At 38.8% G+C, this 53,099-nt stretch overlaps 1 protein-coding gene across 4 annotated transcripts; it reads right to left on the bottom strand.

The window, feature by feature from the left end:
- Positions 1-10,983: 10,983 nt before the first annotated feature.
- STK38 (serine/threonine kinase 38) lies at positions 10,984-50,928 on the bottom strand. Of its 4 annotated transcripts, none has more exons than XM_036917460.2 (14): positions 50,677-50,926; positions 46,529-46,664; positions 36,911-36,962; positions 35,860-35,982; positions 33,579-33,662; positions 29,835-29,958; positions 27,319-27,473; positions 24,217-24,319; positions 23,036-23,097; positions 15,995-16,112; positions 14,824-14,947; positions 14,521-14,616; positions 13,452-13,546; positions 10,984-12,949 (listed from the first exon to the last, which is right to left on the bottom strand). In XM_036917460.2, the coding sequence occupies exons 2-14, from the start codon at positions 46,657-46,659 to the stop codon at positions 12,819-12,821; spliced, it is 1,398 nt and encodes a 465-aa protein (XP_036773355.1). In that variant the 5' UTR covers positions 46,660-46,664; positions 50,677-50,926; the 3' UTR covers positions 10,984-12,818. The 4 variants fall into 4 exon arrangements, with proteins under 4 accessions (XP_036773355.1, XP_036773354.1, XP_036773357.1 ...); XM_036917459.2 differs by having other exon boundaries at positions 46,529-46,661; XM_036917462.2 differs by lacking the exon at positions 14,824-14,947 and having other exon boundaries at positions 46,529-46,661; positions 50,677-50,928.
- Between the last annotated feature and the right edge of the window lie 2,171 nt (positions 50,929-53,099).

Below are 53,099 nucleotides of genomic sequence, written 5' to 3'. Positions count from 1 at the left end.
TTCCAGCAGGCACCGGCGCCACTTGCCTGTGAACCCTGCCATTGCTCCAGGTGCTGGGCAGCTTGAGAGAGTAGAGCTTCTGGGCACTAGAAAGTGCCGCCTACACAAAGTTATTGTTCCATAATAATCATTACAAATATGAATGGCAAAAGAACCTGGTATAACCCCAAATTCCACAAACAGCAGAAAGAGAGCTAAGTGAAACTGAAAGCATCAATTTTCCTGATAAAGGTTTCAAAATAAAAATCATAAACATGCTCATGGAGCTACAGAAAAACAGTCAAGACCTCAGGGAGCATGTCAAGAAAGAGACAGAAACTTTGAAAAAATACAGTATCTGAAATGAAACATAAAATGGAGGGATTAAAAAGCAGATTAGATGAGGTAGAGAGGAGACGGTAAATGAAATACAAATTAGAGAATGGGAATACAAAGAAGCTAAGAGAGAGAAAAAAGGATCTCTAGGAATGAAAGAATATTAAGAGAACTATGTGACCAATCCCAGTGGAACAATATTTGCATTATAGGGGTACCAGAAGAAGAGGGAGAAAGGGATAGAAACTGTCTTTGGGGAATCTCGAGAAGGAAATAGTCTCTCAGGCCATGGAGGTGCACAGATCCCCCAACACAAGGGACCCAAGGAAGACAACACCAAGACACATAGTAATTAAAATGGAAAAGATCAAGGATAAGGACAGACTGTTAAAAGCAGCCAGAGACAGAAATAAGATCACATACAAAGGAAACCCATCAGGCTATCATCAGATTTCTCAGCAGAAACCTTACAGGCCAGAAGGGAGTGGCATGATGTATTTAATGTCATGAAGCAGAAGGGCCTGGAACCAAGATTACTTTATCTGGCAAGATTATCATTTAAATTTGAAGGAGGGATTAAACAATTTCCAGATAAGCAAAAGCTGAGAGAATTTACCTCCTACAAACTGTCTCTACAGTGTATTTTGGAGGGACTGCTCTACATGGAAATGCTCCTAAGGCTAAATAGCTGTCACCAGAGAAAATAAAACCACAGTAAAGGAAGTAGACCAATTAATTACTAAGCAAATGTAAAATTAAAGTCAGTCAAGGAATACACAAAGAGTACAGAATATGACACCTAATATATAAAGAATGGAGGAGGAAGAAAAAGGGAGGGAAATAAAAGAATCTTTACATTGTGTCTGAAATAGCATACTGAGTTAAGTTAGACTTTTAGATAGTAAAAAAGGCTACCCTTGAACCTTTGGTAACCATGAATCTAAAGCCTGCAATGGCAGTAAGTACATATTTACCAATAATCACCCTAAATGTAAAAAGACAATGCACTGATCAAAAGACATAGAATTACTGAAAGGATAAAAAAAACAAGTCCTGTCTATATGCTGCCTACAAGAAACCGACTTCAAACCCAAAAACATACACAGACTAAAAGTAAAGGGATGGAAAAAAATATTTCGTGCAACTAATAGGGAGAAAAAAGCAGGAGTTACAGTACTTGTATCAGACAAAAAAGACTCAGAACAAAGTAACGAGACAAAGAAGGATTATTACACAATGCTAAAGGGGTCAGTCCAACAGGAGAATATAACCATTATAAATATCTATGCACCTAACATGGCACCCAAATATATGCAACAAATACTAACAGAATTAAAGGGGGAATTAGGATGTAATGCATTCATTTTAGAGGACCTCAACACACGACTCACTCCAAAGGATAGATCAACCACAGAAAATAAGGAGACAGGCACTGAACACCACATTAGAACAGATGGACCTAACAGAAATCTACAGAACACTCCACTCAAAAGCAGCAGGGTACACATTCTTCTCAAGTGCACATGGAACATTTTTCCAGAACAGATTACATACTAGGCCACAAAAAGAGCCTCAGTAAATTCAGGAAGATTGAAATTGTACCAACCAGCTCCTCAGATCACAAAGGTAGGAAACTAGAAATAAATTATGCAAAGAAAACAAAAAAACCCACAAAAACATGGAGGCTTAACAACATGCTCCTAAAAATAAAAGCAAGTGAGAAGGGAGGGCAGAGTCCATGTTAGGCAGGTGCTCTTGGAGCACTGCTATAGAAAGTCATGCTCATCTTTTGGTCACTGGAACTTAGCACTGCTCTGTCAGGTATCTATTGAGCAGCCTCAGCTTGTTTAAGCCTGGGAGCTTAAGGGTGGTACTGACAGCTTCCAGGGTGCTAAGGCAAGCCTACGCCACCCTGTCAGGCTGCCCTTTTATTAGCACAGAGGTTAGTAACATGCTCTGAAGATGTGGCCAGTTGAGTATATTTTGTGCCAAGCATTGCTTAGTCACAGAGACACACTAACTATGACATAGTTCCTCCTTTCAAGGTCCTTCTACATCCATGTGAATACAGATCTCTACACAGTCCAGGTCACCCAGGAAGTCTGAAAGGATGGAGTAGCCAGTTTTTACTGTGAGTGAAGTTCACAAGAGGATTCTAGAAGCGGCACATGTATCAAATTGTGAAGGACAAATACTAACTCTGAATCCTTAAATAAGAGGAAAGGAGGAATTACAGGCCAAGTCAACTCTGTGAGCAAAGATGAAAAAGGTGAATTCTTGGAGGAGAGAATGGGGTGATATGGTGATAAAAAGACAAGGCCAGAGTAAACAAAGTTTTGTACCTCTGACAAAGTTGTTCATCATTACATGAACTACTGGGAGCCCTCAAGGGCTTTATGCAGGAGAGTGACATGATCAGACTTGAAATTTGAAATAACTTCTTTGGCAGTAGGGATGATGACAGACTTGAGAGGGGAAGGACCAGAGACAGAGAGGCCTGCCAAGACCACTTCAATGGAACTGGCAAGAAAAGAAGGCACTGGTATGCCCCAGACTGTTTACTGATGTACTTGTAAGAAGTTTCTGGCTTGGACAGCTGGGTAGGCTGAGCTAGAATAAAAGCTATGGAGGCAGAAGAGCTCTGCTCATACAGCATCAGTTTGAGACTGTAGGAGGTCCTCCAGATGCCCATTTCTAGTATACACTTGGCTACGTGGGATCTAGAGTTCTGGGGATGGGTCTACATAAGTTGGTCGTTTTGAAGACTTCACCATAAAAATGGTAGCTGAAAGGAGACAAGATGGTGGTGTGAGTATGACAGCAGAAATCTCCCAAAAACATATATATTTTTGAAAATACAACAAATATAACTATTCCTAAAAGAGAGACCAGAAGATACAGGACAACAGCCAGGCTACACCTACACCTGAGAGAACCCAGTGCCTCACGAAGAGGGTAAGATACAAGCAGCGGCCCAGCGGGACCCTAGCACCGGGGAGGGAGATGGAGCCCAGGACTGCTAAACACCCAGCCTTAGCCATCCACACCAGGACCACAGACACACAGTGCGTGGTGTGCTGGATAGCAGGGAAACAGGACAGTAAAACCTGCGAGCAGGTCCCTGCAGCCGGCGCCCCCAGGACAAAAGAAAAGCGAGTGCTTTTTGAAAGTCTTAAAGAGACAGGGGCATCACAGCTGGACAGAAGCATCCTGGTGCACTCAGCCCAGCAGCTGGGAATCCCGGGGAACTCTGGGTACCCTAACCCCATAGGCGGCAGCACAGCTTGGAGGTCCCTCATGGCGATAAACAACCTCCCGCCCATTCCCCCTCTGGCGCGGCCCTGCCATAGCAGCACAGCAGCCTGAGGCTGGCTACGCCCACAACAACCATGGAGCTTATTCCACAGCGGCCAGGCAAGAATCAGACACCCCGTCTGTGCCCAACTGCCCAGCACAAGTCGCTAGGAGTCGCCGCTCTCCCAGGAAAGGAAGGCGAGGAGCAAGTGGAAAGGGTCTTGGTTCTCCCAGCTGACACACATGCCAACTGCACACAACTACCTCTATCACTATGAAAAGGCAGAGGAATTTGATACAGACCAGACTAACCCAGACATCACCTCCAGAGAGGGAATCTGAGGAGACAGATTTAACCAATATTCCTGAAAAAGAATACAATATAAAGTTCATAACCATGCTGATGGACTTGCAGAGAAATATGCAAGAGCTAAGGAGGGAGAATACAGAAATAAAACAATCTCTGGAAGGACTTAAAAGCTGAATGGACAAGATGCAAGACGCCATTAATGGAACAGAAATCAGAGAACAGGGATGCAGAGAAGCTGATGCAGAGAGATATAAAAGGATATCCAGGAATGAAAGAATATTAAGAGAATTGTGTGACCAAGTAAAACGGAACAATATCCACATTATGGGGGTATCAAAAGAAGAAGAGAGAGAAAAAGGGATAGAAAGTGTCTTTGAAGAAATAATTGCTGAAACTTCCCCAAACTGGGAGAGGAAATACCTCTCAGACAACAGAAGCACACAAAACTCCCAACACAAGGGACCCAAAGAGGATAACACCAAGACACATAATAATTAAAATGGCAAAGATCAATCAAAGACAAGGACAGAGTATTAAAGGCAGCCAGAGTGAAAAAAAATGTCAACTACAAAGGAAAACCATCAGGTTATCATCAGACTTCTCAACAGAAACCTTACAGGCCAGAAGAGAATGGCATGATATATTTAATGCAATGAAACAAAAGGGCCTTGAACTAAGGATACTGTATCCAGCATGATTATCATTTAAATATGAAGGAGGGATTAAACAATTTCCAGACAAGCAAAAGTTGAGGGAATTTGCCTCCCAAAAACCACCTCTACAGGGTATTTTAGAGGGACTGCTCTAGATGGAAGCACTCCTAAGGCTAAACAGATGTCACCTGAGAAAATAAAATCACAGCAAAGAAAGCAGACCAACCAAATACTAACTAAAGGCAAAAAATAAAATCAACTAACCACAAAAGCAGTCAAAGGAAACACAAAAGAGCACACACACACACACAAAACACCTACAATACAAAGAATGGAGGAGGAATAAGAAGGGAGAGAAATAAAGAATCATCAGGCTGTGTTTGTAATAGTAAATAAGCGAGTTAAGTTAGAAAGTAAGATAGTAAAGAAGCTAACCTTGAACGTTTGGTAACCACGAACCTAAAGCCTGCAATGGCAATAAGGACATATATTTCAATAATTACCCTAAATGTAAATGGACTGAATGCACCAATCAAAAGACACAGAGTAATAGAATGGATAAAAAAGCAAGACCCATCTATGTGCTGTTTACAAGAGACTCACCTCAAACCCAAAGACATGCACAGACTAAAAGTCTAGGGATGGAAAAAGATGTTTCATGCAAAAAACAGGGAGAAAAAAGCAGGTGCTGCAGTACTAGTATCAGACAAAATAGACTTCAAAACAAAGAAAATCACAAGAGATAAAGGACATTATATAATGGTAAAGGGGTCGATCCAACAAGAGGATATAACCATTATAAATATATATGCACCCAATACAGGAGCACCAACATATGTGAAACAAATACTAACAGAATTAAAGGAGGAAATAGAATGCAATGCATTTATTTTAGGAGACTTCAACACACCAAACACTCCAAAGGATAGATCCACCAGACAGAAAATAAGTAAGGACACAGAGGCACTGAACAACACACTAGAACAGATGGACCTAATAGACATCTACAGAACTCTACACCCAAAAGCAACAGGATACACATTCTTCTCAAGTGCACATGGAACATTCTCCAGAATAGACCACATACTAGGCCACAAAAAGAGCCTCAGTAAATTCAAAAAGATTGAAATTCTACCAACCAACTTCTCAGACCCCAAAGGTATAAAACCAGAAATAAATTGTACAAAGAAAGCAAAAAGGCTCACAAACACATGGAGGCTTAACAATATGCTCCTAAATAATCAATGGATCAACGACCAAATCAAAATAGAGCCAAGGAATATATGGAAACAAATGACAACACCACAAAGCCCCAACTTCTGTGAGATGCAGCGAAAGCAGTTTAAAGAGGAAAGTATATAGCAATCCACGCATACATAAAGAAGGAAGAACAATCCCAAATGAATAGTCTAAGGACACAATTATCGAAATTGGAAAAAGAAGAACAAATGAGGCCTAAAGTCAACAGAAGGAGGGACATAATAAAGATCAGAGAAGAAATAAAATTGAGAAGAATAAAACAATAGAAAAAATCAATGAAACCAAATAGATAAGCCCCTAGTCAGACTTATAAAAAGAAGAGAATCTACACACATCAACAGAATCAGAAATGAGAAAGGAAAAATCATGACGGACCCCACAGAAATACAAAGAATTGTTAGAGAATACTACAAAAAACTATATGCTAACAAGCTGGAAAACCTAGAAGAAACGAACAACTTCCTAGAAAAATACAACCTTCCAAGAATGACCAAGGAAGAAACAGAAAACCTAAACAGACCAATCACCAGCAAAGAAATTGAATCAGCAATAAAAAAAACTACCCAAGAGCAAAACTCCCAGGCCAGATGGATTTACTGCGGAGTTTTATCAGACATACAGCAGAGAAGACATAATACCCATTCTCCTTAAAGTTTTCCAAAAAAAAAAGAGGAGGGAATACTTCCAGACTCATTCTATGAAGCCAGCATCACCCTAATACCAAAACCAGGCAAAGACCCCACCAAAACAGAAAATTACAGACAAATATCCCTGATGAACATAGATGCTAAAATACTCAACAAAATATTAGCAAACCGAATTCAAAACAACATCAAGAGGATCATACACCATGACCAAGTGGGACTCATCCCAGGGATGCAAGGGTGGTACAGCATTCGAAAATCCATCAATATCATCCACCACATAAACAAAAAGAAGGACAAAAATCACATGATCATGTCCATAGATGCTGAAAAAGCATTCAACAAAATTCAACATCCATTCATGATAAAAACTCTGAGTAAAATGGGTATGGAGGGCAAGTACCTCAACATAATAAAAGCCATATATGAAAATCCCAGAGCCAACATCATACTGAACAGCGAGAGGCTGAAAGCTTTTCCTCTAAGATAGGAACAAGACAGGGATTCCCACTCTCCCCACTGTTATTCAACATGTACTGGAGGTCCTAGCCATGGCAATTAGACAAAACAAAGAAATACAAGGAATCCAGATTGGTAAAGAAGAAGTCCAACTGTCACTATTTGCAGATTACATGATATTGTACATAAAATACCCTAAAGACTACACTCCAAAACTACTAGAACTGATAACGGAAAACAGCAAAGTTACAGGATACAAAATTAATACACAGAAATCTGAGGCTTTCCTATACACTAACAGTGAACTAATAGAAAGAGAAACCAGGAAAACAATTCCATTCACAATTGCATCAAAAAGAATAAAATACCTAGGAATAAACCTAACCAAGGAAGGGAAAGACTTATACCCTGAAAACTGTAAGAAATTCTTAAGAGAAATTAAAGAGGACACTAACAAATGGCAACTCATCCCATGCTCCTGGCTAGGAAGAATTAATATTGTCAAAATGGCCATCCTGCCAAAAGCAATCTACAGATATAATGCAATCCCTACCAAATTACCCACAGCATTCTTCAATGAACTGGAACAAATAGTTCAAAAATTCATATGGAACCACCAAAGTCCCTGAATAGCCAAAGCAATCCTGAGAAGGAAGAATAAAGTTGGGGGAATCTCGCTCCCCAACTTGAAGCTCTACTACAAAGCCACAGTAATCAAGACAATTTGGTACTGGCACAAGAACAGAGCCACAGACCAGTGGAACAGAATAGAGACTCCAGACATTAACCCAAACATATATGGTCAATTAATATATGATAAAGGAGCCATGGACATACAATGGGGAAATGACAGCCTCTTCAACAGCTGGTGTTGGCAAAACTGGACAGCTACATATAAGAGAATGAAACTGGATGGATCATTGTCTAACCCCATACACAAAAGTAAATTCTAAATGGATCAAAGATCTGAATGTAAGCCATGAAACCATAAAACTCTTAGAAAAAAACATAGGCAAAAATCTCTTGGACATAAACATGAGCGACTTCTTCATGAACATATCTGCCCGGGCAAGAGAAACAAAAGCAAAAATGAACAAGTGGGACTATATCAAGCTGAGAAGCCTCTGTACACAAAGGACACCATCAATAGAACAAAAAGGCATCCTACAATATGGGAGAATATATTCATAAATGACAGATCCGATAAAGGGTTGACATCCAAAATATATAAAGAGCTCACACACCTCAACAAACAAAAAGTGAATAATCCAATTAAAAAATGGGCAGAGGACCTGAACAGACAGTTCTCCAAAGAAGTTCAAATGGCCAACAGACACATGAAAAGATGCTCCACATCGCTAGTTATCAGAGAAATGCAAATTAAAACCACAATGAGGCATCACCTCACACCAGTAAGGATCGCCACCATCCAAAAGACAACAAATGTTGGTGAGGTTGTGGAGAAAGGGGAACCCTCCTACACTGTTGGTGGGAATGTAAATTAGTTCAACCATTGTGGAAAGCAGTATGGAGGTTCTTCAAAAAACTCAAAATAGAAATACCATTTGACCCAGGAATTCCACTCCTAGGAATTTACCCTAAGAATGCAGCAGCCCAATTTGAAAAAGACAGATGCACCCCTATGTTTATCGCAGCACTATTTACAATAGCCAAGAAATGGAAGCAACCTAAGTGTCCATCAGTAGATGAATGGATAAAGATGTGGTACATATACACAATGGAATATTACTCAGCCATAAGAAGAAAACAAATCCTACCAATCGTAACAACATGGATGGAGCTAGAGGGTATTATGCTCAGTGAAATAAGCCAGGTGGAGAAAGACAAGTACCAAATGATTTCACTCATCTGTGGAGTATAAGAACAAAGGAAAAACTGAAGAACAAAACAGCAGCAGAATCACAGAACCCAAGAATGGACTAACAGTTACCAAAGGGAAAGGGACTGGGGAAAATGGGTGGGAAGGGAGGTGAGGGGAGAAGAAAGAGGGTATTACAATTAGCATGTATAATGTGTGTGGGGGGCACAGGGAGGGCTGTGCAACACAGAGAAGAAAAGTAGTGATTTTACAGCATTTCATTATGCTGATGGACAGTGACTGTAATGGGGTATGTGGGGGGGACTTGGTGAAGGGGGGAGTCTAGTAAACATAATGTTCCTCATGTAATTGTAGATTAATGATAAAAAAAAAGTACAACTTGATTAAACATACTATTAAAAAATATGATAGCTGAAAACACAGTATGGGGTATTATTACCAAGAGACCATGTGAATGACAAGAGGGCAAAAGCACTGATCGCTCTGGGGCCACCAGCATGTAGGTAGCAGCAGAGGAACCACAGAGAAGTCAGGCGTGAGCGGAGCTTTTTTTAAAAGTCAACAGTGTGAGTGCAGCATGTTAATCAAGGAATACGAGGACTGAAGAGAAGCTAATGGACATGGCAGTTACAACACCAGTGACCAGAGCGAAGACTGAAAAACTAATGGTAGCATGTTTTATACACAGGAAAATTGATACTGATGTTTGACACAAGGGACAGAAACCAGATGAGTGGGCTGAAGTCGGAGAGGAAATGAGGAAATAACAAAAGTGACTGCAGAGTGCTCTTCACGAAGAAGAGGCCTCTGCCATAGCACGGGACATGCGTAGCAGCCTCCGAAATCCTGGACAGCTCACTTTCCCTGCTGCCAAATCACTGCCACTTAGACATACTCTGGAAAGCTTCCCAACAACTCTGGCTTCACAGTCCTCGTACGATACTAATATAGTAACTTCACAGTTGAGGCTGCATTCCTCAAGGCCCTTGGTGGGAATTCTCTCCCCAAACTGATCTGCAGGTTCAGAACCACGGCCGGCTCCCTACTACACCCCCACAGTACCTAGTAATAACTCTGTACATTGTGGATGCTTAAATGTTACCTGGTCAAGATGTATGTTTGTTTGTTTTTACTGAAAATACGCCTGAGAAAACATCATGGAGACTGTTTTTAGTCACTGTTGGTTTTGCTAGATCATTCCTGGGAAATGTATGCTACCTAGTATATCATTCACTTCATCTTTTTGAGTTCAATACAAACCATGTTACACACAGAGGCCCAGGAGAAAAACAGGAGAAGGTGACCCAGGAAATAGTTTCCAAGGAAATAATTCAGACAAAAAGTATTAGCAATCAATGGCAGAGGATTACTATTATGCCATACAGATATTTTGAAATTAGCAATCTACTTTTCAGATCCTAAATACTAACCCCAAAGAACTCATCTGTACCTCACTTCTGAAAGTAGTTCTAAAAAGAAACAGGTACTGAAGAAAATTCTGATGCACTCCTGAATCAGTGAGAGAGAATGACCCCAGTATTCAGCTTTTGGCATGCAGGAGTTATTTCCTAACTTCCCCGAAAAGAGTAGGAGACAAGTTGCCTGTGAATAGGACCAACTCTGAGCCAATGGTCCCCAACATGTTCCTGGAAACCCAAGAGCTTTGGAAAGACAATATACATTTGGCCTGCAGTTCTACCCTGGAAAGCCTTTGTCCCTTCCTTGCCTCTTTCTGAGGCTCCTTTCCATAAGCCAGGGAAGGAGCTAAGAAGTGGGACCCAACAGGATTCCTCAAGTACACAGCATCTGGAGACAGAACTTTGCCCTGGTGGACATGGAGGGCTAAGAAATCCCATCCTGGGAGCTCGTGAGGCTCCTGGTCAACCCCAGGCTGTGGGCAGTTATACAAATAGCCACCAGCTGACAGCCCTTTTGTCAGCAGGTGTTCCCCTGGCCTGATCACAAAGGGAACATCCACTGCCCTGGACACCGAACCAGGTAGAAGAGCACATGCCTGCAGCGAACAGAAGACTTGTTCTCAGTGAACAAAAGTGCAGGTCCCAGCTTCTGAGACAGAAAAGCACTTGAGCTAAACGTGGTGATGCAGTGTTCCATTTCTGTAGACAAAGGAGTTAAAAGAAGACACGAACATTCTGTCTCTCTGAATTGGGAGATGCATTTGCTTGAAAACACATCACAGATTTACACTACTGTTTTTACATAGTTTATTCAGAATTTTGAAAGTTAAAATGTGGGCATTTCCCCTAAAACAAATCATCCCCTGCCACTCCGCAGCACACAGACTATCCCAGTCCTGCTACTTCTCTTTGTTCATGCTTACCACACACTCTTGCAACACGTGGGGGGGTCAAGACCCCAGCTATTTGGTAATGCAAATAAACTACAAAGTTACACAAAAGAATCTCATTTACTTCCTTTTCACTAACAGACCATGAATGAAAGATTAAGGGCAACACATTTACTTCATCCAAAGTTAATATACTTCCCTAATATTTTTTCTTCCTCTAAGATATTAAAACCCAAAGCAGTAACTTTGATATTCCATTTTTCTTTTCTGAATGGCTAAGCTAGGACATACTTTCCTTTCAAAGCTTATCATTAACCTCAAGATTGGCAGAAAGCAGTCTCCCAGCTGAGGCTTGGCTGTGACACTCTACAACAGGCAAAATTACCACATAGGTGCAAATGATGCTTTTAAGAGTTACCAAAACTTTTAAAAGAAATGATGCATTAATATGGAGACTCCACATTTTTCTGATGAAGCAAAATTCCTCTAAAGATGATGGCAGCTGTTCAAGAGAAGGCACTTTGTGCTAAAATTCAGAGCATCCCTCATGAGGGAATGCCACAGCAGAGAGGCCTGGTCAGCCCAAGCTGTAAGCCCCCCTTCAGGGTGGAGAGGGGCATCCCCAGGAAGGCATCTGCAGAGGACAAACTGGTAATCGGGATCCCAAGGCAAAATCGTTAAGGTTTGGAGGGGAAAATGTCAGAGACAAAACACAGTTGCACCAAGGATTGAGGAGTGAACTTTTGCAAGGACGTGTAGGTGGCTCTGCACTTTCTGTTGGGCTGGTTCCTTCACCGCTTCGAAGGAGGCTCTGGAGGCTGAGCAGGAGCAGCACCTTAACCAAGAGGGTTCTACACCTCCTGTCTGCCTGGACTCCTTGCCGTGTTCCCAGGAAAAATCCGCATTCCTGTTGGCAGCGCTTTTGGGTATTGCTGGTCCATGACAACTCTTAGGGATTTTCTGATATAGCCCTGAAGAGAAAGCGTTTTCCATGTGATCAGGACACCCTGGCAATGCCCACTGGCTTTCTGGGCCTTCTAAGAGCAACATGGACCGACTACATCCCATCAACACTCAGAAAAGCAGCATGAGTATTTTAGATAGGTGGGAAGAGATAAATCAATGGATTGAGGGTCTTTATCCTAGTACCATAAATAAAGTGCACCATGAATGGAGGGTATTAAAAGTCACTTGCGGAGGCCGAGGTATGGGGAGAAACTACCACCACCACCCCCTCAAGGGATGGCAGATCATTTCCTTTAGCCAGAATGCTGGCTGCTGAGGCTTCGTTATTGCTTATTTCCTTAGTACATGGAACTTTCAGCTGTAAAGAAAAAAGAAATACTTGGTGGGTTTGGCAGAAAGCATATCACAAAATCACAGGAATTGGCAGATATTCAGTAAGTTTATGTTACAATCAAACTTTTTTTTCCCCTTCGTTCTGATGAACGTATTAGGAAAACTCAAGTTTTTTTAAAACATCTATCAAATTGGCTCATGATACTTCTAAAGAAGCAGGACAGCTGTTTATGACAATGCAGCAGAAATGGCTGTCTTTGTTCTACAGATCTTCAGATGCATGATGAAGAGAATCCACACTATTACATTTCAGGAGTTTACCATGATGTATCAGTGGGTTTCATAAACTTCTTGGAAGCTCTTCCAAAAGAGTGCAAGAGGAAAACTATGGTGTTGTACAAAAAACTCTGCTCCAGTCAGGCCAGCTTCTGGGACACTATTTTGCCACTTTCATGTAGGAAGGTATTGCCCCCCGTGCCGTCAGGCCCTCGAAGCGCTTGTAGGTGTAATTGATGAAGACCCAGTCTTTGTTCTTATAGTCAGCCTCAGGGTGGTTGCTTGTTACCACTGGGAAAGAAATACATGTGAGAGCCGGTTCACTGCCTTCACGCCAAGGACTCCTCAGAACTGAAGGCATGACATTCTGAAGCACACCAATGTTTACTGGGGTTAAAGTTGTTCTTCACTGCAAATTTTATTGCTTGCTATATTCTTTGAACCTATTTTATTGCTTGCTGTATTCATATTTTTCACAAATATTTAAAGTTTTATTTTCCCATTTCTGTGATTTCAGGGGACCTCACCTTTAATTTAATAAATAACAGGAAAAGAACAGATCTTTTTGATTTACCCACCCAGCTGAACAGTATCAACATGGCAGTTTGCATTCATTTTCCATTTGACAAGGCTTCACTGCTACCCAGCATTAGCACTGGAAAATACTTTCAAAGAACCTGAAGAACTAAAGTTCCTCTCCATGCTCTCTACCCTGATTTGTAACCATCACTCCAAAACGTGGGGGGAAATACTGTGCTTATAAGACAGCAGAAGACAGTGTTGGTGGTATTACCTGTTGGCTTAAGAATATCAGATTCTGGAAATTCATCGAAGTTTGAGGTATCATCAATACTTTTGATTTCAATTGATATTGCAGCAGGTCTCTCTCTGCCAAGAATAATGCCAAAAATTACTAAGGTTAGTAATCACATGGATCATAACTAATCAAGTATTTCTCCAAAAAAAGCCCCTCGTCTGAACAGGAAGACTACCACTGGCAGGCAGCACTCACTTTCTCTGAAAGGCCATGCCAACTGACTGATTCAAACGAAACAAATTACACTGAAAAATCACAAGTAACAATTACTCACAGCAAGGAAGATAAAAATAATGAAAAATTAAAATCCACAGTTCATGCACTCTCCCTGATCACCTGCCCTGTCTGCTAAAAAGGGGACTGAACCTCTGAGTGTCCCGTCAGGTGCCCTGCCTCTACCAGAGGTGCCAAAAGGTAGAGTGGCCAAAGCCGCAGCATGAACAAGCAAAGGTAAAAATCACAAGGATGCAAATCAGAACGTGACTGTGAATGAGATGACAACTACTTCACCCTCTGTTTAGCAACGAAAGAATGAGTAAGAAGGTCTGGGACCACCGGCAGGTGGGCACTGTTGGCAGCGCTCTACAACCCCCACTGCTAAACTAACAACTCTCACTCCCGCTCCCCACTCTGCTCTGTGCTCCTCCCCACCCCAGTCCCTCCTCCTCTCGTCTCTCCCCTCTCTGTCTCTTTGTGAAAGCCCCTATCCTATGTGCAGGGACAGTCCTGCCCACGGTTCCCAACATGAGAGGCTGGTGTGTTCTAAGTAAAACCAGGTGCAACACGATTCTAAGATGATCCCTTCCCCATGGAACCCAAGTTCACTTTACCTTGGAAATAACTGCTGGCTTCAACATACCTGTGGCACACAGTAGACGGGAAGCTCCAACTCTTCACCAAGAATGAACATCAGGAAAAGACCTGAATTTCTAAGAAGCTCTGTTCCCTTACTTGGCTTACCAGTAATGAAATGGTGCTTCCAATTTAGTATTAAGCAAACTACAGACTTTCTGAAATAATCCTGGAAGCTTTTATATGGATATACCTGATATGTTCCCAGTCAACGCCTTCAAAGAAAGAATTACTTTTGATTTCCTCAACTCCAGGGGCTCCAATTCTATGTTCCCATTCACAGCAGAATCTGGAAAAGACAGCAGCCTTTCAGCCTTTTAGCGTACCTCAAGTAGTCTCCTCAGAAAAAGAAAAGAAATAACTTCTTCCTTTTTTCAAAAAAGAATGACAGGAAACAGGGGGCAGACCCAGGAAATAATGGAAGTTTTTGAAAAATGAATTCACTCGTGTCAAAAAGCCTGGGTGGTAGGAGGGAAAGAGGTTCTCTGACTAGTACCTCAAAATTAGATCCTTGGCTTTCTCAGAAATAGGAACTTCTGGAGGAAAAGTCAGAGTTTCTTTCCAGTTCATCACCTTCTTATATGTCTCTTGAGGGGTCTCAGAACAGAAAGGTGGGTAGCCTGTAACAAAAAAGGAACCTGGGAGCTTTAATATCCCAGAACTTTGAATTTGACTGGATTATTCTCTTTAATATGATTCTCTGTAACTCTTAATGACCCTGTATGTTCTACCCTCCATGACATCCCAGAAAACATCTACACCAATTTTTTATTTTCCCCCAAGTGAATCTGTGCTTCTGGTACCCCCCAAGAGCCAGCTAATAGCTGGAGCTGGGAAGACAGACAGACCTAAGCAGAGCTGCAGATGTGGGAATCACTGCCCGAATAAGAGGATGAGACAACATGATTAGGACATGCCTCCCTTCTAGGGATACCCTTCACACAGGTGAAGTGCCTTAACAACCTCAGTAAGAAAAAAGCTATGTTTTTAAAAGTGACCACCATGCTTGCCTCTTTTTGAGAATTACAGCCAAGAGGATAAATTCTCACAAACCATACACAGTACTCCACCAGACCTCCACACAGACTACATCCACCTCCACAGGCATCCATCCTATGTTCCCAGAGACAATGCAGCCAGACACATGCCTCACCAGTCGTCCACACACACTCACTCGGTCCCACCACAGATATATACACTCTCTTCATGCTCTCAGGTTTTGGCCACTCCCACAGATGTGTCCCCTAAATACCAGACACACCATCCAAATAAGAGAGGTCAGGGGGTTCAGGGCATTCCATACTTTGAAGGCTTTGAGAGAGGAAGGGGATAGCAAATAAGAAGTGCATGAGGCAATGCCCAGTTAAAGTTCTCTGTAAACAATGATGTTTAATAAATGCCAGTGACTGAAAGGGATAGTAGATGGAGAAGATGAAAAAGTAGAAGAAAAATATGATAAATGGTCAGCAAAGCAACCACAGGATGCCTATAAGCCAGAGAATAGAGTAGGATACTCCTGATGGTCATGAGTTTTCTACCCAGGTAACTTCATTTTGAAAGACAAGGGGGAAAATTCTTAGATAACCCCAACTGAAACACAGTCTACTATCAATGTAGGAATCTTTCCTGGCTGCACAGAAAAAGTCCTCTGAAAGCATGCAACTTACCGATGAGCATCTCATACATGATCACCCCAAGCGACCACCAATCACAGAGCTTGTTGTACCCGGTCTGCATGAACACTTCAGGAGCAATGTAGTCAGGAGTGCCTACTGTGGAGAAGGCCTGAAACACGTACCACATGTCAGGGTGGCCCAGCAAGCAGGAGGGTGTCCAGAGTTCAGTTCTAGAGACCAAAGGCTACCAGTACCACCAACAGCTACCTACAACTAAGCAGGACAGCCCAGTAGCTTATTGCAAGCCTAATTTGCCAAAGCACTTTCAAAATGAACCATAAAACTTTGCCAGTGAGGCAACAGACCCCTCCTAAAGACAGCCACAGCCCATACTTGATCAGGTCAAAAAAAAAGCTAGTGTCACCATTTACTGTGCCCCCAGTAAGTGGCAGGCTTTATTTTTCTTACGTTTGTGAGCCTCTTTGGACCTGAACAAAACTCAGCAAGAGGACCCTATTAGCCCAACTTTGCAGATAAGAAAACCTGACAACACCTAAAACAGTATTGCCCAAAGCCTCAGAACTAGTTAAGTGGCAGAGCTCAATTTAGAAATTAAATATCTTGCTCCAAATCATCCTTCTACCATATATATTCTTGGATTTGATAAAATCATGAAAGGAAGCTTTGCGATCAAATGCTAAAGTTACATCCTACAGGTTAAAGATTTATAAATGTCTATTTACCAAACTTAATCATTTATGTAAATAGTTCTTAGGGGAAGATTTTTTCTAAATGCAAGCAATCTACTCTCATATACCAGGACTGCAATACTAGGGTGAAATACAAAGCCTGTGCTCAGCACAGGATTTAACATATGGAAGGCTCTAACCTAGGTGCTTTCTATATTACATGTCTTCTAAAAGTAAAAATTATACCTGGGTTGTCTTTTAAAAATATTTATTATGAAATACTGTAAACACAGAGGAAAAAAAAGCACAGAAAACACAACACACATACTCATTAAGCATGTTAAACAGAGGTTAATAATCTACCATGTTTGTCTCAGATCATTTGTCTTTTTGAAACAAAACTACAGAAACTATATTAAAGCCAGACAGTCCCTCCCTCCACCCCTACTGAAGTCAAAACTACCCCGAAATTGCTGTGCTCAATGCTTGCATGAATATTCACATAAATCACATATTACTTCTTATATATTTCGACTTAACAAAGGGTTTCATGCTGTACCGAATTATTTTGTGTTGCTACAACTTGTTTTTTTTTAATTTTGGGAGGGTTAATGTACAATCACTTGAACAACACTATGGTTACTAGACTCCCCCCATTATCAAGTCCCCCCCAACATTCCATTATAGTCACTGTCCATCAGCGTAGTAAGATGCTATAGAATCATTACTTGTCTTCTCTGTATATACCCCCCAGCTACATTATGTGTGCTAATCGTAATACCCCTTTTTCCCCCTTGTCCCTCCCTTCCCACCCATCCTCCCCAGTCCTTTCCCTTTGGTAACTGTTAGTCCATTCTTGTGTTCTGTGAGTCTGCTGCTGTTTTGTTCCTTCAGTTTTTTCTTTGTCCTTATATTCCACAGATGAGTGAAATCGTTTGGTACTTGTCTTTCCCCACCTGGCTTATTTCACTGAGCATAATACCCTCTAGCTCCATCCATGTTGTTGCAAATGGTAGGATCTGTTTTCTTATGGCTGAATAATATTCCATTGTGTATATGTACCACCTCTTCTTTATCCATTCATCTACTGATGCACACTTAGGTTGCTCCCATTTCTTGGCTATTGTAAATAGTGCTGCGATAAACATAGGGGTGCATCTGTCTTTTTCAAACTGGGCTCCTGCATTTTTAGGGTAAATTCCTAGGAGTGGAATTCCTGGGTCAAATGGTATTTCTATTTTGAGTTTTTTGAGGAACCTCCATACTGCTTTCCACAAAGGTTGAACTAGCTTACATTCCCACCAGCAGTGTAGGAGGGCTCCCCTTTATCCACATCCTCACCAATACAACTTGTTTTTACTCAACATATTTTGAGATTTACTCATGTAGCTCATTTACCCATTTCACTGCTGCATACTACTGTCATACCATCAGTGTTTTTTATCCATTCTCCTATAAATGGACACTTCTGTTGCTTCCAGTGTTCCACTATGACAAGTAGCACCTGAATAAACATTCTTATAACACTTCTTGGGCACTCCAGAGGATACTAGTGGTATCGCTGGGTCTTGCATTATGAGCATCTTCAACTTAATTAGACATCTTCCAACTGTCCTCCAAAGTGATTTTATCTATTTAAACACCCCCAGTGTGAATGAGCTCCTGGTGTTCCACATCTCACCAACACTTGGCTTGGTCAGACTTTTAAATTATTACCAATTTGATGAACAGGAAATGGAATCTTGCTGCTTTAAATTGCATGTCTCTTATTTCTGGTAAAGTTGAACATATTCACATGGTAATTAGCCATTGAGGTGTTTTTCCTGTGAATTCCTGTTCAGATTCTTTGCCTGTTAGTTTTTTTTGTTACATTATCTTTTTTACTGATTCGTAGGAATTCTTTATGAATCCGGGGCATTAATCCTGATTCAGAACATTAGTCTTTTATAGTTTTACATACTGTGACTATCTTTTTCCAGTCTGAGGCTTATCATTTTTATCATGATTTTTTAAATGATGTAATATTTGTCACACACCAAAAAATGTGTTATCAAATTAGGAAGCATAATAATGAAAATGAATATCCATGAGTTCAACTAAAGAACCAAAATATTACCAGTGTCATTAAAGCTAAACATAACACTCATCTCCATCCCATCTTCCTGCTTCTCCTAACTCCTGCTCAGCTCTTAAGTTTATCACTCCTCTTCTTTTGAAAAGAAATTTAATTTTGCCACATGTATTTCTCTAAGTGAGATCTTGTTCAGTTTTGCTTTTGAGCTTTGGTATCATTCTACTTGCAGTCTTTGCTATGTGATTTTTCCTTTAATGTTTTGTTTCTAAAACTGATCCATGGTGCCACATGTAGTTGTAGTTCAATTATTTTCACTGCTCTAAAGTATTCTATTCCAGAATGTAACTGTTTTCCTGTCAAAGGACACTGGGTTATTTCCAGTTTTTTTGCTATTATGAAAATGTGATAAGCACTCTTATGTCTCCTGGTTTACAGGTGCAAGTTTCCGCAGGACATGTAACTAGGTGTAGAATTGCTGTGTTGTAGGGTATGCACATCAACTGTAAGATAATTCCGAAGTAGTTGGACCATATGGCTTGTCTTTTCATTTGTTTATTTCTTTTAATATACAGAAGGATTTTTTTCATTAAAGCAGTAAAATAAATCATTTTCCTTTATGATTTGCACTTCTTACATGTTGTTTAAGAAACTGTTTCTTACTCCGAGGTTAGAAAGCTATTGCCCTGTATTTTCTCCTAAAATTTTAGAAATTTTATTTTCCATACGATTTATTTTTGTGTATACAGTAGGGTAGGAACCATTTTTTTTCCATATAGATAATGTGCATTGTTTCCTTTTAAATACACATATTAAATAACATAAATGCCAGTTTTTTTTTTTAAAGCTTTAAAGTCTGAAAAATGGATTGGGCCCTCCTCAAGAAGCAGCAGTATTTTCCTTCTAATTATAAAGGTTAAGGAACTACAGAAACCATTCAACTTAGATTAGTCCAGCAAAGCTGAATGTTAAGGGATTAAAAAAAAAAAACTCTTAACGTTATAAAATATAGCCAACAGCCAACTCAAACTTGTGATATAAGGTAACGCTCTCACTCTGGGAACTAGAGTCCCACCTTCGGAGCTCTCATTGTATAGCCCTGATAGCCTCAGGTAGCAGGTATTTCTAATCTGGACACTACCCACTCTTCCCAAACCTTTGTTTGTTTTCCAGACCAGGCGTCCTCTAACTACAAGCTCTTAATACCTCAAATCCATACCCTTCTTTTTCCTTTTGCTGTCTGGGTATTTATAGTCTCAATGAGAGCTACCCTATAAAAGAGATTTGTTAATTGTTAGTAGTCATTTCAAACACATGATGTGTTCCAACTTCTGATTTCATTTAGGATTTTAGGGGAAATAAAGCAATTTAATTTTCTACTTAATCACTTCTATAAATTCTGCACTAAAAAGTAATAATAAACTGACAAAGACTGGATACCTGTCTGTACTTCCATTTCTTACCTCTGTGATTTAATAACTTAAAGCTGACTCACATCTATTTCTTAATCGGTTACTGGAGCCTAAGGTTACTCAGGACCACACAGATACTTAAAACTTTACAATATGATGTAAGCAGCCAAGAAGTGAAGTTAAAGCCTCTACAATTTTTTAGTGATTTTCAATGGACTTAAAAGTAATAGACTAGGTAAGCAATTACATCTGTTAATTACATCTAGAGCAGTAAATTTACATTAAACATTAACTAATATTAACCCTCCATTTGATACTACCTGGAGAGGATCATTTACAAAAGGTCAAAAGCACAGGGTTGACTGACCTTTTGAAGACTGAGAGTAGCTTTATTCTCTCCAAGTTATCAAAAGAGGTAATATGAGGATGACCTTAACACTTTTCCATTTCTATTGCAGGCAGAATAAAAAGGCAAGAACCTTAATCACAGCATGAGAATCTTAATTTATTCATATTTTTTTAAAAAGACATTTTAGGCTATTAAAAGACATTTACCTCCAAATATAGAAATTGTGAAATCACCTTCTTATAGACCTGTAAGTGGTTCCTAGTAAATCTGATATAACCCTTTGGTGTTTGTCAAAGAGCATAAAGACTGTCTCAGAGTATAATTATAATTTATGCTATTTAAGCTTAATCACAACCAAAATAAATACTAGCAAGTGGCCAAAGGTTAAATCTTAGCTTGCTTTAAAAACAAAAACAAAAAGAAAGCACAGAAGAGTCCTTACCTTTCATTAGCTTTCAAAACACAGGTAAATATCAGTTTCCCAAAAAATACAGGAGCTATTGTTTAAGAAACAGTCTCTCCAGTGGAGGGTCCCAACCTTCACTGCACAGCAGAATCACTCAGATTCATTTTAAAATCAGATACCTAGTTTATATCCTAAACGAACTAAATCAGAACCCTGGGTGGGACTTAGACATACATCAGTATGTTCTGAAGTTCCCCAGGTAATTCTGACGTGTAGCCAAAGTTAAGACCTACTGCTCTATGGAGAGACATAATAAAAACATCCACATTTGTTCCTGACAGTCCCTATAACCCTCAACAGGCTATGTAAACAGTTTTTCAACCACATTCAGAATTTAGACAGTTAAAGACTATCAGAGTTCCTAAAGAAAGGAGACTATGATATGACTAACCATACCAAACTTAAGTGTCCCCAAGTTAATGTCAGAAAAAGGTATCAAATATGTTTCAGTTTCATAAAAATTATAATACTCAGAAAAAGGCATCAAACATGTTTCAGTTTTTTACATCACAAAAGTGTTTGGTTTAAGTTAATGCCTCTCCCAGAGCCCAGTTTTATCATAAAAATTATAATACTCAAAGCATGGAGGATGGGCCTCAAATAAATTTTAAAAATGTAAGGCTTTCCTATGATTCTTTCATGAACAATTCTACAGGCTTCAATTTTCACATACGCCTGACACCTACCTACTACTCACTAACAGTTTACTAAGTGAGTTAGTAAAAACACTTTAGAGAATTCTAATTTATTATTTTACTAAGAAGTCTGGCCAAACCGCATTATTTGGCAAATCTGCTAAGTTACCACTGTATACACCAAAAAGCAGAAGTGCTATCTATGGGATTGATGGGGTTAATACATATTTCAAGTAAGGTAGAAAAATAAAATGTATAAGCACACATGATTTGATTGTTTTTCCCACACACTCTGTTGATGTGTAGTCAAGGACTGAGTGATGAGAACCAAAGCAGTTCTCATGGCTCAGAGCCACCTTCACACAGTTTTGGTATCCTTGAGAAGCATCGCGACCTTGGGCTAGACTCAAGGCTGGATAATGATGTTTGAGTTCATTTTAAGTTCATTTATTCAATAAAAACGAGAAGTGCCTTCTCGGCACTGCTCTTGCACTGTTACGCCTTGAGTCCCCTGGCTGGCCCTTTCAGGTCTTCGATAACTCATCGCATCTCCTCCCTTACCTGCGGGTCAGAGGCGGGAAGGGGACTGACAACTATCATTTCTAGATAATACATGTTTCATGACCATACTTCTGAGTTGTAGTTTTCCATTGCTGCTTTTCTTGCTTTCTAAAGATCAACTGTTAGTTTAGTGTTACCATCATCAATTTCATTTGCTATGGGTTTCTAGCAAAGCCTAAGTATAGAGAGAGACACACTTCTATTATCTCTAGTCAGTTTTCCAATAACTAGACATTGGGACATACACCCTGCATTTCAAATGTGAACCAATGAATCAGAATAAATGTTTGCCTAGGCAGCAATGTATCACTGGTGAATTTGTTCTATTTCAATGACTTTCCAACAAGGTAAATGCAATAATGTTACTTATTTTTAAGCTTGTGGGGCATAATTTTATGTGTATATACTCAAATACTTATAAAGTAAGAAACATTTCCCTTAAATTTCTCTCCAATTTTTATCACCCAGTTCTTTTTTCCACCACAGAGTAGCAAAGGGTGGGGCAGGAAATTGAGGAGTCTTGACTCACATAAGTGAATCAAACTTTTAAGTTTGAGTACCACTACCTTAAAGCCCTGGGGAGGTATTTTTACTTCATTTCATTTTGAAAAAATTCCAACTGAAACACCTTTTTATGGGAACAGGTGGAACTGGAAAGAAAGGGGCCATCACCAATAGAACAGGTCAGGAGGAGGTCATACTTTGAAAATGTCACATTTTCTCCTCTCCTTCAAAAGATTAGTTTTGGTATTGCTGACATGATGACAGTGCTCTAGTAAGGTAATCTTAAAAGCACGGGAGACAGACACACCACAAACACTTATCAAATGCAAATTTATATGCATATTTTTGAACTATAAACATGGTTGGTTGGTTTGTAGCATTTAAGAAGCCACAGACATTACTTACTAGCTGACGTCTATTTCTTTTCCAGGTTTCTGCTTTCCTTTTGGAATTCATGTTCTGGAAAGCTAAATGTAGAGAAAACAAGTTCTAATCAAAGTTCAGACAGGAATTTTTACTACTTTTTCAGGCTCTGGTTCAAACCACATGAGACCCTAAAGTCTTACTTTTCTGCACATACATGAATAACTCTGGGAAACACACTTCCCAGCAAGTTTATAAGCCCAAACCAGACTCTAAAGCACTAACTCAAAGAATCAAACAGTGAGAATCATAAGCAGCACTTCCATGTGGATCATGCAGCTAGACTGGACAAAGATGGGCCTTAATCAGAATTACTTAATTCAGATTCATCAGAAGCAAAGTTCCCAAAGTGGATCTAAAAACATTCACAATTTCTCAAAATTACCATCAAATTTCCAAGAACAGTAATTGTTACATAATCAGAAATTTCTTAATTTATAATACATTATTTGCCATATGCTTCTCTAGGATGCACTGTAATTTTACTACATTGTTGCAACAGTTTGATTAGTGCTTGAGTGAAAGTGATACTCATAAGGATAACTTACTTTCTGCTAGGCCAGAAAGATGTACTTAGGACAAATCTGATCTGGAGTCGGTCACAAGACCTTCTTCCTCTACTACTTCTGCTTGTCTGCCACATATTTATCCCCAGTTAAACATTTTTTAATTTAACTATTGTTGATATACAATCTTATATTGTTTTCAGGTATACAGCACAGTCGTTCAACAGTACCCGTATTATTAAATCCTCACCCTCTCTAGTGCAGTTACTCTCTTTGTCAACACAGGAAGATGTTACAGAATCAATGGCTATATTCTCCGTGCAGTACTACCATCCCCATGACCAACTTACACTATGATTAAGGATTTTTGTGCCCTTTTATCCCCCTCACCCTTTCCCACCCACCCACCAACCTTCTGAGTAGAGCTCCAAAGAAAGCTCTTTCCGACATCCACCTTAACATATTTGGTAGTACTCATCTTGCCTCACCATACAACACAAATCACAGGCAAACCTGAGAAGGCATTTTTATTCTCCAAAGACTGATGCTATGACAATTTCCTAATCTGCCCTTGCTTGTTTTGGTTATCAGGGGAACAGCTCTTCTAGGCCCAGTTAAGGGATAAAAAAAAAAGCTAACATTACTGTTAACACTTACTGAAATCACTGGGGAGGCTGTGGTTCAGATTCCTATAAAATTCTGTCCTATGTGCTTTTTTTAGTCCTGTGCAAAGGCCAAAGTCAGAAAGTTTCACATGGCCCTATGGAGAGAAGAAACAATAATGGATGGATGAACATTCATGGACGTGGAAGAGAACCTTATCTTCCCCAGCCCCTTGCAGTATCCATTACAGCTCCACCACTGAAGTGTGCTGCCTTTTTAAATTCTATTGAAAAGAAAAATACATAGCCAATTAATTTGCTGAAATTCACTTCAAATCCTATTATACTAATAAAAGTATTTAATTTTAGCACATTATCCTTGTTTCTGTCCAAATATCAAACTTCAAACAGAGCTGAACCCTCCAAAGCATCTAAAGATAATTTTATTACTTCTTAATACTCAAATATTCCTCTGTGCTTCTATATGGTCTTCCAAATTACCATTTTTAATGTTTACATAATATCCAAACAACTTAGTTTATTCTTGTGTACCTAACCACCTCCCTAATACTGGATGCTTACTCCACTTCCAGTTCTTGACTCTCATGTAACGTGGGCTATAAGCACCCATGACAGAGAGGGCCTATGTTCCCAATCTTAACTGTGGTCTTAACAAAGGATGGTCTTAACAAGTGGTGGTTAAATGATGAATAAATTAACAAATCTTTGTTCATACAGCTTCTCCTCTTGAATTTTTCATTAGTATAAACTTCAAGGTGCAAATTATTCCAATGACAAAGGGAACAAACTTTATTACATAGTTCTTAATGTTGCCATACTGTATTCCAATCGGAAGTCTTTGACTTCATCATTATTCTCTTCAAGGAACACTCACACCTCCTATGAGCAGGGTACCATGCTTTAAATGTGTTGTCTCATTTGTAATTCTTAATCTACACTTCAGACTCAAGTTATTAAATGGCTTGTGGTAAAATGGCAGAACCAAAGCCAGAAATCAATCCATGTTCTTTCTCCCCAGACCAGAATTACCTAACTTCTCCAATTTCCAGTCTTACCTAGAAAATGGGGATGATAATATAACCTGGTATGAAAGATGAGAATTAACACATGTAAGGCTCCTCACCTGGTGCCCGGCACATAACTAGTCCCAAGGAAGATGTATAGGTGTTCTTGGGGTGGTGACATTTTAAGTAGATAAGGAGGTAAAACCAAAAATAGGGGAGGGAAACCTGATGCTCAGAAATCTACAATGCTCAAGGTCACAAAATTAGAAGTGGTGGGCCAAGGTTTGAGCCCCAATAACTTCAGCATCTGTGGTCTGCCTCTACCGCTTTCCTTCAGGACATCTTCAGGCCTTGAAATACAAACTTCCCAGACTACAGGGAGTCTAGAGAAGTTATACTCAAATGGGTCAGGTCTTGTTTTGTTTTGTAAAGACATCCCATTACGTGTACGTGCATACTCGCACACACCTCGTGCACACATGCATGCACAAAAAAGTAAACTGTCCAGGATAGGTTTGAGCCTACTAACTTGCTATCTTTTTTTTTTTCAGATTTGCAAATAACTTATTCTAGAAGCCAAGGAATGAGAATTTAATTATAGCTCTCATAATTACACGTTTTACCCAAACACCTCTAAGAACTGTGTCTTAAAAAGGAAAGCCTGGAGCAAACGATATTGAAGCCTAAATTTTCAAGGAATTCTGTAGCTATTCTGAGTATACAGCAGGGACTCAAAACTTCTACATTTTCACATCTACAATCTGTGTGGGTGAACACTTAAATGAGCTCAGTTGTGAGAAGATTTTTCTATACTTGCAAGGCTAGTGTATTGTAGGAAGCAAATCTGCTCCTAACAGGGTTTCCCACTTTACCTCAGCTAGATTGTATCCCCCAAGTACTTGGCCTTCAACAGTTTTGTTTGCTGGACCTGAACACAGACTATGACATACAACTAAGCCAGCACTAAGGCATGTGGGACATAGGACCAGACAATCTGACCTCAAGACTGCACAAGGTAGAGCTGGTGCTTTATTAAAAATATAGCTGAACTTAAGGACATAGAAGAATACTGTCACATACATTTACATTTTAAAAGCAGCATAACAAACTATTTTTAGGATGCTAACTGTATATAAATTATTGACACAGAGAAAAAACATTTAGCTATTAGACCAAAATAACAGTTATCCTTGAATGATGAGATTAGAGCTATCTTTCTTCTTTATAAGTCTCTGTATTGTTCTAATTTTCTACTATGTATGTGCAAAAACCTACTAACCAGAAGAAATTATCTGGCAAATCTCCTGCTCTCTTAAAATAGAAAGATAAACACTGTCAAAGAAAGTTCAGGCCAAAAGTTCAGGATTTTCAGTGACAGCAAGAAGTTATCAAAAGATAGCAAGAAAGAAAAATATTCTAGGAATTAAACTGACTTTTCTACTTAAAAATTCAGAGAATTTTGAGTAACAGAACACCACATTCTAGAATTTTAGAGCTAGAAGTTGGGAGCCTCTTTGGATCAATATATTCACTTTATAGCTAAGTGAGATCCATATGGTAGAGGGGTTTGCCCAGTAGCCAGCATCTAGCAGCACAGGGATTCATTTCTGACTTGCTGTGAGTTTAAGAACCAAGTAACTAAATCATTTGTATATAAAGGGGCCATTATGGAGGGTGGGCTGGACTCTTTTTTAAGCAGAGGGTATATGATTTTGAACCTGAACTTTAGGACATATTGTTGTTTTGCCTCACTTCCTGGGTCTTGGCTGGGTTCCTCAACTAATGAGGTTGCCCAATAGGGGGGTTTTCATAGGTGATGGATAAGTAGAGTTAATTACATGCTAAGAGAAAATGACTATCTTTGGCTTTATTACAAAATAACCTCTACACCAATTTTACTCTTTTTTTAAAATATCATTTTAAGAGGAATGTTCAATGAAATTACAGAATCATAAGCCTTTCAGAGAAACACAGTTAACAGCAAACTTACTTGTAAAAAAAGAAAAATATACAAGGCAGCTCACAGCTCCCCTACTGTGATTACTACAAGCTGTGCAAGTTTAAAGTCGTTACAGCAGAGGCTGCTCAGATAGGTAAATACACGCTGGTTGTACTACGACCCCCCACAGTACCTTGCTGTCCAGGAGAAGGTTGTCTGGTTTGATGTCTCTGTGGATGAATCCAAGCTGATGAATGGAATCTATGGCTAATACTGTTTCTGCTATATAGAACTGAGTCTCTTCTTCTGTCAGGGTGTCTTTTTTCATCAACAGCGTCATCATGTCCCCTAGAAACAAGAAGATACAAAGCCACCACACATACACACACACATACACACACACACACACACACACACACACACACACACACACACACACACACACACACACACACACACACACACACACACACACACACACACACACACACACACACACACACACACACCATGTAAGTGCCAGTTTTCAGATATGTCTTCTCTACCTGCCAACATAAATCAGTGTTCAACAGGGCTCTGCTGTTACAGCAACTGACCCACATGCCAGTATGGGTGGAAATGGTAAGCAGTGTCTTAACATTTAAAAGGTAAAATTCACAGCCACAGAGAGCAAAGCACTTCTACCTAACCTAAATGAAGAAAGTAGACCCATTTACTTTGGAGAGAAAAAGCAAATTTCTCTCACCAAAAAAAAAAAAAAAAAAAAATGTGCATTTGCTTAGAATGTTTTGGACTAGGGAAAAAAGCTACGTGACTTTTCACTTTGTACAAGTATCTGCAAACTTCTCTATACCTAGAACCAAATGGCATTTCCACACTGGTTGTACTGCCATTGCTAGAGAAAGGCTGAAATGCCAAACAAAAAAAACATGCACATTTCAGAAAGCTGAAACAAGGTCTTCAAATTCTATTCACAAAACACTAGAACATGAATAAATAAGAAGGTGGTATTTAGGTAGCAAAGTGTTAGTCAACAAAAGACAAAAAGCTAAAAATACTACATACTGGAATGTGTGTAATAGTTGCCTCCCAAAAGTACAAACTGAACATCTCCCAAGATCAGTGGGGGTTTTTTCCCCAGTGTTTTATAACAGATATTTAAATATCTACCAATAGGCTTTCTGCAACTTTTACAACACAGTATCAGTTTTTTAGCAGTTAAAGGTAACCTCTGTAAGTTTTCTACAAGATCAAAATTTAATTACTTCTGCTTAACTAGCAATATAAAATGGTGAAAAAAAGATTCTGATCCTAACTCAACAGTTAGATAAAAGCAAAGCAAGGCAAATACATACATGTAGTTTAAAACTAAGAGAAACAGGAAAGATTCGGTTTAGATCTCATAAAAAGCTATTTATGTTAGAAAACAGGGAGAAGAGAAAGAGTTCTTATTTCAATAGAGCATCAGGCTACTTTTTGAATTTCATTTCATTTATAACTTTGGGGGAATTTTTGTATTCTTGGAGAAAAGTGGGTATTGACCTTCAGGCAAAAATTAAACCATTTATTTAAATGTTCTTCAACCCACAACTTGAAAAATTTGATCCCCTTATCATTCCTGGCAGCTACATACTCAATCTGAAGGCACATCAGGACATGGGGGTGGTGCACTCAGGCTGGCTCTAAGGTAGCTGTGGGGCCTGAGCGCTGTGGCCCAGGAGAGCAGCTAATGGCCTCACCTGTGCGAGCTCACCCAGATGATCAGAGAGCTCAAGCCAAATGGTCTATGGCTCTGTAGGCCAGCTCCATCAAGTGCAAAGGGCAGGGTCCAGGAAACAAGAGAAGCTATGGAAGATGGTGCATGTAAGGCTTAAGGAGATACATGTCAAGGGGTTGGGGACTGAACTGGTTTTTACTCCCATTTGAGAACTGGCATCTAAATGTTAAGAAGTCTCTCCTCATTCTACCAGATACTTTTCTAACTTTCATCAATTATTAATAAAAAGTTATGCTGACCCTAGATCTACACTAACGGCTGTCACAGGATCAAAACATTGTGCCACAATTTTATTTTCCTTGCTATCAAATAAAAGAAGAAAAAGTTTTCCTATGTCCCCACCAGAGTTTGCTCACAGTTCATCTGCTTACTGGGAAACAGACTGTGTTCCCAGAACAGATGGTATGTTCCGTTCTGGGTTTACTTTGGAGCTGTCTTAGGAGATGCACATGCTGAGTTACATAAAACTTGAAATTTCAGAAATGAGAAATTGATTCTGACTACTATGATAAGTAATGTGAGAAATTCACTCCTTATTAACACAAGTTGTAGAAAAAGAAAAAAGTTGAAGCAAAGAATGTTATAGCTTCAATGTTGTCACTTGGGTAGCTGATTACACATGATTCCCACTGACAGGAGAGCAGGCAGAGTCCCTAGTTTTTTCCTGTAATATTTAAAAAGAAAAAGAAAAGAAAGAAAGAAATGTCCATCTGAAATCACGAAAATGAATGAGAAGGTTACTTTTATGGCACTAAGAACTGGAGAAAGGCAACCCCGCACAAGACAGGTTACTGACTTCCTTTACAGACCTAAAAAAGATAGAGAAAGCATCTCTGTGAGCACGATGACAAGTCGAAAGGAGGGTTAACTGATGTGAGAGAGAAGCCACAGAACAAAAAAGGAAAAAGGACCTTTCATCATCAAATAATTACCTCCAGGCAGGAACTCCATGATTAGGTAGAGGTTTAGCTTATCCTGAAAACTATAGAACATTTTCACAACCCACAAACTGTCTGCCTCCACTAGAATGTCACGCTCCGCACGAATGTGGCCAACCTGGAGGTATATGCATTTGATTAATGACAAGGCTTGCTCTGCTTTATTAGACTGCATATTTGTTTAAACAATGTAAATACTGTTTTGAGCATTAAACTGTGATGATGCAAAAGATCTAATTTACGCTTAGGCAAATCTACAAACTCAAAATAGACAACATTTGACTTGAAGGTATTTGGTGATGAGCACTTCAGTGATGAATGGCTGAAGAAACAGCAAAATAAATGGCTTTAATGCAAATGGCAACTTTAACGGTGGTATAAATTTAACTGATTAGTTAAAATTACCATTCTTTTGCATGTCTTTTTGTTCTAATAATCTTTAACAATAAAATTAAGCCCCTGGATGAGACTCTCTAAACAAGTCCTGCCTAAGGTCTGCAATGCTATCGGTAACGACAGCGCCTCAGGTTGACAATTCCAGAATGCTGACACCACAGCAGTCAGCTCACTGCTATACAGAACATGTGCTCAATCAATTCTTACTGAATTGAAATATAAAAACACCTAAGAAAAGTTACTGATTCAATTTATGACATCTCCAGTTTCCTACTTTAACTGAATTACCTAGCTAAGGAGACCAAAGTTGCCAAAGGTTTCGGAGAACTGGTAGAATTACTTCATTAAAATGTTTTATTATCAAATTTACCTTAACCACTTTAAATATATAATAGTAATAAAAACACTGCTGTACATGATCAAATCCCACCCCTGTCCTTTTATGTAAGTGTCACAAGGGTTGACACTTGTTGGGTTGAATCAGGCCTAAATTACTGAGACCCAGTCCAACCCAGGGCATGAGTTCCATAGCATGCTCAGAGATAAAGATGTGCTGAGGCTCACAAACTGGCATTTTCTGTTGGCAAACTCAGTTGTGGTAGTTGTTTTGTTTGATACAATGTTCTGAATGCTCATTTGCTTTATTGGAAAGTCTTTAGTAAAGCCAAGCATTCTCTCTTCTATGTGGACACAGATCCACCCCTCTCACTGGTCTTAGACCTAACCTGCCACATTCTTCCATGCTAACTACCATAGGCTTGAAGGCATTTGAGTTACATACTTGAGTTTTCAGTTCCCATTTAAATTGTTCTTTGGGAAATTTTTAAATAGCTTCAATGTTACAGAAAACTTATTTTACATTCCTACTTATGGTATGAGGGTGGGAAAAATGGAAGAAAATGGTGATAAGGAATAGTACCATAAAATCATGAAGAAGCAAAGCTTTCGGGAAACACTTATTTGCTGAACTGCATCTGTGGCTATGGCCCAGGCACAAAGACTGTACAGGTAGCCTCAACCAACGCCTGCTTCCCCTGGCTCCCATACAGCCTCTACCTACGGCAGGGAGCGAGAGAAAAGGGGAGGCACTACTACTGCCACTTGTCACACACCTTGGGAGGACAGAATGGTGACTGCAACATTCCCTGCACGTCAAGGGGAAAAAGCTGCAGTCACTATGAGCACACCTTGCCCTTCTCTCCTGGGGCCAAAACAGCAGCTAGGAACCTCAAGATTCAGGAGTGGAGTCAGGTGAATACAGAGTAAAGGAGGGAAGAGCCAGAGGTGCAACTCACACCAGAGGTTCCCTTTCCCCTGTTCCATAAACACTTGATGGGGTGGGGAATTATGTGCTGGTTGCTATCATGGGCACTAGGAAAACAGATAAAAGGCAGTCTTTTGTGCCATCCTAACACTATATTGGCATCACAATTGGAGGTTTCCCTTTTGCCCTGGAAAAGAAACATGAAGGAAACTAGCTAAATGCTTGTCTCTTATCTTAAAAATTTTTTTTCCAGGTAGCAGAAATTTCCATCCTGATCCTGTGGACAGAATAACAACCTGAACTCTCAGTGGGTAGCTCTAATTCCTGCTCAGGTTAGTAAAAGAAAACAAAAATTGTTCCTCTGCATCCTGACAAAAAGTTAGGTTCTAAATCTGAACTTTGTCAGGCCTACCCAAAGTGATGGATTAGCACTGGTCTCCTTCCATTCTTACCCAACACAAAAGTGCTTCTTCTAGGTGGCTGACAGGTAGTTTGGGACCAGAACTTTAACTGGGCCATACTGAGATCAAACCTAGGGGGTTCAGTCCATTAGCAAAGTGAGCTAACAATTAAATTAATGCATCTTTTAAAATTCTAATGCGAACAGAAAATTCCTTTATTTTCGTGCAGAAAAATTTTAGAAATTGATTTTGAAGAAGGGACAATTTTTGAGAAAATCTTTTTACACGTTATGTTGGGATCGTCCTGTTACCAAAGCTAGGCAACTGGCATATACTGTGAAGGATTAGGAAGTGAGAGTCACGAGGTGCCCTTCTCTTTGCAATTTTATTCTGAATGCTAATTATTTGATGAAGAAAGATTTTGAGCCTTATTTAAAACTATAGGAAATATGTTTCATATAAATAAACCTTACTTGTGAAAAACAAAATATTCTAACTAATCAATACAGCTTTACGTTTTCCTTTTCAAAATTAACTGAAACTCTTTCAATGCCTACATTCACATATCACACACTAATTTTTAGATAATACATAAGCAGGGCTGTAATGAATTTTGAACAAGGTTGGCATTAGCATAAACTATAGTATCTGAAGACTTACTGCCAGGGTATTTGATACTCTCAGCTGAAATTCTTGGGAGTCTAAAGCTTTTGAGTTTTAGAGTGTTTTCCTAGAGTATTGGGAAAATAAAAGAGAAAATAAAAACTCTACATTTTGAACTGGCACTTAAATGAAAGACAGAGAAACCTCAGTGATTATGCCTCCTCTCAAGACGCAGAAAGGACTGGGCATGCGGCCAGTCTCCATCCCTGCTCCTGGGCTGTGTCTGCCACACAGTCTCTTTGCCTTCCTATGGCATCTGATCTTTTACAGGATACTTGCAGACAACACCCACTACAATCTGTTCCTAAGCAACCAGCTAAATTACATTTATAGAAAGTCTGCCTTCTTGTTTTTAATATACTGTCCAATATTTCAAATCTTACTTATTTGGCATGAAGTATTTATGCATCTTATAAATCTAGTTGCAAAGTTAGGGTAGGTTTTAGAAAGCATTCTTAATCATTAAAGAATCTGTATTGCTCTGCCATTTGCACTACCTTTCTTCAAATTCATTCAGAAAGAAGACTGATCTCTTCTAAGTAGTGATGAGCTACTCAGAAGACCCAACTTGGTTTTAGTAAGCTTCATTCAACTTAGAATAAAGCACACTAAGACATACTTTAAATTTCAAATTCCAAATTCAAATTTCCAGGCCTCAGTTCCAAGGAATATATACAATTTCTCTCTCTCAGCATTTAGTAGGGAACATGCTACCACAGCAAACATGACTTCACAAAAAACAGATACTTGTTACAAGGACAACTGGGAGACATAAATAGCAGATGCTTCTCTAACAGGTTTTCAAAACTTTAAAGACTGCAGATAACTATAATAACAGCATTATTTGTACTTTTTAAATATATGTCTTTCTTTGTTGTGAAAAGAAAATTAATATTATATGTATATTCATACATGATAGAATAAAATAATATACACTTCAAATAGACAAAAACAGTTTTAGGAGACAAAAAAATTCATAAGCTGACTAAAATCATTGCTAAAATTGTGCTTTACCTGCTCTTTTTCAAGCATATCTGCTTTACGTAGTATTTTCATTGCATACACATGCCCTGTGTCTTTCTTTTGAACAAGCCGCACCTAAAATTATAAGAGAAATGCCAAGTCAGAAGTTCACAATGCCAAGCTAATGCTTTCATGTGTCATAGGAAGTTACATGTAAACTGAAAAAGTGCTACAATTTTAATATAATCAACTAGTAATAACAAAGCAGAAGAATGTGTTTTCCAATGTTCCAAAGTGGATATATTCCACACCGTGGAGTCAGTGCTGGAAACATCCTCAAATATCTCCACACCTGAACAGCTTTGGCTCCCTAGTTGAACAAATCAGTCTATTTTGAAATCCTCACTTTTGAACCTGTGGGCGCATTAAACCCATGGCACATGTTATTCATTCAGGTCAGAAAAGCTGAGAAAATGATTACAACAATGATGATAACAATAGCAAAAGCTCATGCACAAGAAAACCCTCCAGGAGGAAAAAAAAAAGAATGTACAATTGGGGAAATGGGATTTTACACTATTTTCCTTTCTCTTTTCTATTTTTCAGTGGTTTTTGAAAGAATAGATAGTTCTATGATGAAAAGAAAATGGTCTACAAATCCCAAGAAAAACTTCTTGGCGATTCCTGTTCATCTTCTCCACCCCCTTCCAAGGGGAATGTATGTTTTCTTCTCCCTGCACCTTTCTGCACTGTCTTTCTGATTGAGTTCCAAGTCCCTTTCTCACCGAACAGAAAGCTCTTTTAGAGGTGGTGCTGTCCCTTCCTCTCTCTGTCAGAATGTCAGCATTCTGGACACTGAGGGATCAATTCACTCTTTCACCCGTGCCTTTGAATATGTACTCACATTTTCCCTAGGTGCTAGTTTTTAATAATATGCTGCTCCTTTGATACAACGATAATGCAACTATTACATCAGTAAGTTGTCCACTTTGGGTGTTTTCCGCTAATGGGGATGACCTTGCGTGCATTCATTCAAACCCTCCCCAACAGACTGCTCTTGTGACCAAACAGGATGCATTTGCAAGACAAGCTGGGACAAAGATGCAAATGCTTTCAACTTTCTACCACTACCTATACAATTCATTTCTATAATTTCTGTCTCCTGAAGCCAACTTTTTAGAGCTGTTCCTATCTGGTGGGAAGAAATAAAATGTGGAGATATACTGTTAGTTTGCTCCTGGAGAAAACTACTACTGGGAAAAACAAGAGCTTTAAGATCAGGAAGACCTAGGAATTTACCCAAAGAAAACAACTTCTCAGATTCAAAAAGACATATGCACCCCTATGTTTATTGCAGCACTATTTACAATAGCCAAGATATGGAAGCAACCTAAGTGTCCATCAGTAAATGAATGGATCAAGAAGATGTGGTACATATACACATGGAATACTATTCAGCCATAAGAAAGAAACAAATCCTACCATTTACAACAACATGGATGGAGCTAGAGGACATTATGCTCAGTGAAATAAGCCAGGTGGAGAAAGACAAGTGCCAAATGATTTCCCTCATTTGTGGAGTATAACAAAGCAAAACTGAAGGAACAAAATAGCAGCAGACTCACAGACTCCAAGATTACCAAACTAGTGGTTACCAAAGGGGAGGGGTATGGGAGGGTGGGTGGGGAGGGAGGGAGAAGGGGATTGTGGGGTATCATGACCGGTGCACATGGTGTATGTGGGGTAATGGGGAAGACAGTGTAGCTCAGAGAAGACAAATAGGGATTCTGCGGCATCTTACTACACTGATGGACAGTGACTGCAGTGGGGTATGGGGGGGACTCGATAATAAGGGTGAATGCAATAACCATTGTTTTTATTGTGAAACCTTCGTAAGAGTGTATATCAATGATACCTTAAAAAAAAAAAAAAAAAGATCAAGACCTGAGCCCAACTTGTTACCACTGCTCAATGGCTGTGTGACCCTAAAACATTATATATCCCCTCTGAGTCTTCATTTCATCATCTATAAAATGAGTGATTATAGGAGGGAAACACTCAGTAAATAATACCTATTTCCTTCTACCTTTCAATTTTCCCTCTAGATCAGTGCTTAAAGCATCAACATCATCTCTGGCAAAAGAGAGAAAACAAGAGTTCTGGGACAGCAAAGAAGAGAAGAAGAGGACAGACAGCAGTTAAGATGTGGGGCTGGCAGGTTTGACCCACCTACTCCATATTCAGTTATATCAACAATCAATAGCTCATGGCATGTTAGAAGCTTAAAAATCTGTGGTATTTTTGTATTTTGTAAGTAGCTGTGGTTTTTTACCTCACCAAATGCTCCTCTGCCTATTACTTTTAAGGACTCAAAATCTTCCAGTCCAAGTCTTGTTCTCTTCAAACGAAGAAACTCTGTTTCCTTTCGAGCATGTGCTGATCTCCTGAGTTGCTTCTAATGTTTAAATAAAGAGGGAAAGAGGTGGGAAAGGGAGGAGTTGAAATTCTGAAACTCTGCAAGAGTCATATATCTGTGATTTCACCCATCTGGAAAGCAGGACCACACCAGACTAAGCAAAATCTTTTCACACATGAAAGTACCACAGAAGGACCCCAAAGAGATCACTTCTTCGGCCTTCGCTGACCTTCAGATCCAAGAGCCAGACAACACTGAATAGATGGGTGCCTCCTCTGAGGACTCTGACTAACCTACTTCAGCAATCCACTGTTCAACTTCTCTAAGACAGAAGAAGGATAAACAAGAATATTTTCCTTTAACCTTTTTTTTTTAATAAAACATAGAAGTCATTTTTTAAAAATTTTCCCTTTCGGGTTTTTTTCTACTCATTATAGCTCATTTTATGCTTTAAGTTTTGGATATTTTTTTAACATTTTCCTGGGTTCTGTGATTCATTCCTATTTTTGAAAGTATTTCCACTGTCACTTCAGTTTCCTGCAGTTTCTTGTCAACTATATTTTCTCCTACCGCATCTGTGGGCATTGGGGTAGAGGGCTAATTTGAGAGATATTTTGCCTTGACAATGATTTCAGAAATTTAGCTCACTTCTATAGAACCTTTACAGTAAATTCTGTAAGTATGCTATCATTTGTTTTGTTAAAATTTCAATTTGATTTAATCTCTTTCTTTTCTTGGGATTCTAAATCTAATTAATTTATTATACTGTGCCTGGAAAAGTCCTCATCTCCTTAATAGTTAACTTCTCCTACTGCATGAACACCTACATCCAGAAGCATGCCCGACCTCATAAGTTCCTCATTACTAAGCCAAAACTGTTCCTCCATGCACCAATGCTAACAACTTCCTGGACAAGATACGACCTGCCATGCCGTGTTTCAAGGAAAAATTTCCCAATATTAATTACCTCTTCATCTTTTAGGCCTTCTTCTTCCATCACTTTTTCTAACTTCTTTTGTCTAAAAATTAAAAAAAACATTTGAATGATAACTTTTCTCTGAAAAGTCCTTACAAACTATTTTTTAAATGATAAAACAAGTAAATCTCAAATGCCTCATTAAAACAATAAATTACAATTACTAAGACAAGTGAGAAGATTCCCACCCTTTGTTAGTTCTACATTTTGAAAAACATTGTACTGTTAAGATTAATGCAACAAGTAATCTTATTTCGAAATGAAAAGTTCTTTTTTTTGGCAGTATTTCCTCCTTAAAAAAAAACCCACTAAACAGCTCATGTTTGATAACCTCTTATATCAGCGTGTTTCTCTCCCTCCCTCTCCCCGAGTGAAATCTACTTCTTTTATTTTCACATCTTCCTCCTTCTCCCTGCCGCAAGCAAAGAGTAATAAACAGCAAAGTAAAGACAGCATTTGGAGAATCAAGGGGGTGAAAACGATCAGAAAAGGTGATGGGTACCACTATTAAAACTTGACTCTATCCTTGGAGTATTGAACTTTAGACACTGCATCCAAGAGTATTTTTGACAGACAGTCTCATATTGATTTGATAAAACTAAAGAAATAGGTAAAACTGCCTTACAACCAATTCCATACAATCTTTATTTATTCAGCATAATAAATTAAAGCACATGGGCTGGAATCTCTTCTGCTTTCACTTATCAGCATTCCAGATAATAGGCAATGTGAGCAGGGCAGGGAAGAATAAAAGTTCGAGGTACATGAAGCAACAGCATGTAATCTAGTGCAGCTGGGGCACTTCAAATGCCACAGAAGAAGGTTGACTCTTAATCTCTGGACAGGGAAGAGCTAACAGAGCCTTGTGCACAAAGGAGCAAGGATGACAAGATTTCTATTTTAGAATGGCAGCCAGCAATGATGAGCTGATGGACTGGCAGGGAAAGCAACTGACAAAGACTATCAAAATTATTCTGATATGCATTAAAGATCTCAAACTAGGTATACTTGAAACTAATATAAGAGTATATATCAACTATACCACAATTAAAAATAAAATCTATAACTAGGACTGGAAACCTAGAATGAGGTGAACAGAGCTATGCCAAAGATGACCAACTGGCAACAGAGTCAAGGGAAAAAGTCTTGAAACTTCTCATATGGGAGAATAATGCCACTAACCAAATAAAGAAGAATCAGAGAAAATGGGAAGAAATGAGAACTGACAAAGCTCATTCTAATATTTATATGGAAATTCAAAGAACATAAAATATCCAAAGCAATCTTGAGGGAAAAAACCAAAGTTGAGAACTTACACTATATGACTTTAAAATTTACCACACATCTATCATCAATGGATATTTATTACAGTAATAGTACTTAGTTAAAATGAGTATACTGTTAGAAATGATATTACAAATCAATGGATTAAGATGATAAGAATCCAAAACAAAAAAAGCCCTAATTTCAATCCATTCTGGGTGCATTTTTAGTGTATATCACAATGTAACAATACTATTATAAATAAAACCATAGATCATATTGTTCCTGGAGAATGTGATATATCTCAATGATGAACCAAAGGGCAGAACCAGTAGGATTAAAAACTATCTGGTATCAAATAACACAAGTAACTTAATCAGAACTCTTAAGCATTTGGTTTGTAACTACAACATCAGAGCTCTGATTTCAAGAGAGTGGTGGCCTTGAAAATAACTATCTCCAACAGGTTTCACATGCCTAGAGATATACTGTGCCAAGTGTGCCTCTAAATTCCCCATGAACCAAACAAAAAGCACTGTGCAGGCACTTATCTGTTCTAGCAGCTATATATAATATATCTTGTTATTATTCATACAGACGTGTGTATTTAAGGTCAAATCATATATCCTATGTAAATTATGACTTACACCCTCATGAAGAAAGTGACTGCAAAAATCCTTAGCAAAATATTAGCATATCAATATGAAACTAGAAATAAATTATGCAAAGAAAATGAAAAATCCCAAACACATGAGGCTTCACAACATGCTCCGAAATAACCAATGGATCAATGACCAAATAAAAACAGAGATCAAGCAATATATGGAGACAAATGACAACAGTAATTCAACACTGCAAAATCTGTGGGACGCAGCCAAGACTGTGCTAAGGGGAAAGTATATTGCAATACAGGCCTACCTCAAGAAAGAACAATCCCATATAAGCAGTCTAAACTCACAATTAATGAAACTAGAAAAAGAACAACAAATGAGGCCCAAAGTCGTAGAAGGCGGGACATAATAAATTTTAGAGCAGAAATAAATAAAATTGAGAAGAATAAAACAATAGAAAGAATCAACGAAAGCAAAAGCTGGTTCTTTGAGAAAATAAACAAAATAGATAAACCCCTAGCCAAACTTATCAAGAAAAAGAGAGAGTCTACACACATAAACAGAATCAGAAATGAGAAAGGAAAAATCACTACGAACACCACAGAAATACAAAGAATTATTAGAGAATACTATGAAAAATTATATGCTAACAAACTGGATAACCTAGAAGAAATGGAAAACGTACTAGAAAAATACAACCTTCCAAGGCTGACCAAGGAAGAAACAGAAAATCTGGACAGACCAATTACCAGCAACAAAATTGAACTGGTAATCAAAAACCTACTTAAGGACAAAATTCCTGGACCAGATGGCTTCACCACTGAATTTTATCAAACATTTAGTGAAGACCTAATACCCATTATCCTTAAAGTTTTCCAAAAAATAGAAGAGGAGGGAATACTTCCAAACTCATTCTATGAGGCCAGCATCACTCTAATACCAAAACCAGGCAAGGACACCACAAAAAAAGAAAATTACAGACCAATATCCCTGATGAACATAGATGTAAAAATATTCAACAAAATATTAGCAAACTGAATTCAAAGTACATCAAAAAGATCATCCATCATGATCAAGTTGGATTTGTGCCAGGGATGCAAGGATGGTACAGCATTCGAAAATCCATCAACATCATCTACCACATAAACAAAAAGAAGGACAAGAACTACACAATCATCTTCATAGATGCTGAAAAAGCATTTGACAAAATTCAACATCCATTCATGATAAAAACTCTCAACAAAATGTGTATAGAGGGCAAGTACCTCAACATAATAAAGGCCATATATGACAAACCCACAGCCAACATTATACTTAACAGCGAGAAGCTGAAAGCTTTTCCTTTAAGATCGGGAACAAGACAAGGACGCCCACTCCCCCCACTTCTATTCAACATAGTACTGGAGGTCCTAGCCATGGCAATCAGACAACACAAAGAAATAAAAGGCATCCAGATTGGCAAGGAAGAACTTAAACTGTCCCTGTTTGCAGACGACATGATATTGTACATAAAAAACCCTAAAGAATCCACTCCAAAACTACTAGATCTAATATCTGAATGCAGCAAAGTTGCAGGATACAAAATTAATACACAGAAATCTGTGGCATTCCTATAAACTAACAATGAACTACCAGAGAGAGAAATCAGGAAAACAATTCCATTCACAATTGCATCAAAAAGAATAAAATACCTAGGAATAAACCTAACCAAGGAAGTGAAAGACCTATACTCTGAAAACTACAAGACACTCATGAGAGAAATTAAAGAAGATACCAATAAATGAAAACACATCCCATGCTCATGGATAGGAAGAATTAATATTGTCAAAATGGTAACCTGCCTAAAGCAATCTATAGATTCAATGCAATTCCTATCAAAATACCAACAGCATTCTTCAACAAACTAGAGAAAATTGTCCTAAAATTCATATGGAAACACAAAAGACCTCGAATAGTCAAAGCAATCCTGAGAAGGAAGAATAAAGCAGGGGGAATTACGCTCCTCAACTTCAAGCTCTACTACAAAGCCACAGTAATCAAGACAATTTGGTACTGGCACAAGAACAGACCCATAGACCAATGGAACAGACTAGAGAGCCCAGATATAAACCCAGGCATATATGGTCAATTAATATGTGATAAAGGAACCATGGACATACAATGGGGATATGACAACCTCTTCAACAGCTGGTGTTGGCAAAACTGGATAGGTACATGCAAGAGAATGAAACTGGATTATTGTTTAACCCCATATACAAAACTAAACTCAAAATGGATTAAAGACTTGAATGTAAGTCATGAAACCATAAAACTCTTAGAAGACAACAAAGGCAAACATCTCCTTAATATAAGCATGAGCAACTTCTTCCTGAACCCATCTCCTCAAGAAAGGGAAACAAAAGCAAAAATGAACTCATGGGAGTACATCAAACTAAAAAGTTTTTGTACGGCAAAGGACATCATCAACAAAACAAAAAGGCATCCTACAGTATGGGAGAATATATTTGTAAATGACATATCTGACAAGGGGTTAACATCCAAAATATATAAAGAACTTACACACCTCAGCACCCAAATAACCCGATTAACAAATAGGCAGAGGATATGAAGAGACGGTTCTCCAAAGAAGAAATTCAGATGGCCAATAGACACATGAAAAGATGCTTCACATCACTATTCATCAGGGAAATGCAAATTAAAACCACAATGAGGTATCACCTCACACCAGTAAAGATAGCCAGCATCTAAAAGACTAAGAACAACAAATGTTGGCGAGGATGTGGAGAAAGGGGAACCCTCCTACACTGCTGGTGGGAATGTAAGCTAGTTCAACCATTGTGGAAAGCAGTATGGAGGTTCCTCAAAAAACTAAAAAAATAGAAATACCATTTGACTTGGGAATCCCACTCCTTGGAATTTACCCAAAGAATACAACTTCTCAGAATCAAAAAGACATATGAACCCCTATGTTCATTGCAGCACTTTTTACAATAGCCAAGATACAGAAGCAACCTAAGTGTCCATCTGTAGATGAATGGATAAAGAAGATGTGGTATATATATATATACAATGAAATACTATTCAGCCATAAGAAAGAAACAAATCCTACCATTTGCAACAACATGGATGGAGCTGGAGGACATTATGCTCAGTGAAATAAGCCAGATGGAGAAAGACAAATGCCAAATGATTTCCCTCATTTGTGGAGTATAACAATGAGGCAAAACTGAAGGAACAAAATGGCAGCAGACTCAGAGACTCCAAGAATGAACTAGTGGTTACCAAAGGGGAGGGGTGTGTGAGAGGGTGGGTGGGGAGGGAGGGAGAAGGGGACTGAGGGGTATTATGTTTAGTACACATGGTGTTGGGGATCACAGGGAGAACAATGTATCACAGAGAAGGGACATAGTGGATCTCTGGCAACTTGCTGCACTGATGGACAGTGACTGCATTGGGGTATGGGTGGGGACTTGATAATATGGGTAAATGTAGTAACCACATTGTTTTTTCATGTTAAACCTTCATAAGAATGTGTATCAATCATACCTTAATAAAAAATTTTTTTAAAAAAGAGGCAGAGTAGATACAACCGAAGATAGGATCAGTGAACAGTAATATCTATAACTTAAAGAAACAACAAACAGAAAGAAAGAAACCAAAACATAGGGAAAGAAAAACCTAGATAAGAGCATTTAGAATACACAGGACTGAGTTAAACAATATAATATATGTGTACTTAGAATCCTAAATGGAAAATGGGCAGGGAATGAGGTAGAAGGAGCAATTGAGAAGGTAACAGCTAGGAAATTCCTAAAACTGATGAAAGATATAAACCCAAGATTCAAGTTCTATGCATTCCAAGCAGAACAAACACAAAGAAAACCACACCAATATAGATCACAGTAAGACTGGTGAAACCAAAGACAAAAGAAGAGAAATCTTAAAAGCAGCCCCAAGAAAAAAGATAAGGGGCAAAAAAAAGATTTACAGCTGACTTTTCAATAAAAATGATGGGAGTCAGAACACAGCAAACCGACATCTTTAAAATATTAACAGAAAATAACAGCCAATGTATAATTCCGTACTAGCAGTGTGGAATTCCATACCTGCACTTCAAAAATCAAAGCAAAATAAAGATGTTTTCTAGGCAAGCAAATGAGGGAGATTATAAGCAAATCGGCACTAAAAAAAAAAATACTAAAGAGAGTTCTTCAGATACAAAGAAAATGAACACAGAGGGAAACATGAAATTGAAGAAAGTAATGAAGAGCAACAGAAAAGGTAAGTATGTGAGTATAATATAAATGGACATTGACTCAGGAAAATAAAAATGTAATGTCTTAAAAAAAAAATTAGCATGTCAAATCCAGCAACATGTAAAAATAGTAATACAATAAGACCAAGAGGATTCTACTCCAGGAATGCAAGGTTAATTTAACATTCAAAATTCAATGCATGTAATTTCCCATATTAAAAGAATAAAGAAGAAAAACAATGTGATCATTTCAAAATGCAGAAAAAGCATTTGACAAAATTCAACTCCCACTCACAATAAAAACTCTCAACCAAATAAGAATGTAAGGATACTTCCCCAACCTAAAAAGAACACCTTAGAAAGCCTACCACTAACATCACAACAATGAAATAGTTGAGTGCTTTCCCCAGTAAATCAGGAAAAACACAAACCTATTCCTACCACTTAAACTCAACACTGCACCTAAAGAAAGAAAAAGTATATAGATTGGAAAGGAAGAGGTAAAATTCTCTATTTGAATATGACATGATTGTTTACATAGAAAACCTTAAGGAATCTTTAAAAAGCTACTATAATATATGAAAATCAGCAAGTCACAGATTTAAGGTCAATATACAAAGTTCAGTTTTATTTCTATATGCGAGCAGCAAACTGAAAAATGAAAATTTAAATATCTACTTAAGACTAGCATCAAAAAAACCCAAAATACTAGGAATAGATGAACAGAGGACATGTAAGACCCGCACACTAAAAACTATAAAACACTGCTAAGAAAAATTAAAAACCTAACAAAATAGAATATACCATATCCATGCACCAGGAGATTCAATATTGTTAAAATGTCAATTCTTCCCCAACTTGACCTACAGATTCAATATAATTACAATCATAATTCCTTCTGTAATCAGGCTCTTCTGTAGAACTGACAAAGCTCAGTCTAATATTTATATGGAAATTCAAAGAATCTAAAATATCCAAAGCAATCTTGAGAAAAAAAAAAAAGAACAAAGTTGAGAACTTACACTATATGACTTCAGAATTTACCACACATCTATAGTAACTGAGACAGTGAAATACCACCATAGGGAAAGACAAATAGATTAATGAAACAGAGAGCCCAGAAATAGAGAAACACTTATACAGTATTTGATTTTCAACTTAAGTCGCCAAACAATCCAACCAAGAAAAGAAAATCTTTGCAACAGATGGTACTAAAATAAGTAGATAACCGAAAGAAAAAAACTAAATCTCAACCCCTACCTCATAACACACACACTTATTAATTCAAGATGAATCACAGAAATGTAAAAACTAAATCTATAAAACTTCACAAGAAAACATAGGAGAATATCTTTATGACTTTGAGGCAGGCAAAGATTTCTTAGAGGTCACAGAATGCAATTAACTATACAAGAAAAAATGCGAAGTTAAACTTAATCAAAATTTGAAACTTCTACTCATCTAAGGACATTGTTAAGAAATGAACAGGAAAGCCACAGAACGGGAGAAACTATGTGCAAAACATATACATGGTAAAAGACCAATATTTAGGATATATAAAGAACTAATACAACTCAATGGACAAAAAATTCCAACACTTCACAAAGGAATATACACAAATGGCCAAAAGCACATTGAAAAATGTTCATCATTAATCATCAGGGAACTGCAAATTACAACAACGGTGAGATACCAGTATGCATCTAATAGCTAAAGTGAGAAGACGGACAACACAAATGTTAGCAAAAATGTAAGGCAATTGGCGCTCTCATACACTGTTGGCAATATCATAGAAAAAGGTGTAACAGTTTCTTATAAAACTAAACATATACCCATCTGTGTTTATGCCCCAGCAATTCCACTCCAAAATATATATCGAAGAACTGAAAAGAAACATTCACAGAAAAGATCTGTATACACATCTATAGAAACTTATTCAAAATAGCCAAAAACAAAACCCAGATGTTTATCAATAGAATGTATAAACAGAGGTATAGTCAGAGAACAAAATGGTACTCAGCAATACAAAAGAACAAATTATTGATACAAAGTAACATGGATGAAATCTGAAAACATCCATCAGGCTGACTGAAAATGCCTTAGTCAAATGAGTACTTACTATATGAATCTATTTACATGTTCCATTTGTATAGAATAGGGAAGATTAAGCTATGGTAGAAACAAAATCACAACAGTGATTGCCTGGGGCTGAAGGAGCATCTCTGGGTATGAAAACATTTCTGGGAAAATGGTAATGTTTTATGCCTTAACAGGGGTTTAAGTTACACAGGTGTGAGCATTTGTCGAAACTCATTGACTGGGTACCCTTAAGATTGTACATGTCATTGCATGCAAATTTTACATTCCCTTAAAAAATAAATACTGAACTCTAGTTTGTTATACAAGCAGAAATAATCAGGAGCCTGCAACATACTTTTGAAGCAAAAAATTAAGATGAGTTAATGAATGGATAGGAATAGATTAGACAGGTATGTGACAAAACAGTAAATGATAACTACAGAATCTAGATAGCAAATATACAGGTATTCATTGTACAATTTTTTCAACTTTTCTGTACTACTGAATATCTTCATCATAAAATGTCAGGAAAAAATTTTTAACTATGAGTTACTACATGGATAGTATATACTATAACAATTGCTACCACTACCATAAACTAAGTGATTACTATGTGTGAAGCCCTATGGTGGGTACTCATGTATGTTTATCTAATCTCCAGAGCAAACCTGTAAGGCAAGTAGTATTTATCCCCATTTTCCACATGGGGGAACTGATACACAGACTAAGGAACTTCCAGCCTCATATAGCTACTAAATGATAATGGCGCAATTCTAAACCCAGGTCTAACTCCATAAGGGGTGCTCTTTCCATTATATCACACTGCTTTAACAATGAACTCTAAGAATTTGGCACAATTTTTTATACTACTGTAAGTCTGGGGAGAGGAAATCCCAGGGCAAAACACCTCTAAAAACCGCCGTCAGTCAAAGGGAGAAATAAAGTTTAAAACCCATTTATTGCTTACAAACTGCAGTCCAGTGCGGTCTCTCCCTCCCCTGCTCCAGAAGAAGCAAGCCAGCAAGCCAGCCAGCCCCTCCCCTTAAACTCTCAGGTTCAGACACGCCCTCAGTTGCCCAGGTAATTATCCACTGACATGGAGATTAACTTCTCTCCACCCAAGAGGATATGCAAATGCACTGAAGCCAGGCGGGATACTCTGGAAATGTTACAATTTTACCCACAACTACCATGGAATTTTGTGTTATTAACTAGTACTAGAAATAAGTGGATTTTAATAGCAAGGGCTTTAGAAATCAATGACAGTCATTCCATTGTAAAGGAATAGGCTATAACATAGCTGCTGCTATTCTTGTCTCCTTTCACTTACATTATGTGCCTTATGATTCTAGCCATGAATGCCAACACCATAACCCAATTTTCTCAAACAAAATTCTTTACCTCATTTCTCGTTCTTCATGTTGAGCAATAAGGTTGCTATAAAAATTCTCCAGTGTCACTTTGGTCATTGTCACCCTTTCCTTTGTGTGATTACTCATGGAGGAGCAAGGTGTTGAGCCCGTCATTGCCATGGCTGCTAGAAACAAAGAAACGAAGAGATACTAGTCTTGAAGTTAGAATCCTCCAATTATGTGCTCTCCTACCATATTGGTAGGAATGTAAATTGGTACAAGTGTTCTGGAGCACAAACAATATATAAAAGATAGACAAACAGGATACTTGGGGAATACAGATATATATTAATGTCCTATAACCTAGAAATACCATCCATAAGTAAAAAGCTTAGAAAAATTGTTGCAAAAACTCTAAAGGGGATATGCACAAAGATGTGCATTACAGAGGATATTTATTATGCCATCATTTGTGTTGTGGGAAGTTGGAGCAAACTCAGGAAAGAAAGAAAAAGAAAATGCCATGGATGCATACAAAGAAATACCATGCAGCAGGTAGAAGCAAATCTACCTGCACCTATAAGCAACATGAGTGTATCTTTAAAACATAATGATGTATTTTGAAAAAGGAAGAGAAAAAGATCACAGTATTATATGCATAATTAGAATTATACAATATAGTCACAGTACAATTCTTTGCCATTTATGAATACACCATTTAGGACTTCCCATGATTCATACACAAGGAGCTTCAATGCAGCCTTGTAAATGACAAAAGAAACTAGAAATAACTTGAATATCTAACAACAGGACTGATTAAACTATGAAAAAAAATCCTGTAATTAAATTATATGCAGACAATTAAAATATGCAGAAACACTTAATGTCAGAGGAAATGTCTCCAATCTAAGTGAAAAGAGATTACAAAACAGAATGTGCATCATGAGCTCAATTTTATGTTTACCGTATATGCACAGAATTTTTAGAATTCCATATATACCAAAATGTTACTTTCTAAATTTCCTTAAATGAGCATGTACTACTACCATTAAGTTACCAATAACTTAAAAATCTACAATTTTTACGATTTAAAAAGTCTATGAACAAAATACTCATTTATAAATATATATGTGTTCTGACATGCCTTACAGTATTTGATAAATGTTGTTGTCTATTTGAATTTACAAGTTAAAACAAAGATCTACGATGGAAACAGTATTAAAAAGAAAAAACCTAAATCATAATTTTAGTAATGAAAGATACCTTAAAAAACAAAGGACCCTAACTTCCTAGTTTTACATATAAGAAAACCCATACCAACAAAGTTCAAACAGCTTACAGAACATTATTTACTAAATTTACATCTCATTTTCACCCAGATGTTTGTGCCAACCTACACTATCAAACTTGGCCAGATTGTTCACCAACCCTGACTTGCTCCAGCACTGGCAATAATGGTCAATATTTTATCCTTATCATGCCTTCCTCCCACATAACCTGCCTCTTTTCACCTCAACATAAAGCTGAGTAAAAATCAGGAGAGGCCAAGAGCCATTTTCAAACATAGTGCATTTCATGAAAAGTCTTCCGAAGGTTCTCACTTAATGCTTTGCAGTTTTTTAATTGTTTTGTAGATTAAGCTATAGCTTTTTAAGGAATGTGCAAACACTTGCTAATACTAAGAAAAAAGGCTTAATATTAAGCACTTTTAGTAAAAGAACTCAGGGAAAAAGCACATAAAATAATCCTTTCAGAGCAAAGAAATTCAAAATCAAATCCTTTCTTCAAACATTTTGATTCATGATGTGCCAAAATGATCAGTATCATAAATTCAAGACATTGAACTCAGCTCTACCTTACTATAAAATGTTATTTTTCATGGGGAAATTTCTGCTAATACCAAGGCAAACTCAAATGTTTTCAGGCTATCAGAATTGTTAAAAAAAACCCTCTGGTTTATGAAGTTTGGGTGTGGTTCCTTATTTGTTAGTCTGTACCCACCCTACTCCACCCACAATGGAAACCACATGCTCTCTTAAGTTTGGTGAAGAAATTTTAAAACCAGATTTAAAAACAAGTCTGTCCTCCTCCCTTATCTGAACATTTCTGGAGAACCTGTGTGTGTGTGTCTGTGTGTGTGTCTGTGCATGTGTGTGTGTAGTTACATTTTAACAACTGAAATTATTTCAACATAAAAATACAACTCGAGTGTTTAAGCCTAAAACAAACAGTGCCTTTCACATAATAAGCCCTTAATAAATGTACAATGAGTAAGTTAATGATTTTTCACTTGTCAACAAAGCTAAAGAACAATTGTATTTACATTGATAAGTATGTAAAACAGAGGGGGGGGATAAGTTTTGGCTGTTTAAGTCGCTGGCATGACTTTCTAAACTTTTAAAAGATAACAGGAAATTAAGTGCAACCAAAGATGTTCCTGTAGTTGGCCAACAAATTTTGTAGCAGAATGGTTTTCGACCTTCACAGTCTCTAATGTAATGGCAAAGACTGCACACCACTCTCTCCCTAGACCTTTCTTCAAAACTTCATCCTCCTTTTCTGCTTCCTAAAAGAGTTAGCCTAATTCTAAAAACCTTTCATCAGGAGATACAATTACTATTGCCCTAGAGCAATTTATCGGTTTACTGGGTCAACTAAACACCTTTTGTAAGACAGGGCTTTCCCTCCGGATTTTGGTAATGCAAGCCTTCCCGTCCTAGCCTGAGGCCATCAGAAGCCCCTGCCCTCTTTGTTTCATTCTCCAACTCTGCAGAGTTAGCGAATAAATAGGTTAAGTGAGAAATTCTTAAAAGTTTTAAAAACTTAGCAAAGGAATGTGATCCTAAGTCAGAATTAGGTACTGCAAACATAAAAGGGGGATCAACTGAAAACCTATTATTCAATCTAGTTATGCCTCACTGACTGACTTTACAGTGACTGTTATCTCTATCAATACCCCTTTTCTCACCCACTGTTTAATTCCTCTGTGACTAATATCCCATATCTTTCATTTGGACAACTGAACACTGCGGTTAAGACTATTCCTTAAGAGTCACATACTAATTTTTCCTACTTAACTGGATCTCCTAATCTCTCCCACAGGAAAGCAAGCACCCTATCTTATACGACTTTTAATATCTTTCCCCCAACTCATGCATCATGCACAATGCTATGCATTTGGGAAGTATACATAAAAGATCTACTAGGGAAGTATATATAAAATATCTACTTTTGCATATAAAAGATCTACTAGGAAAACACTGGTTTTTTAGTCCACTACTAGGAGGTGAGAATATGTATGTGTGATGGGAATATAGGGCTAGTCGCAGAATGGTTTTCTATAAAGTTGGAGGATAGATTTCCCATACTCTTAAGGAGGAAGCCGATATGTAGTGTTTGGAGTGGAGAGTGGAGCCTGTTATTATGGCAGTTATTTTACTTATTTGCGGTGGTAGTAGTTTTATGTTTAGGGAAACCACATCTATCACCTGGCTAATTCTAATTCAGAGCCAAGGTGCGCTAAAGGGAACTGGAAGCACAAGGTCTGTGCATTTCAAAAAGAACTAGTTTCTCTTCGTGTCTTTTAGTCGGTTCAAAGTTGCAACCGGGAGAACCCTACTGGCCATTCAGCACACCTTCCGACAGACTTTCTTCTTAAGTCTTTATCGACTTTCCTTTTCTACTCTAATAGTCTTCACTAAATGTCCCTGTGATTTAAGAATATCGGAAGCCCAAGACACTAAGACTAACAATGAGGAAGGAGGCAGGTTCAAAGTTACCACACCCCAAGGTGGGCTTTCGACATCTTCCCTCACATACAACAGCTCTCAGGTTCTTAGACCGAAAGAAAGAAAGAAAAGAAGGTGGAAACTGTAAAGGCCGAGATCCGGAGGGGAAGGAGCGGTGGCAGCGAGCAAAGCTGGCAGCATGGAAAAGAGAAGAGAGCCCGGCTCGCAGCGCCAACAGCACGAGAAGGAAGAGAACGGACGCGGCGGGGAGGCTGGAATGGGAAAATATGAACAGGACCAACAAGGACGCTGCGGAAGCCGGGCGGCGGGGGCCGGTCAGGAGGCTGAAAAGGGCGGCCGAGAAGCCAAGAGGCAGTGCGGGAACGAGAGAGCCGCACAGAGTCGTGGGAGGAGGAGATGAAGGAAAAAATCTGAAAAGGACTGAAAACAGCCGCAGCAACACACTCACCAGAGCCTCGGGGAAGGCTGGGGGCGACGGACAGCCGCAGACGCCGGCCCCGCCAGCGATCTCGACGTACAGACGGGCGAAGCCCGAGCGGCAGCAGCCAGCAGACCAGAGGGGAGGAGCCGCTAAGGGGCTCTGCAGGGGCCGAGGGGCAGTTGCGGGACAGGACAACAGGAAGCGCCCCAACTGCCGGAAAAGACGGCAGCGCGGACGGGCCAAGGTAGCCTGGTCCCCCGCCGCGGGGCGGAGCTGGCACGGCAGCCAGGGGCTGAGACTGCGCAAGCGTGACCTCCTGGCGCCGCGTCAGGGGATTTCAGGGCTGCGCGTGCGCGGCCCCGCCCCCGCCCCGCGCACACCCCTCCCCGCCCTGTCTGAAGTGGCGAGGCCCGGTTGAGCACGGAAGTGTGAAGTGTGGAGGCTACTCGGAGAGGTCCCTTTCGTTTTTGTTATGTTTTGTTGGTTTTTCTTGTACTTTTTATTTTGAACTAATTATAGGCCCACAAGATTTGCAAAATTAGTACAATGTGGCCCCATATACTCATCACATAGCTAGTTTCCCCCAACATATTACATAACTACACTATCAAAACCAGGAAACTGACATTGGCACAATTAACTAGACCAATACAATTACATAGTTTACAGACCTTACTCAGATATAACCAGTTTGTCATGCACTCATTCGCGTGTGTGTGCGTGTGTGTGTACATATGCTCGCACGCAACTAGCGCTGTGAAATTTTTCCTGTACAGCCCTCATCCCTCACTTTCCCTTCATTTTCAACCATTCTAGTGATAGGCCTGCTGGAACCCTCGACCCCACCTATGATTTCCTTGATTAACATGCCTTACCTTGGGATCCGATGAGCTCTCGTGGATTTGGACATTGGACTACCGCCGGGAGTGTGTCCCAGTGTGCACAGAAGAACCTGATTTTCAAGGCTCCCCAAATACTTAGTCTGTATCCCCCTTTTGGGTAGGGAGCTCCCAAGTATTTGGACACTCACTCATTCCTTGAAAATGGAGCACAGTGCGTGTCAGGCTCCTCAAAGGTGAATAAGACTGGTCTCTGCCTGCTTTCCAAGGGGCCATCTAAGGAGCAAATGAAGTATGCATGCAAGTCATTCATTAGGGTGCTTGTAATATTATGGTGCTTCATTCTTCTGTGTAACTATTTGTAAAACCATAGGCTCTGATTTGTGCTTCAAGCTTTGGGTCCCAGGCTTTGTTTCATTAATGGTCTTAAGAAACAGGCCTTCTTTGACTGCTTTCATTTTTTTTTCTAGTCTTCACAGCCCAGATTCTTTTTGTCTACCCTCATACAAAAACCACTTCACCATTCATTCTCCCTGCCCAGAGGCCCAATTCTTCCCTAATGCCTTTTGTCAAAGTCCCCCAGAACCTTTAAGACTTAATAACTGGGCAAGATGTTTGCATAGTGCTTCTCAGTTTACAACCACATTTCATCTCTGTTGATCCTCACAACATTGGAAGGTCACATTGGATGGGGTTTTATACATAAAATAACTAATGCTCAGAGAAGCAAAGTGACTTCCCTGAATTCTCACAGCTAGTAAGGCAAATAGCAAAGCAGGAAACCCCATTTTCTAACTGCAAATCCAATATTCTTTCTGCTTTCCCCCTTCATTCCCCTAAAGCCATTCTTAAACCTTATCTTCTCCTTGGAATACTGCCACTTTCAGAAGAGGGATTTCATACTCAGCTCTCTGTAGCCCTACATTAATTTATCTGTACCACAACTGTAATAAATACTCAAGTTTTCCTCAAAATAGCCTGGCCAGAATATGCTGCTCTCCTTCATGGACCCACATAATGACATTTTACCATTTACCAATAAGTATAGTGGACATTTTTCATTCTTTCTGACCACCTTAGCTCTTGAATCCCTTTTATGTGTTTCCCACTTCTATCAAAACTGAAAATTCCAAATAGCCCCTCTTCTAGACTCCCTTGCAGCTAGGGAGTGGGCACTGTCAACCTGAAAATAAACAGCCACAATGAGAGGCAAGTGAGTATTTATTTGGGATCAAAGAATTGCAATTTGGGGAGCACAGATCTTCAAATAATGCTCCCACTTGTAATGCAAAAGCAAGAGGTCTTTATGAGAAGGTGGGGTAGGGGCAATTGCATGAGTTAAGAAGAGAAAAAAAAGGGTTTTATGGGTTTTAATAAGCTAAGCTACTCTGGGTTATGCATTGATTTACTACTGACTCTATCTTCAGGAAGTACACAACCATCAGACCTGTGATTAGAATGTCCATTCTGCAGCTTACTTCTCAAACAATTGTTGTTTTGCCCAGTCAAGGTTTGGGCCCAGTTCAAACACAGGCAAGGGAAGTCGGTTTCTCTCCAATGGCAATTCATTCTCCATTTTAAAATAGCTCCAGTCATGTCAGTTTTTCACAG

The sequence above is a fragment of the Manis pentadactyla genome, chromosome 16, assembly GCF_030020395.1.
Source record: "Manis pentadactyla isolate mManPen7 chromosome 16, mManPen7.hap1, whole genome shotgun sequence".
NCBI classification, from domain to species: Eukaryota; Metazoa; Chordata; class Mammalia; order Pholidota; family Manidae; genus Manis; species Manis pentadactyla.
This window is presented reverse-complemented; position numbering and strand designations above follow the sequence as displayed.

Bases quoted from the DNA above. Each gene is read 5' to 3' on its own strand.
- STK38 (XM_036917460.2), bottom strand. From the start codon at position 46,659: ATGGCAATGACGGGCTCAACACCTTGCTCCTCCATGAGTAATCACACA. The intron at 35,983-36,910 runs GTAATTAATATT...TTTAAACATTAG, and splicing joins AAGGCCTAAAAGATGAAGAG to AAGCAACTCAGGAGATCAGC. The intron at 14,948-15,994 runs GTAAGTTGCATG...TTTTTGTTACAG, and splicing joins CATGTATGAGATGCTCATCG to GCTACCCACCTTTCTGTTCT.